Here is a 72,089-nt window from a genome sequence, read left to right on the forward strand (position 1 = left end):
AAATCCATACTAAATTAATACAAATATCTCCGGCTTAGCAGAGCTGCACTCTCATTGGCAGTGCTAAGCAGTGCAGTCCCCTAGCTGCATTCTCAGGCAAAATACCTGTGTCTGCATACTTTTTTCATTTGTTGTTCTGCCAGAGTCTGTGGGATGGACCCAACACAAGAGAACAAAGCTGGGGCCTAATACAAGTCCCCCAGAGTTAGAGCACACAGTCCAGAAGTTGGGAGCTGAGTTTTGGCGCCATAAAATCTCCCAGAAATAGAACCAGTCAGCTGAATCTACCTTAAAGCACAATCAAATCTTCGACATCCTTGAATAGGATCAAAGAAAACAAAATACCATCCAAAGGTAAGCAATCTCAAAGACTAAAGTTAGATAAGTGCACAAAGGTGAGAAAGAATCAGCACGAGAATACTGAAAACTCAAAAAGTCAGAGTACCTTCCTACCTCCAATGACTACATCACCTCTCCAGCCAGGATTCAGAATAGGGCTGATGCTGAAATGACAGAAATAGCATTCAGAATATAAACAGTAATGAAGTTCATTGAGCTATAGGAGTATGATGTAAAACCATACAAGGGAACTAAAAATCACAATAAAACATTGCATGACCTGACGGACAAAATAGCCAGTATAGAGAAGAACATAACCAACCTGATAGAGCTGCAAAACACTACAGGAATTTCACAAGTATTAATAGCAGAATAGAATTAATACGAATTCACAAGTATTAATAGCAGAATAGACCAAGTGGAGGAAACAATCTAAGAGCTTAAAGAATGGCTTTCTGAAATAAGACAGGCAGATAAGAATAGAAAAAAAGAATGGAAAAAAATGAACAAAACATCTGAGAAATATAGGATTACATAGAGACTTAATCTACAACTGGTGTACCTAAAAGGGGTAGAGAAAATGGAGCCAACTTAGAAAACGTATCAAAATATCATCCATGAGAACTTCCTTAACCTAGATAGGGAGGTCAACATTCAAATTCAAGAAATATGGAGAACTTCAGTAAGATACTCCACAAAAAGATCATCTTGAAGACAAATAATCATCAGAGTCTCCAAGGTCAAAACAATAGAAAAAATGTTAGAGACAGTGTATTAGTCTGTTTTCAAACTGCTGATAAAGACATACCCAAGACTGGGTAAATTATAAAGAAAAAGAAATTTAATGAACTCGCAGTTCCACATGACTGGGGAGACCTCACAATCGTGGTGGAAGGCAAAAAGTCATGTCTTACATTGTAGCAGACAAGAGAGAGAATGAGAACCAAGCAAAAGCAGAAATCACTTATAAAACCATCACTTTGTGTGAGACTTATTCACTACCATGAGGAGAATATAGGGGATACTGCCTCCATGATTGAATTATCTCCAATTGGGTCCCTCCACAGCACGTGGCAATTATGGGAGCTACAATTCAAAATGAGGTTTGGGTGGGGACACAGAGCCAAACCATATTATTTTGCCCCTGGGCCCTCCCAAATGTCTTATCCTCAAATTTCAAAATAAATCATACCTTCCTAACAGTTTGTCAAGTCTTAACTCATTTCAGCGTTAACTCAAAAGTCCACAGTCCAAAGTCTCTTCTGAGACAAGTCCTTTCCACCTGTGAGCCTGTAAAATCAAAAGAAAGTTAGCTACTTTCTTGATACAATGTGAATACAGGCATTGGGTGACTATACCCATTCCAAACAGGGCAAATTGGCCAAAACAAAGGGGTTACAGGCCCCATGCAAGTCCAAAATCCAGCAAGGCAGTTGAATCTTAATGCTTCAAAATGATCTCCTTTGACTCCATGTCTAACAGCCAGGTCATGCTGATGCAACAGGTGGGTTCCCATGGTCTTGGGCAGCTCTGCCCCTGTGGCTTTGCAAGGTACAATTCCCCTCCTAGCTGCTCTCATAGGCTGGTGTTGAGTATCTGAGGATTTTTAGGTGCATATGTAAGCTGTCAGTGGATTTACCATTCTGGAGTCTGGAAGATGGTAGTCCTCTTCTCACACAGTCAGTGCCCCAGTGGGGACTCTGTGTGGGGCTCCAGCCCCACATTTCCCTTCCCCACTTCCCTAGCAGAGGCTCTCCATGAGAATCCGCACTGCCCCACAGCAAACTTCTTCCTGGACATGCAGGCGTTTCCATACATCCTCTGAAATCTAGGCTGAGGCTCCCAAGCCTCACATCTTGACTTCTGTGCACATGCTGGCTCAACACCACGTGGAAGCTGCCAAGGCTTGGAGCTTGAGACATCTGACGCCATGGCCCAAGCTGTACCTTGGTCCCTTTTAGTCACAGCTGGAGTGGCTGGGATATAGGGCACTAAGTCTCTAGACTGCACACAGAGAGGGACCCTGGGACTGTCCCCAGAAAACATTTTTTCCTTCTATACTTCTGGGCCTGTGCAGGGAGGGGCTGCTGTGAAGTCCTAGGACATGGCCTAGAGACATTTTTCCCATTGTCTTCATGATTGAGATTTGGCTTCTCATTACTTATGCACATTTCTGCAGCTGGCTTGAATTTCTTCCAGAAAATATTTTGTTTTTTTTTCTATTGCATTGTCAGACTGAAAGTTATATAAATTATACATAATTTAAATAATATGAGCCAATAAATACATAACTATTTGATATTTAAATTATTAAAGATAAATATTAATTATATGTATTTTATCAAAATTTTAAATATGAAAATATATGTAAAATACAATTATTGATAAATAAGATGAGTGTTTTACTTATGATTTTCTCAAAACATGAATAAAAATATCCTTTCTTTTTTGAGTCCTGGATTTTTCTTCAATTTGAAAAAATATTGGAATTATTAACTCTGCACCAAAGCTAAATAACTGATTAAGGACACATGATGAACCTATTTGCATAAATGTGTAAATGTTATTAAAAGCAGTGAAAAAGTTAATGAAGATATTTAATTAACCTGAAGAGTCCACTTACTGGATAATTCAATGTCATTAATTAGGTGACTCATTATAAAGCAGAGGCTTTCCATTTTTTTGAGAGTGGCTAGAAAGAAAAAGGTTATGTTTACAACATGACTGTGCTAAGAAACCTGAATATTATTTCATTACAGTTTATCACCCTAATTTGAGAAGAGAAGCAACAAGATACAAATAAATGACAGTCACTTCTTGGACTGGAAGCAAAGAGGTTTGAGGTTTAACAAAAGAAAAAAGCATTCATCACCAATTGCTTAAAAATTGAGACCAAATTTTAAAATAATTTTTGCTTGAGGTCTGATTAAAAATATCATACTTTGTGTCTTCTGGAAGATTGTGTGTGTATATATATATATATATATATATATATATATATATTTTTTTTTTTTTTTTTTTTTTGAGATGGAGTCTCGCTCTCTCACCCAGGCTGGAGTGCAGTGGCCGGATCTCAGCTCACTGCAAGCTCCGCCTCCCGAGTTCCCGCCATTCTCCTGCCTCAGCCTCCCGAGTAGCTGGGACTACAGGCGCCGCCACCACGCCCGGCTAGTGTTTTGTATTTTTTAGTAGAGACGGGGTTTCACCGTGTTAGCCAGGATGGTCTCGATCTCCTGACATCGTGATCCGCCCATCTCGGCCTCCCAAAGTGCTGGGATTACAGGCTTGAGCCACCGCGCCCGGCCTGATTATAGATTTTCAAAACTGCAACCAGTAGGCAGATAAATAAATATAAATTACAATAAACATAATATAGACATATCTTTACAGAAAACTAGATCAAATGTTAGCTTTTTCTACAAAGGGTCAGATTGTAAGTATGTTAGGCTTTGACAATCATACAATTTCTGTTGCAACCACTGAACTGTGACATAATAGCCTGTAAACATCTATAGACCACATGTAAGTGAATGATCTTATATCCAAAAGAAACCTTTTTATTTATGAAAACACTACAGTTTTTACTTTATGCAATTGTTATATGACACAAAATGTTATTTAAAAAAAATTTGTTTCAATCATTTCAATCTCTAAAAACCATTATTACCTTGCAGGCTGTACCGAAACCATAGGTCACAGGCTGCCAATGATCACACTGAATAAACAAAATTGTGATATCTGTACAGCCTTCACACAGAAAAGAGAGTTTGAAACTAGAATATCAATTACAACTGGAGAGTTAAATGAAAAGTCTTATTAGTTTGACAGAGTGGGTTTGCAAGACACTCCGGTGACAAGTACAGAATTTGGGGTAATTGCAGTAATTATGTGGGCTTAAATATATATGTGTGGGTGGAAGAGGGAGATGCCAAGCGATGAGAGTAGAGATGAGTTTAGGATAAATTACAAATGTCTTAAGGCCATCCAAAGTGTTTATAATTTATTCTAATGGAAGTGACAAGACATTAATGAGATTTAAAATTGGGACTACAAGAAACAGATTACAATAGATTAAAAAAGACTGTAGGCAGAGAGCTTCTTAATTCCAGGGTTCATTGGCAAGTCCAAGAAGAAACTTAAGGTGACCTGAACTATAGTTATGACAGTGGATTCACTTAGAAGTATAGCCTTGAGTTGATTAATGATGAGAATTCATTCTGAGAAATGTGTTCCCTAGGTGAACATCATAGTGTCCTTTTACAAACCTAGATGGTGTGGCCTACCACACACTTCGGCAATAGAGGTTATTGATTTTAGGCTACAAGCCCTTACGTCATGTTACTATATTAAATAATATACCCAATGGAAACACAATGATAAACATCTGTATATCTAAACATAGAAAAGATACAGTAAAAAGATATGGTATAAAACAAAAAATTGTACACCTGTATAGGACAGTTACTATAAATGGCACTTACAGGCCCAGAAGTTGCTCTGGGTGAGTCAATGAGTGAATGGTGAGTGAAAGCAAAGTCCTTAGACATTACTGAACACTACTGTAGACTTAATAAACACTGTATACTTAGGCTACATTACATTTCTAAAAACTATTTTTTCTCTAATAACAAAATAACCTTAACTTACTGTATCCTTTTTACTTTATAATTTTTTGACTCTTGCAATAGCACTTAAAACATAAACACATTGAACATCTATACAAAAAATATTTTCTTTCTTTATTCCCTTATTATATAAGCTTTTTTTCTATTTAAAGTTTTTAAATATATATCATCTACTTTTAAAACATTTTATCAATAAGACACAAACACACACAGTAGCCTAGGCCTACACAGGGTCAGGATTATCAATATTACTGTCTTCTGCCTTCGTATCTTGCCCCATTGGAAGGTCTTCCAGGGCGATAACATGTGTGGAACTTTTATTTTCTATGATAACAATGCTTCCTTATGGGATACCTCCTCAAGGACCTGTCTGAGGCTCTTTAATGGTTATCTCTTTCTCTCTCTCCTCTCTCCATATATATATGTATATACACATATGAATTGTTTGGCTCATTATATCTTATGGGACCACTGTTCTGTATGTAGTTCATCATTGACCAAAATGTTGTTATTAGTCAGGGCATTACTGTATATTATTTTTATTTGCCACTGAATGGCAATATTAAATGTGTTACAAGAATGGTTTGGATATTAAATCCTTATTATTATTATTATTATTATTATTATTATTATTACTGAGATGGGGTCTTGCTCTGTCAACCAGGCTGGAGTGAAATGGCACTATCTTGGCTCACTGCAACCTCCACCTCCTGGGTTCAAGTGATTCTCTTGCCTCAGCCTCCCGAGTAACTGGGACTACAGGTGCACGCCACCACACCCAGCTAATTTTTGTAGTTTTTGCAGAGGTGGGATTTCACCATGTTGGCCAGGCTGGTCTCAAACTCCTGACCTAAGTTGATCCACCCACCTTGGCCTCCTAAATTGTTGGGATTACAGGCGAGCATTCCCAACCTTAATTCCTTATTATGAAGACAAGTAATTCATATAACAAAAGAGGTAAAAATATCTAGAATCCTATGTACTTTCCAGAATGCTGTCAAGAGCTAAGCTGCCATGGAGTTGAAATAGCTAATTGAAACAATAAGCCAAAATGACAATAATAGTCAAATCTTTACTTACTGAGATAGTTTAAGCAAGACACTAAACAGGAAAGATCTCTAGCTCCTCCAATTTTCCATTTTGTCCCATGAAACAGCCCCAGGTAGATCAGCACAGATGCAGAAGTGGGAATTTTCTCAGTAAGGATCTTTTGACCAAGGAGCCATGAACAAAAGGCTCCTTTCGTCTTAGGCACTTGGGTCCTTGGGACAGAAAGAGGAGGAAGGGCTAGGAAAGGAAAAGTACTGAGTTCTGATTCAGAATAGAGAATAATGTTTTCAAGGTTTCCCCTTTCTCCTCTCCCTTATCCCTCTCTTCCCATCATAGAGTTCTCTGCAAAGGTTCTCTATTGAGGATCCCTAATAAGGATAGCTCAGATGGGGGTGCTTGAGACTTGAATGGCAGACATGCGCAGGAGGATGGTTGGCTAGGGGGGCCTGAGTCCTAGACTGCAGCTCCCATCAGACATTGTAATGTTTTGGCTGTTTGCCAATTCTGGTATGGGGAGAGTATCTTTCTCTCGTAAGGTCTGCCAGGTAAAGCCATTGTAATGGCCTGTGGTTAGGCCTGAAAGATTACACATAGGGTTTTTGCCTGGAGTTGGACTCCTCGAATGCCTTTTGGATTTACTGTCAAGTGGTAAACGTTAATGGAGGATGAAAACAACTCCAATTTGACAAGACAGCTAAAGGCATAGTTCACGAAGAGTGGGCTCTTGCTATGGAAACTTGGATAGTTTAGAATACTATAGAGAAGTGTAGAATGAATAATAAAAAAATGAATGGTACAAATACCATCCACAGTTCCATGATCAGTTGTAAAATTAAGTGTGTAATACATTCTGATATTTTATTTTCTTCCACATTGTCATGCATATAATTGTCTTATCTTCCATTTTCCCATCATTTTTAGGGTTAGTTGGTTTGAATAACTTCATAATTTATTATATTATTTCAGAATATTAAGACATAGTTGAGACTGAATCTGAAGAGGGGTGACTATCATGGATACCTATTTTGGATAGGACCACTGCAATTTAATTTGTACAACTTATGTTTGGATTATATTTGGCAGGATCTTTTACTGTTTTGAAGATCTGTTACTCTTTTGAAGTTTAAGCTTTAGAAAAGGCAGGTGCATGGATATTGAATAGTCTTAAGCTGGGTCATCTACTATTTCAGACTGGCTTACTCAGGCACATTCCAAAACTGATGGTTTGACTAAGTACTTGCTCAATTTGTAAAAGCTAAAAATGATATCCCCAGGCTTACTTACAATTCAGGTTTTACATTAAACCTACCTTCTTTAAGGAAAAGAGCCTGAGATAGAAGATGCCTTCCTATTTTTTTCCTGACAAGTAATGCAGCAAAGCCATTTACTTTCCTATAGCAACAGTCACAAAGGACCAAATGTCCAGTCCTTAGTTCCGTGGCCAATGACATTCTGTTATTCAAATATGAACCATGGCTGAGATCTTATGATCAAGAAGCAAGCAACTGTGACAGAAGTATTTTAATGCTTAGAGGAAAAAAAACATAAACGTAGCAACTCATTGTTAGGTTAGGGTTAGTCTGTAGATACCTGGATTAAGATATTTTAAGCTGCTGTGTGGTCCCCAGCTGACCAGAGTGAGTTCATTTATATCTATATCCTCTATTTGCATAATAATGAAAACATAACAGAGGGAGATGGATTCCATAAATACTACTGTTGGAAATGTTATAGCTACAGAGGATCCAAGATGTATTTTTGGTGGTTAGACTCATGTATTGCTTGGATCAAATAAAATATGTGTTAGAGAATGCAACTGTTTATTCACAATATAGGGGCACAGTTAAGTCCCAGATCAGTCAGGAATGTGGCAAACTGTCTCATACATTTCCTGCCATATAAATCAGAAATGTTGTGTAGAGCAGAACTTATATACAAGCTAAAATACGTAAACACAAAACAAAAGATAGCGACAAAAACCTTTAGCAAGAAGAGGTGCATCACAAAAGGAAAGAGGAACAGGAACGACCTGGTATGAAACTATAAGGTACCCCTGTAAGAGATATGAATGGAGGCTGCTAGAGTAAGTCTAAGGACAACAATGCAGAGAGAAACAGATGAAATCTTTCTTTGTATTGTTAAATTGAAATGCAAACATTTGAGCTTCCCAGCTTTCCCATCAAAGTAGAAAAAAAAGAAACTTGATTTAGAAATGTGTATCTAGTTTTTATGAAGTATGACAGAAAAAATTATTGTTTCTCAAAGCAGTTTTTCTAAAAGCACATTTGTAAAATGGACAATGTGCCTCAAGTTACAAAAAATTATTTTCTTCTTCTCTATGTAAATATGTTTCCCATGAGTACATTTAATGATATTTAGACTAACAATTTTGTTTAAATTTTAAGTTAATGAGATAAATTTTGAAACTGAGGAAAAAACAACTAGCGAAGTCAGCATAATTTTAGTGCCAGTGGTTGCACAGGAGATCCTGATTCTCCAGCTTCTCAGTCACGGCAAAAGGAGCAACAGTCCCAGCTCTGTCGTTTTTGTGGTGGAGTTCTAGCAATCATTTAGAAGATCAGTCCAAAACCTACTCCACCAACTCTCCAATCATGTGTAAGAAACTAATTCTACATATTAAATTTTGTTTGCCTATATTACCTAAAGATTTATTCTTACAATCTATAATGGAAAATTGATATATTGAGTATGCTGATGGAAAAGATTAAATTTTCTTAAACAAATGTTCACTCCTAAATGATAAATTCAATTATAGGAACCGATTTAGGTAGGCATAAAAAGAGAAAAGTGAAAATATAATTGAAAAATTGAAGCAGTCCCACATGCATTCGAGTTTTACAGAGTAAAAGCGTACATGAAATTGTATTAAGAGACAAGAATTTATAATGCATAATTAATTTAAGAATTAATATTATTTGACACAATTTTGAGCATACTAAAACATAACTGGATTTTATAATCTTATTAAAAAGTCATATAAGTAAATACAGTGAATATTATATTTATAAATACTTTAAGACACATTTGAGTATATGCTATAATGGAAATGTTCTATATTTTAATTTTGGCCATAAAAAAACTATACATTTGCCAAACTCACTAATATGTTTACTTTAAAAATTAATAAATTTTGCATAAGTAAATTATACCTCAGTAAATCTGAGGAAAATACAATGTAAATATGTGTATCAACCACCATTAATTTAAAAATTCTAGGGCCAGGCATGATGGCTTATACCTAGCACTTTGGGAGGCTGAGAATACCTTAAATCCAGGAGTTCAAGACCAGAGTGGGTAACAGGGAGATCCTCATCTCTACAGAAAATTTAGAAATTTAATTAGCCTATTGTGGTGGCTCACACCTGTAATCCCAGGTACTTGGGAGGCTTGAGCCCAAAATTTTGAGGTTATAGTGAGTTATGATCCAGCTACTGTACTCCAGCCTGGTGACAGATTGATATCTTCTCTCTATAAAAATATAAATAAAATAAAATCTATGACATTTGACTTATTACATATTTAATCACCTAATTAGAATACATAATATCCTGATATGACATTTCAATAGACATATTATTATTTACTTTAATATTTAATTGGAGTAAATAAAGTCGTGTTTTTCTTTCAATTTGTCATTTACTTTATGATGCTTTGAATACAAAACTAATATTGCAGTTGCATACACCATTAAATCATTAGGTTCTAATTTCTTTGATCTATCATGAAAAGGGAATTTCAGTTTGAATATCAGGGCATTATTTGCAGAATATTGTTATTCTGTAATATTTAAATACCGTAATCAAGCAAACTCTTAAATGTGATACCTGAAACAATTATAAGCAAAGAAAATACTTGCAATATAGCTCACAAATAAAGCTTATTCAGTGTAAAGTATGCAAGGAACTTCAGAGTCAGACAATATGGCACAGATCCATGTTTTTCCCACCCCTTTTTGTTATGCACGACTATATATTTTGAAAATGACACATGTGACTAACATGAAAAAGCTCTAAGAGATGGAGGTAAACACAAGAAGAGCTAATTTGATATGCAAAGAATGGTGAAACAGCACAACAGCAAGGCATCTTGTGTATCCTCACTGGAGAGATGAAGACCTTCAGACTTATTTTTCCTCATCACCCAATCTCGCAACAGAAGGTAGCTCAAGTAAGCTCCTTCCTCCCTTGGATCAATCAGGAGCCACTAGCTTGAGACACCCACCATCAGCCAGGAGAAGCAGCTAGGAGAAACGTTAAGAGAGGTGCTCTCCTTCCCAGTACAGCTTGAGACTACCTTTTCTACCAGGAAGCACAAAGGCGGGAAAATAGAACCAGGAAGAGGGACCTAGTAGAGAAAGTGGCCTGGTCTAAGAAGCTGCTTTGTCCCTACAGGCCTAGGACTCTCTTCCCAATGACCCAAAGCAGCCAGGGGACATTGGTTGGGGGATTCTACCACACCCCTCACCACATACTTCAGACACCTGGTAGCCTAACCTGGAGAAACAACTTCCACTGCCATAGGCAGCACTAACAGGGAGCAATAGAATTCCCAGCAGCACCACATTAATCAAAGAGGCTGAAATCACAATACAAAAGCTCTAAACATTAAGTTGGTGTTGAAACTACAGCCGAAAAAATTGGCCAGTGCAGGACAGTTCTCCATGTGACCTTGGATTGACCCAGTTCTCTTCCCTTTCTTCCCTGTAGGTCTTAATAATTACTGTAGATTGTGCTGGGAATACAATACAGTGAGACAAGGAGGTGCTGACTGGACTAGCCTGGGCCTGTTGCTCTTTCCTCTGAAAGCTGGATGTCCTTCAAAGTTTTAAGTCAATATTTCACATTGCCTCTGAGGTATATAAGCCTGAACAGGCTGCCTTTAAGAGTCCTGGCTGGGCGTGGTGGCTCACACCTGTAATCTCAGAACTTTTGGAGGTCAAGGAAGGTGGATCACCTGAGGTCAGGAGTTCGAGACCAGCCTGGCCAACATAGCGAAACCCCATCTCTACTAACAATACAAAAAATAAAAATTAGCCAGGCGTGGTGGCAGACACCTGTAATTCCAGCTACTTGGGAGGCTGAGGCATGAGAATCACTTGAACCCAGGAGGTGGAGGTTACAGTGAGCCGAGACTGTACCATTGCACTCCAGTCTGGGCAACAAGAACCAACCTCCATCTCAAAAAAAAAAGAGTCCCTCAGCTGTGGTGCAACTGGGAAATGCACAGCTGAGACTGGATGTTCCCTATGCAGCTTTCTTGAGTCTTCAGGGACCAGCTCACCATGGATCCTAGCACTCTTTTGTCCCTTACTGCCTACCTGTAAGTCACAAATCTGCTTTGTGTAATTTGTTGCCTATAAGTATATTCTATGTCCTGCATTCAGACAAGTTGGTAAGCAGCACACAGTAAACCTGATCCACAAAACAGGTGCAGCGAGCAGGGTCCCATCTAATGTAATCATAGCTTATTTGAGAAGTAGGAGGGGTGATACTTCCTAGCACCCAGCCCAGGGGAAAGATGGCAGCCTGGGGGCATGGGGACTGAATATTTTTGGAGGAAGGAAGGGTGATAAGTGGGACATAGGTCTGCCACTTCCCACAGATGTGAATGAGATGGCTGCATGGATGAAGGCAAACAAAAGGCATTGAGGAAATAGAGGAACATAGATCCCTTGGTTGGGGATATTTATTTGATTAATCTGTCATTCATGGGGGCAGAGAGTGAGGGAAGTGGGTAATCAACCAGACCCTAAGGCACCTGAGAGAGAAGGAAGAAAGGGGTCCTCAGATCTTCCTTGAGGCATCTGAGAAGGAATCAATACATGTGATAAAGAGCTTCACATAAAGGGAGACTCATTATCTAAAGGACAGATATAGAGAAAGGCCAGGTATGTTTCTTTGATAAAAGGACATTGCAAATCCAATGTCTTGGGCTGAATGGCATAGTCAGAAATGGGACCAAGGTCTCAGGGTCCCCAAATGGAGGCCAAAGGCTTTATGTTTCTGTCAAGATAGGAGGGAAAAAGACAGAAATTCAGAATTTTTTGTTTTTGTTTTTGACTTTTTTTATACTGGAGTCCACATAATATTTCCATGTCCTCTTAGGGAGAAAAACTGGTGACACTGGAAGGTTTTAGAATGAATGCATTGACCAGTAGTGCTTTTCCACCATAGTGATATGGCTTTGGTTCATATTGGGTGCCAGTGACCATGGTTCTCACTTATGAGTGTATTATTGGCATTGATCCCCCTACTTCAGGTAGCACAAAAATCACCATTGCCTGAGGGAACATATTCTTTGACAGCTCAGAATTCAAGCCACAACAGTGGAGCATATCCTTCCTGCCACCTAAACTACCCAAGTCCCAATGGATTCTTTAACAAAAACAGTACTACATAGTAAGTGGAGAATAGGACATTACTTTATTAATTTGGGACTACAACAAACTATCCCTTCTAAGCAATGTGTAAGGATCCATTGAATTCCCCTGTGGCGACCTGGGGCCCAGGACTCAGAGACATGCTTACTGACAACATGGCATTGTCATGCGTGTCCCTGTGAAGAGACCACCAAACAGGCTTTGTGTGAGCAACAAGGCTATTTATTTCACCCAGGTGCAGGCGGGCTGAGTCCGAAAAGAGAGTCAGTGAAAGGAGATAGGGGTAGGGCCGTTTTATAGGATTTGGGTAAGCAGTGAAAAATTACAAAGGGGGTTGTTCTCTAGTGGGCAGGGATAGGGGTCACAAGGTGCTCGGTGGGGGAGCTTCTGAGCCAGGAGAAGGAATTTCACAAGTTAATGTCATCAGTTAAGGCAGGAACTGGCCATTTTCACTTCTTTTGTGATTCCTCACTTGCTTCAGGCCGTCTGGATGTATACCTGCAGGTCACAGGGGATACGATGGCTTAGCTTGGGCTCACTCAGAGGCTTGACAGGCATGGTTTACTGACAGCTCTGCCAGACCGACAACATGCACTGGACCGCCATTCAGCCAGTGGATGGCTATCTTTTGACTGAGATTGGACAGGGGCATTCTGCCCAATGAGCCAAACTAAAGGTAGGCTACCCCTACTGCATATCTTGCTACATTTTCAGGGACTCATGGGCCTTTGCCAAAAGCCTAGCCATCTGATCAGGACAATGAAAATGGAGGGATTGCACTGTTAGAGGATCTCCATGTGAGGACAAGGACTAAGAAAAACAGCTTGTTGTCTGAAAAAGACAAATATATGTCAATCATATATGTGCTGAGGCAACCATAGCCACACTAGAGAGGAATTTATGCCATCCTTTTACATAGCCCATGGGATTTTACTTGGACCAAGGAATGTTTTTTGCTACCCAAGCAACTAGAAAATGGGTGCACATTAGTGAAAACAGATGGACTTTTTAAGTACATTGTTATCCTCAGGCCGGTAGAGTTATTGAATAATGGAACTCACAAAGCAACTGAAGAAAGAACATCAAGATGTCCTGCTAATGAGGGGGTAGCCCATCTGACTAGGGCAATAGGGACACTAAACACTACACACCAATACAAAGGAAACAGCACCACAATGCATATTGAGGGACACTGAGCTTGGTGGGGGTGGAGGTGGACTAGAAAGCCACCTGACTAGGCTATCCATGCCTGTAAAGTCTCCGTCTGTGTTCACCATTCTTTTTCCTTTTTCCTGATAGAATATGTATCCTGGGGATGAATTGCAGTTCACGCTGCCATAGTACCCCAGAGAGGCCACCCTGTCTCTAATCTGGAGTTTATACTTTCCTTGTGTACCTCCCCTATAAGGGAATTCCACAGGGGTGGAGGACAGGAGTAAGGAATGACAGACTGCTTGAGTCCCTCTAATGATGCTGGATACCTCTGGTCCTTTGATTTGGGTGGATGATGTTATGAGATATGCCAACTTTGTACTAGAGTGGATGATTGAGGCAGAAAGGTCTGAGTCAAGCAACAAAGGCAATGGGTGTCTGCAGAAGTAGCTTGGGAGTAAAACAGACAGACCAGGTTGCTACACCAACTCAGCCTAACTCTTATCCAATAGGTAGAGAACATCTGAGACCCTGGAAAGGGTGAGAGGTGGGCACGAATCTGTCAGTCTGCTTTTCCACAAGGATGGGGCATTAGAGGCCTGTGAGCATAATGCCTTAGTGGGCTCTTCCAAAGTGTGACCACCATGGATAACTTGACAAAGTGCTGAATGCTCTATTCACGACCTTGTTCTCTCATCGACTAGAATGATCCTTTTGTCTTGCCAGTCATTAGCTCCAGCACTCCTAATGCCACAGAGTACAGTAATGAACCCTAAGTCCTAGCTTACTGAGTGAGTACCTAGCACATGCCACATAGGAAGAATTCAAAGGTGCTGTCTTTTAACTTAAGTAATTTTGTGGCAAAATGTCATGACCACAACTAACAAATCTTTGGTGGGCAGGTGTTTTGATGCACCAGTCTCCTTTAATTACAAGGATGTGTGTTCATGATGACGAAGAGAACAAGTATCGGAATAGTGCTAGCCCTCTGCATAGGGGCTTTAGGATTGTATGGGGTAAACCGTATGAGGAAAGCTCTGCAACTACTGCCATCAATGAGGCTTGGCTAGTGAGTGCCAATACTTTCATCCTCATAAATAGTACTAGCACAGGGGGCCTGTGTGTGCCAGAGGGCTACATCTTTATCTGTGGGCAATCTGGGGTGACTCAAATATCGGGTGGGCAAAGTCATGCCTGGAAAACTTACAGATCCTGCAACATTGAGTGTGCTAGGGATGTTCCTAGAATTTACTCCCAAAATGAAGTGCTCCATTGACTCAGTAGCCTAATGCTGTATACCAGACTTACCAAAGACCTGACTGGGTGTGTAACTGACTTCGGGTTTATTTCTTTTATGAGATCTTTAGTACCATACATAGGAGTTATTGCTCATAAAAAATGAAAAGAAACCTGTCCCAAACCGTGGAAAATATTGCCTCCTCCATTGTCACTGTCTTAGAAGCCTAGGAAACATCTCCCAGCCCCACTCAGAAAGTTATTTTAAACAACAGAATTGTTCCAGACATTTTTTTTTTTGTTTGTTTTTGAGATGGAGTTTTGCTCTTGTTGCCCAGGCTGGAGTGCAGTGGTATGATTTCAGCTCACTGCAACCTCTGCCTCCCAGGTCCAAGCGATTCACTTGCCTCAGCCTCCAGAGTAGCTGGGATTATAGGCATGAACTACCATGCCTGGATAATTTTGTTTTTTTGTTTTGTTTTGTTTTGTTTTTTGTAGAGACAGGGTTTCTCACTATTGGTCTGGCTGGTCTTGAACTCCTGACCTCAGGTGATCCGCCCACTTCGGCCTCCCAAAGTGCTGGGATTACAGGCATGAGCCACCGCGCCTGGCCCTTCATACTTTCTTTTAGCTCAACTGGGAGAAGTGTATACAATTGCCAACACTTCCTACTGTACTGGGATAAACATCTTAGGTATTGTAGAAACATAGGTAGAGGAGATCCAGAAGTCGACCCATTGGTTACAGACAGTGGGACCACCTGAAGAATCCTTCTTTAACCTCTTTGACAACCTCTTACCTAGATATTTGAGACCCAGGGCTAGATTACTACTGCAGAGAGGTCTGACTGTGCTGCTAGTGGTAGTAGTTCTCCTGGGACTAGTAAAATGTATTCTGGCTATGACTCAACAATGTTTCTGACACTGGCAGTGTCAGCCAAGGTGTTACATTGATCTGACAAGACAAACCTCCACCTCCAGATCTGGAGATTTCAATGGGCATATGAAATACATTAGTTTTTCTAAGGGAAATATCTTGGTTGGAGAAGGAGACTGCAGGTCAACTTTCCAGGTGGCCTTGGACTGACCCAATTATCCCCTCTTTCTTGCTTGTAGTTGTCAAGAGCAACTGTAGTATATGCTGAGAATGCAATATCCCGAGACAGGAAAGAACTACCTGAAACAGCCTGGGCCTTGTTACTCTCTCCCTTGACAGAGAGATGTTCTTCAAAACTTTAGGCCACAGTTTCCTAGTGGCCCTGAGGTATGTAACCTAGGGCAAGCTGTCTTGTGGGGTCCCTCAACTGTGGTACAAGTGGGGCATGCACAATCACTCCATCCACTTCAGGCACTTCACATGCACTCCATCCACTTCAGCAACTTTGTTGAGCCTTGGGCTACTGGCTCACAATGGACCGGCTCACATAGGTATCTGTTGTCTCTTGCTGTTTGTCTGTAAATGATACATCTGCTTTATGTAATTTGTTGCATATGAGTGTGTTCTGTTTAACTGAACTCAGACAAGTTAGTAAGTAGTACACAGTGTACCTGCCCCACACCCAGGATGTACATGCTAAAGATAAACAGTGTGACTGCCTGCCAAAAGGAACAGTTTAAATAGAACTCAGAATTGTCTGCCATGATAGACAAGATGTCCAGAATATAATTACAAATCACCGATCATAAAAAGAACCAAGAAAATAACAACTTGAGTGAAAAAAGACAGTTAACTAACACCAACACCAAAATGCATCAGATGTTGGAGTCATCTGAATATGATTTTAAAATATCTAGCAAAAATGTTTCAACATCAAATAGAAATTATCTTGAAATATATAACAAAATAGCAAAATATTAACTAAACTTGAGTTGTAAAGAAAAAGAACCAAATGTACATTATAAAAGCAAACAAACACAGTAACAGAAGTGAAAAATGTGTTGGATGGAGTCCATAGTACCATTGAGATGGGAGAAGGTAAAATCAGTGAATATGAGGGCAGAATAGTAGAATTTAACCAATTTGAACAACATAAATAAAACAGACTGATAAATAAAATGAACAGAGGTGTAGGTATGTGTGGGGCAACAACAAAAGATCCAACATTTTAATTATGTGTACCAGAAAAGAAGTAAAATGAGGCTGAAAGAATACTTGAAGAAATAGTGCTTGAAAAGAACCTCAAATTTGCAGAAGACACAAATGTATAGATTCAAGAAGCCTAAGACACCCTATACAGAATAAACACATTTCAAGAAACATTTTGATTAAACTTTTAAAAACTAAAGATAAAATATTTTTATTTGGTAGTTTAGAAACATAAATCTATCATTTTAAAATTATAAAAGTCAGAAGTCTTAAATGGTTTACCTTAGGCTAAAATCAAGGTGTCAGCAGCACTGCTTTCCTTCTGGGGACTCTAAAGGAGAATACATGTTCTTGCCTTTTCCAGCTTCTAGGGGCTGTCTTCATTTCTTGTCTCTTGGCCTCTTTCTCCATTCCTTGTCTCTTGGTCCTTTCCTCCAGTACAATTAGCAATGTAGGACCTTTAAATGTTTTCTACCACACTCTTCCACATTTAAAGTATCCTTGTGATTAAATTAGCCCCCCCTAGATAATCAAGTATGATCTTATTTTAAGATCTACTGTTTAGCAAGCTTAATGTCATGTGCAACCTTAACACTTTCTTGCATTGTAACATCACATATTCGTATATAACATAGGATATCCTTCCTGACATAGACAATAGGACAAGGACAGTCTTGTGGTGGGTTGCGGGGGGTGGGGGGGCGATTATTCTTCTTATCACAGTTAGCAAACAAAGATTTTGTGCCATGAAAACATGGAGGAAATAGCCTTATCCTTATTTTTCTTCAGTCTTTCTCATCAAGTAGATTTTTAGATCCAAAAGAGAAGACTCAACATTGCTTTTAATTAAGTCTCAAGATGAATGAAGAGGCACTATGAGCTCTGGGCTCTAGTATTGGAGCAGATCTTTCTCCTAAACAATGAGAAAATTTAGGAAAGAGATTTTTAAATTGCTCATAGATACCTTTGAGGATTATGGAGAACAGAAAAAGTTTTAGAAGACAAGAAATGGGCAGTGTACTAGGTTTTTAAAGGAAGATAGATCTCATAAACTATAGGTGAATGAGCTTGACATTACTTCTGGAAGTAATTTTAAGAAGCATGAAAACAATAGTTTACAAGCACTTAAAAGAATGCTTTGCCATCATGAAACAACATGGGCACACTGAGAACAAATTATATCGGAAAAATGATATTTTTTCCTAGTTTTTGAATCTTTATCTTGTCCTTTTATTGTTAGTTGGCATGGAATAATTGTACATATTTCCAGAAACAGAGTGATATTTTGATACAGGTATACAATGCATAATGATCAAATCAGGGTAATTAGCATTTCAAACGCCTCAAAAGTTTATCATACTTTTGTGTTGACAACATTCAAAATCCTCTCTACTAGCTTTTTGAAAATATACCATAAATTATTATTTCCATACTACTATGCTATAGAGCACTACAACAGAACTTATTCCTCCTATATAGCTATAATTTTGTGTCCATTAACCAACCTCTCTCTATCCTCCCCTCACACATCCTTCCCAACATCTAATAACCACAATTCTACTCTCTACTTTAATGAGCTCAAATTTGTTTAGCTCCTGCATATGGGTAAGGACAGATAGTATTAATTTTTCTGTGTCTGACTTATTCCACTTAACATAATATTCTCCAGTCTTATCCATGATTCTGCAAATGAAAGAATTTCATTCTTTTTATGGCAGATTAGTATTCATATATATATGTGTATATATATGTATATGTATATGTATATATCAAATTTTTTATCTATCCATCCATTGATGGACATTTAGCTTTCTATATCTTGGTTATTGTGAAGACAGCTGCAATAAACTTGGAGGTGCAGATGCCTCTTAAATGTAATGATTTTCTTTCCTTTGGATAAACACGTAGTAGTGGGATCTCTGAATCATACGGTATCTCTATTTTTGTTTTTTGAGAAACCACCATACACTTTTTCAAAATACATGAAATAATTTAACTTCCCACCAACAGTGTATGAGAATTCTTCTTTTTCCACATCTTCATTAGCATTTTTTTGTTTTGTTTTAATAGTAGTCATTCCAACTGTGGTAAGATGACATCTCATTGTGGTACTGATTTGCATTTTCATGATGATTACTGATGTTGAGCATTTTTCATATTCATGTTTGTTTAGTGAATGTATTTTTCCAATAAATGTCTATTCAGATCCTTAACCCATTTTTAAATTGTATTTTTGTCTGTTTCTGCAGTTGAGCAGTTGAGTTGCTTGAGTTCCTTATATTTTGGTTTTTAGCCCCTTGTTGGATGAATAATTCACAAATGTTTTCTCTCATTGTACAGGTTGTATCTTTACCCTGCTGATTGTTTCTTTGCTGTTCAGAAACTTTTTAATTTCACATAGTCATGTTTATATATTTTTGTTTTTGTTACCTGTGCTTTATGGACAGACTCTTTGCCTAGCCAAAATCCTAAAGCATTTCTCTATGTGTTCTTCTAGTAATTTAATTTTTCATGTCTTACACTTAAGGTTTTAATCCATTTTGAGTTTATTTTTGTATAAAGTGAGTGATAGGGGTCTAGTTTCATTCTCCTGCATATGGATATCCCATTTTTCCAGAAGCATGTATTGGAGATTGTGTCCTTTCCCCAGTATAGGCTGTTGACAAAACTAAGGACAAAGTCTTAAAAACAGCCAGATAGAAACAGTGCATCACCTATAGAGGAAAGCCAATGTAAATGAAAATACATTTTTTCATCTGAAACAATGGAGGTCAGAAACAAGTTACACAATATTTTTCAGGTAGTGAAAGAAAAGAACTGCTAACTGTGAATGCTACAGATGTCATAACTATGCTTCTGGAATAAAGAGACATTATATTTTTTGAACTGTTTAAAATTTGTTGTTAGCAAGTTTACCATTAAATGTTTACTAAAAACTTTTCTTAAAACAAAATAAAGGAAAAAAAAAAAAGGAATTTTGAACATCAAGAAGGAAGATAGAATTAGCAGAAATATGAATACATCCAATACAAGTTTTTTCCTAGTGAGTTTTATAAGTCATAGTTGATAATTGAAACAAAAATTATAACTCCTTTTGATACTAAAGGAAGTGATACTTAAAAGTATAGAAGAGAAAGGAAAATAAATATAAGCTGAGTTTCCATGTTTTAATCAGAAGGGTAAAAACATTGGTATTTAGATTATGTTTTATAAATCAGATATTAAATCAGGTATTAAAATATGAAGAGTAGCATATAAAGTATATACAAATTTCCAAAGCAAAGAGTGTATATTGTAGATGTATCCAAACATTATAAGCAAATCAGCATGAAAGTTCGAGTAGCACACAGTAAGTCGAACAAAGAAACAGAAAAATGAGAACAAGAAAATGAATATATAGTAAATAATAAAATAAAATGCTTATGTTTTAATACATTAATAATTACATTAAATATAAGTGACATAAATATACCAATCAGAAGAGAAATTAGCTCAATAAATAAAAAAAATGCAACCTAACTATTGCTATTGTAAAAAATACACTTTAAATTCAGTAATATCCATTGGTTGAAAGTAAAATAATATAAAAATATATACCACGGAAATATTTATCAATAAAAGGGCAAAAGTGGGTATATTAATATTTGATCATCTGGAAGTTAGACTCAAAAAATCTTGCAAAGAAGAACATTACTAACAAGAGAGGAGACAGTTAGAGGTTGGCTAGGACAGAGAGGAAGGGTCTTGGGAGAAAGACAGTGCCCATGGGAATGCACTTGCACTACCTTTTTGGCGTAGCTAGTACGTGGAAATGTGGCTAACCACTTCCTCTTATACCAGGATGTCTCTCAGAAGGGACAGTCCCAATTATGTTTCAATAAATCAACTAAATGTCCTTAACTTGACCCAGAGCTAATTGTAATATCATTAGCATTGCAGTTTTGGTACCCCCATGAATTTTGCTTAGGTACTCATGGGTAATAACCAAGATGGAGTCACTACTGCTAACCACAGGTATGCACAGACAGAACACTCCTAGCAGAGAACTTTACCCCTTCTATTAAGGCAGGACCCACAGAGGACTTCCTTGTTTCTGTCACATAAAAGACTCAGAACTCAACCCCATTTCTGACAACCCTTGTTCGGGTCCCCTCTCACTGCTGAGAATTTTCTGTTGCTTAATAAATGCTAATTTGCCTTACTCACTCTCTGGTGGCCGTGTGCCTTACTCTTCTTGGTTGTGGGACAAGATTTTGGACCTCACTAAATTAAGGAATGAGAAGACTGCAACACTGATTATAAATTGATCTATTTGCTAGTAAACATAACAATTCTAAATATATATACACCAAATAACAAAGTCTTAAACAACATGAAGAGAAAAATGATAGAACTAAAAATAAATAAATAAATCATAGTTGTGGGTTTTAACAGCCTTATCTCAGCAACTGATAGAATTGTTGGACAAAAATTTAACAATCAGCAAACATGTAGAAGATCCGTATAGCACAATCAATGAACAAGATTTTATCCACACATGCAAACACATACACAGACACACATATGTAGTTAAATATGTATGTCAAAAAATATATATATATGAATATATATATATATTCAGTCCACATAAGACAGCAGAATATACAGTTTTTCAGGAGCTCATGAAATATTAACTAAAATACTAAATGATTTCTTGCACCATAAAACAAACTCTGACACATTTAAAATAATTTATATCGTATAGAGTATGTTCTCTGACTATAGTGGAATTAAAATAAAAGTCAGTAACATAAAGACAGCAGGAAAATCTTTAAAAACATTTCAATTATACAACAGAGTTCCAAATGATCCAAGGATTAAATGTAATGTCTCAAATAAAATCTAAAAATACATTTAAACAAAAAAAGGAAAAATACAACATATCATAATATGGGAAATACAGCTAAGGATGTGGTGGGAAAGAAATTTATAGTACTAAATGCTTCATTAAAAATGAGAAAAGATCTCAAATCAATAACTTACACTTGTATCTCAAGAAACTAGAAAAAGAACAGAGTAAACTGAAAGCAGGCAGAAGAAGAAAAATAATCATGACAATAACAAAAATTCATGAAATTGAAAACAAAAAATGTTTAAAAAATCCAATTTATTGAAAAAATCAATCAATTTTTAAACATATATCAAAACTGACAACAATAAATAGAGGTGACACAAAATTCAACAACAACTTTAAAAAAAAAAAACATAGAAAATCCAATTAGGTAATGGACAAAAGACATTAATAGACATTTTAACAAGAAAAATATTCAGATGTCAAATAAGTAGTGAAACATGTACAATATTATTAATCATCATGGATATGTCAAATAAAACCATAATGAGATATTTCCACACACCTAACAAAATGTCTTTTAAAAATTATGACAATAGCAAAAGCTATTTAGGATGTAAAAAAATAGGATCACTCACACGTTGCTAGTAGAAAAGTAAAATAATAAAGCCACTCTGAAAAATAGTTGACAGTTTTTTAAAAAGACAGACATGTTATTCATTCTTTCTACATTTTTTTTTTGTTTTGTTTTTGTTTTGGTGCTCATTGACCTTCTCCACCTCCCCTCCAATGCTCCAGTATCCTTACTGACTTCATTGGGCACTCTCGGTGTACCCACAAAATTTTAAGAAAATAAATACAAAATTTTAAAAGTGAAATAAAAACCAGACATGCATAGAGCATAGATCCCAGCAATTGCAATTGTGGGTGTTTAATCTGGAGTAATGAAACTTGGTTCCCACAAAAACTTGTTCATGAATGTCTACAACAGCTTAATTTGTTACAGTTGAAAAGGTCAATAAACCCAGGTGAATATTTAATTTGTGGTGAATTTATACCAGGAACCATGAAATACTACTCAGTCATAAAAGGAACAAAATATTAATTAATGCAATCATTTGGATGTATTTTTAGGAAATTTTGTCAAGTGAATAAAAGTCAATTATATACATTATGTAAAACAGTACAAGTAAAAGTAGGTAAATATGAGCGAGACTGATAGATTGTCAATATCATTAACCTGGATATGATATTATAGAAATTATATAATAGCTTTCAAAGTGCTACAATTTGGAGAATCTGGACCAAGTGTACAAGTGTACAAGAGAACGCTTTTTCTGTATTATTTCTTACAAATTCACGTGAATACACAACTTCAGTTTAAAATATGCAATATGCAAATATATTATACCTATTAAGACTTTAATATAATAAAATATATTATACCTGTTAAGATTTTAACGTAATAAAATTTATTATACCTGTTAAGACTTTCTGTTATATTGTAGAGAATACAATATTCTGATTTAACAGAACCAAAAATAAGGAAAGAAAACAGCAAGTTTAAGGGTAAGTATATTTAATGTATCAAAAAATAAACAGGTCAAAAATCAGGGAACTCCACAATAATTAATGTATCACTTATCCATTCACAGGATTTGCTTAGCATCTGATTACTTATTTTTTATTATTTTAAAAAACATATATCTAAATGAAATAGAAGTAGTTACAAGAACTCACAAGAACAAAAATGCGTTAACAACATTTTCATCAGAACAAATACCCAAAATAGGATAAAAATATAGCTTGACAAATTCCAAACTATTAGTATGAAGAAGTCTGTGTCCTAGTTTAAGAGAATGTGTTTTTAATAGAAAACAGCACAAATAGCTAAAAAATCTGGGCAATAATCTTGGGATATAGAAGAAAAAAACTTCACAATAACATTTAATAGATGAAAATAATGTATATGGTAAATATAAACTTCATCTGTAAAGGCTGTGAAAAACTGAGAAGTTGATTTCATCCCCTATGGATTAAATAAGAAATTGATAGAGGTCAACTAGTGGGAACTTCTGAAGGATTGTTTGTAGGGGGAATATTGGAAACAACCTTAGTGTGTCCTTTGAGATTGAAAATATATAATAAGCATGAGCTTTTGTAGGAAAGTAACAAAAGATGCATTTTAAAATAATTGCTGTTTGTTCTTCAAACAAACTTAGAGGTGATCCAGAACTTTATGAATTCAGCCTGGATGCCTTCTCCTGAGCATTCTTGAAGATTTGTGACTTAAATTTGTGTAAATCTAATTATGTTGTTATTTCCCAAGCCAATATAAACCAAACAGACAATTTTAGACCTAAAATTGGTAATCACTATGTAATTTCATAAGAATAATTCCTTTTGAAATTATTCAACTATTAAAATATTTCTAAATTTAAATATCAGAATGATGTTTGATCACTGACCTAATATATACTTAGCATCAACTTTTTGCCTGCATTGAACTTTAATATGAGAAATGAAGCAACCTAACATTTCAGTGTTATATCTGGGCAACAAAAGCCCTAATATTTTCCCCCCATAACTTTCAAACAGTTGCTACTTACTGTCTTTGTATCACCATTGATACACACAGAAAATTAATCAGGCTTACTTTCAGAGAGGTTAAATAATTTTCCCAGGAAAAAGTCACAATTAAAAACAGAATCTTGAAACAGAAAACAGACTCTTTTCCATGTAAATGTCTTCTCCAATTTACCACTTTTTCTGCCACTTATCTGTTATATCTAGATGTCAAAGTCATACAATAAGTTCTGAGTCTAATTTTCATGAAAAAATTGGTTTTGTTCTTATTTTAGTTTTATGCTTTATATATATATGTTGTGAAATTGTATATGTATATTTATTTATAATATTTATAATTATTGTCTTATATAATACTATATATAATATATTACAATATTATTTTATGTATTGTTAAATATTTACATAAATATAATATTTATAATACTTAAATGAATAAGTTGTATATAAATATATATTCATTTAGTAATTTTGAAATCATAGTTCATGCAAACTACTGAATTCTTTCTAGTTTACTTTAATGCATCTTTTCATTAACTTCTGAAAAACAACAATGATTACTTTTTAGTGCCTCCAATTTATAGTTTGGCTAATTTAATTCAGAAAGGCTAATTGACACAGCATGTGTATAAACCTAGGCCCCAATCCAGCACTCTTAGCCTAGGTATCACATCTCACCTATATTCAATGTTTACTAAATGGCAGGTCCTTTCAACATACACAAATTAGAGTATTTAAAGATTAAAGAAAAATATAAAATAAATATATGTCTAAAATAATGGGATAATATAATACATCATTACTTCAAGAAAGTTAAGGGCTACTCAGTATAGGTATATAACTAAAGTTTAAATTTGGGGTGATACTTTTGGAGGACAATTTAGGAAAAAATAAATATCAACTTCAAAGACCTGAAGAATCTCCCAGTGTGGCAGCAAAAAGTAGAACTAGAGTACGGAATTAGGAGTAGGACAGGGAATGTTGGCTGCATGTTTTAGCAAGGACAAATTCTAAACCATTTTCTCTTTCATAATAAAGAATGCATATTTTGTCTCAGACGATTTTTAAGGATTTAAAAAAGTGATGTAATGATAAAATTTTGCTTTTATATCAAACACTGACTTTTCTGGGAGAGTAGTTTGGGAAGGCATAAGACCATACCATAAATTACTGTAATAATCTAGGTTAAAATATTACTTATGGAGGAAGTTAAATATTGGTAATTGAAATATGGAAAATTGAGAAATTATATATAATATATACTTATTATATATTATATACTCTATATTAATATTATATATTATACTTTATATATATAGTATATTAGATATACCTCAGTGGGACTAAATTAGCCCAGAAGTTTTTGACCAAGGGGATGGGTAATCATGTTACTCACTGAACCACAGAATGCACAATATGATCCAAATTTAATAATAAACTAATAAATTGCCTTTTAGTTCTTTAAGTTAGATATTCCTGTGTGATGTTCAAGAGAAGAAAAAAAATGCTTTGTGTTTAATTGGATAAATACACATAAAATTTAAGAGCAAAATTTGAAGACATTTTAGATACATCAGGTAATAATGGAAAGGAATGCAGGATGTGACGTCTGAGGTATATGGAACATTAAAAGAGAAAATGCTCAAGTACAAAATCCCGAGCAACTGAAATATTTTAGGTTGTGAAACAGGGTCACTGTGCACTGGCTACCAACATCGGAGTCTGGCGAGACAGAATACTCCCACACCACAAGTTACATGAAGGAGGTTTATTATTTACAGAAATTCAAAAAGGGACAACAGAAGCTTATGACTCACTGTAAACTGCGCCCCTAAGGCTCAGGAAGCTATCTGGTGTGGATGATGTCTCATCTGTGTGTGCCCCACTTACACCACAGCTAAAGAATCCTGAAAAGTAGGCATCCCTGAATTTGATACCACAAGGTCATGGACATCCCTGAGCTGAAATGTTCAATGGTATATCCTGTTTCTACATAGGGACTATAACAGAGCTTGAGCTATTTCATCCAACTCTTTCTTAGCTTAAGATGTTGCATTCCCAGTACATTCTAGTTATTTTTGAGAACTATGAGTGAGAAAAGCGAGAAAATTGAGTTGCCCAAGACCACTCAGAGAATGTAAGGGGTCCTGTAAGGGGTAAGAAGAGAACAGTAACTTTAAATCAAAATAATAATAATCCCAAAGTGACAGAAAGGAACAACAGTAGTAATACTACAACTATTAATAGTAGTAACAATAAAACTCTGGTTAAGTTATATGTCAGATACAGGTTTAAGGGATTTAGTTTTACAAAACAAACATTTTTTCCTATGCTATCCTTGCATTAACTTATTTACCCCACAGAGAAGCCCAGGATGTATGCTATTGCATTTTCTTTAATTTCTAAATGAGAAAACTGTAGAGAAGAGAGTTTAAGACATTTCTAATATCATAACAGTGAGGAATTGATAAAATCTGCATTTACGTCCTATTCATCAGACTCCAGAGATAACATTCTTCCCTGTTAGAAAAACATGTTTAAAGCAGAATGTGTTGTCACTGAAGGCAAGGAAAGAGAATCTTCAGAGATGAAGGAAAGAAAAAGATTTGTCTATTGTCGCAGAGATGAGAGGACAGGAAATGAAATGTCACCATTGGAATCATCAGTAATGGTGTCATTGGTGACCTAAGAAAAGGCCGTCAATAGGAGTTCAGGTAGAAGCTTATGAAGTGAGAATGAGGAAAAGAGTGTGTGTGTGAGAGAGAGAGAGAGTGTGTGTGTGTGTGTGTGTGTGTGTGTGTGTGTAAGACTACATAGTTTATTATACTTTAAATGATGATAGAAGAAGGGACCTCTAAAAGGGAAAGTTTAAAGACAGTTTAATCAATGGCATAATTGATGCATTTAGGACTCTCAGGAGTTTGAATAGGGTAATACTAGAACAAAGTTGGTAGGATTAACCATATAGAGAAAAAAAGCATATATACATTGTTCACTGTAATAAATCTAAATGTTGGCTCTTGTAGGAGAGTTCAAGGTCATCTCAACCCCACCCCCACTCCTTCTTAGCCCTTAATGGGCTTTAAGCTGTATTTAAAAATGAAACTAACACCAATAAAATTAACAAGAGAAAATAATACAAATTTTACTAGTTTTACATGTTTATGGGGATCTTCACAGAAGTATAAAGTTCCAAGAAGTGGCCAAAGCAAGATGCTTTTTTATTTTCTAGACAAAGAACAATAGACAAGACATGATAAGACAAAGAAAATCTGGCTAAGGGCAGTATATTTTCCAGGGAAGTCAATAGGAGATATATGGTCGGGGTTATAAAACTAATGGAAGATATCTCCTATCTTCATTAGTTTTAATGCTTCATTAAGAATTTTTATTCAAGTCCACTGGAGCCTCTAATTGCAAGTTCTTGTTGATAAAAACTATTTTCGTGCCCTGGTACTACACAGGTACCCCTCCCAGAAGAATATTTGTGACTTGCTGCATTCAGGGAGAGAGGTCAGCTAGCTTTTTCTGAAACTACAACTTTTCCAAGCGTTTTCAACTTCAAATAATCAATATATCAATCTGGCCTGTTTTGGGATGGCACATTCTTCTATCTTTCACCAAAACAACAAATACTATATACTTAATGAAATTTCAAAGAAATACTAAATATTTTATTTTAAAATTAATTGACTATTATTGAATTAACAAAAAGTATCCAATGTTTATGTCTTAATATGGTGTTACAATTACTTTTCCTAATTAAAAACATGCATTTTTTCTATTCTGCTCTGATTGGATTGAAATACACTGTATGCTGGCCAGGCTTGGTGGCTCACACTTGTAGCCTGTAATCCTAGCACTTTGAAAGGTCAAAGCAGATGGATTACTTAAGACCAGGAGTTGAAGAGACCTGGCCAAGATGGCAAAACTCCGTCTCTAGTAAAAATACACAAATTAGCTGGGCGTGGTTGTGCAAGCTTGTAATCCCAGCTACATGGGTGGCTGAGACACAAGAATCACTTCAATCCAGGAGGCAGAGGTTTCAGTGAACCAAGATCACACTGCTACACTCCAGCCTGGGTGACAGAGTGATACTCTGTCTCAAAAAAAAAAAAAAAGAAAAAAAAATACTGTATGCTGAATTGTGTCAATTTATTTAAGGAAATTTTCAAGTCAGAGAAAAGCACTTCAGAGACTGGGTGTAAGGAGAATTAGGTTAAACGACAGAAGTCTATTAGTGACTGGACAAGCTTACACAAGTAACAAAGCTATCAATTAAATAAATACACTTTATGAGAATGTATTTAACTGATTTTATAATAAAATTGTTCAGAGATTCCATATTATAGTCTTAGTGATAATCAAATTTGATGATATATCAATTAGCTTATTTGTTCATAAGTAGATGAATTTAGAATTTAATTTAGGTTCTCTAAATGAGCAGTTTGAACAGTTCTCCACATTGTTTGCTGTAAAATAACCAGGGCGAGAAAACTGATGTTAGATGAAAACCTTTAGCTATGTTTTTAAGGTAAATTTACTATTTTTCTCAAAACCCAGAAAACATAACTACATGAACACAAGTGCCTTATATGTTAGTAAACAACAGGACAACTTATTGGGCTATTGAAAGAAAACTATCAATGCGAGAGGCTGAAGCAATCTCAGCAATAAACTACAAAGTTTTCATTTTATGTACAAAGTTACTGGTCTTCCGTATCTTCAGTTACAATAAAATTGGTTGAATGGTTAAAAAAAATCAATACTTATATATGTGTTGTCATTAGGCAAGTGAAATTCCTATATCCACGCTTTTCTGAAAAAGTATATTATAGCATTTTATTATTTATTTATAATCATGACCCCAACCATAGTAGCTGCAAATGATGACTTATGCTGCTGACTTCAAGAATGCTAGAGTTTTTTACAATTTGATTAATATTAAAAGGAGTGCTATGATTATACTTAGGATATGATATGTTTTTCAAAAATTTTTACCTTTGGAAATATAACAAATAATATACAGTCCACGGCAACATCTATAGTGAATCTCTATAAATTCATGTTATAGAGATTATAGTCTCATAGATGTTATAGTCTTCATAGAGACTATAACATCCCCCAAATTTAAACTTTTTCAATAATTTATCTATAACAACTACTAACTATAGAAAACATAATATAATATTAAAATTACAAAGAATGTGGTATATTATAGGTTTTGTCATAGCTTTATTTTTGTCATGAATATACTAATTGGTGTTTTTATACAGATGCTATTATCTCACGGAGCAGCAAAGAAACATATTAGAACATATTTTAAAGGTACCTTTTCAATCATTACTGTCATTAGACTGAGATATATCTATATCTGTATCTATACCTATATATATGGTTCTTCATATATATGAAGAATTCATATATATATATATGAAAAAAATCTATAAACAGAAAACAAATAAAGCATTGGGCTATTTTGCAATATTTTCCTTTCAGTAAACAATCAGAATTATTCATGATAGCTTCAATTTAAAATATTTTTGAAAAACTCCTTATAAGAAGCAGTAGTGTGTTCTCATTGGATGGCAAACTTTCACTCCTTTGAACTAGACTAGCCAGATCTCTCCAGAAGTTGTATTATAATAAGCTTTGTGATCATCCGAAAGATGTGTGATAGCAAACCGTTGTTCTGTTGAGATGTAGATAAATGAAGTATAAATAAATAATTGAAGAGTTTGGACAGCTGGGTGTCTGTAGCAATTGAAGCAAAAGACGTCACACTGTGAAGCTTTGAAGAACTAAAGCATCTTGTTCACATAAGCTGACAGGGTAATGAAGAGGATAGAATAAGATAATACATATATTATCATGAGTGCTTGTCGGTGATACATGATTCAGTAAACTGGAATTTATATTTATATTATTTATGTGGATTATTGGTAAGTGCCTTTTGATTCTATTACAAACAATTTAGAAAAATTCAAGACAGGCCCAGAAGACAAAAAACACTGTCATATGCATCATTTTAAAAACCTTTGACTGTTATCGAGTATTAAGCTTTCAAACCCTCTTTGTTTGAACTTCTTCCTTCCTCTACAAAACCAGGAAATAGAAACAAGGAATTTAAATCGTTTGTTCTTCAGTGATATCAGAATATAGTAATCCTCACCCTGCAATAACCTTAATGTGCCATCATTGAGGGAAAATGCTTTTGAATAGTCATATTCTACTATTTCAAATATTCTTTTTCTTCACCCACAAAAATCATATGATAAATGCATTTGTAATGTGTCTGTAAAAATTGAATTATTTATCTAAAAATCTGTATCTTTATGATAAATTAGATCATATAATACTCTATTTCACTTCCAATATGGATGCCATATGAAGAACAATTCTGAGACTCAGAAATCTGTGTATCTTTGGATGAGATAAATACCTTGCAAAATACATTTATAAACTTTTATGCTGTGGGCATATTCTATGTTCATATTCACATGTGTGTGCACGTGTGTGAGTGTGTGAATATTCTCCAATATATATTCTTATTTATATATGAATAACTGCCCTCATGAAATATTATTTATATATTCTCCAATATAAGCATATGCATCAACATATAGATGCATTATATATCTTCTCATATCTATTACTTTATATATACACACACTATATATTTTATAATATATATCCTCTAGTGTAGAGGTCTATGTGTATATATACACAGAGACCCACTGGGTGTGAGTGCATGCATGTGTTTGTGGGAAGAGAGAAAGAAAATGAAAAATACTACATTTTCCACAAGCCAAAACCACTCTAGCCATTGAAGATTCCCAAGAATATTCAATAACAATTGATATTAAATTTTAAATAAAAAAATATAGTATACTTGGCCGGGCGCGGTGGCTCAAGCCTGTAATCCCAGCACTTTGGGAGGCCGAGACGGGTGGATCACGAGGTCAGGAGATCGAGACCATCCTGGCTAACCCGGTGAAACCCCTTCTCTACTAAAAAATACAAAAAACTAGCCGGGCACGGTGGCGAGCGCCTGTAGTCCCAGCTACTCGGGAGGCTGAGGCAGGAGAATGGTGTAAACCCGGGAGGCGGAGCTTGCAGTGAGCTGAGATCCGGCCACTGCACTCCAGCCTGGGCGACAGAGCGAGACTCTGCCTCAAAAAAAAAAAAAAAAAAAAAAAAAAAAGAAAATATAGTATACTTAATTTATGAAATGCAATAAAAATAACTTGCACATTGTTGCTGAAAATATTTTATTGTGAGAAAGCTGTATAAATTAAACTGTTGAGGGTATAATAGAGATGACGGATATACAGGCATTCATTATAAAAATATTTTAGCTACTTTGGGTGCTTGAAAATAAATAAAGTGTTAGGAGAGATGCACAATAAAAACAAGAGTATAGCTCAATGCATTTTCACAAAGTCAGTATATTAATATAAGCAGCTCCCAAATGAAAGCAGAAAACTTTACCAGAATGGCAAAACCCCATCCTACTCACTTCCAGTAACCATATTCCTCTATGTCTACTTCCTAATGACAAAATTAGTTGTTCTTGTTTCTAGACTTTATGTGAATGGAATCACACATGTGATTTACTCTTCGTGTCTGGATTCTTTATCTCAATGTTATGTTTGTGAAGTTCATCCATATTGTAACAGGTAATTAATTTATAGTTTGTGACTGAATACAGTAGGGCTTATTTATTCACTCATCTGTTGATCAAAGTTTGGATTATATCTAGTTTTTAGCTATTATATAGAGAGCTGTCATAAATACTATCTCACAAGCATGTGTGCCTGTGAATATGTGAGTGCATATATGTTGAATATTGTGACAGACACTGAGATGCACCCATCCAGATTCAGATAGAAAGTGCTGCTAGCTTTAAAGTTTTTGGTCAGCAAACAACCACCAAATGGCAACCCCTTCAGAATCAGCCCGAGGTACAAACAATGGCTTTATCTGTGGTCACAACCTTCCTGGAGACCCTGCATCTGGTTACTGAGCGAGGCAAGGTGAGGATACCAAGGCTTGGGCTATTTCAGGCTGTCAGGAGACAATTTTGGCAGGCACTTCTTCCTCCAGAGTTTTCCATAGGCTTGGTTGAGGCTTTATTAAATTTGCTTTGCGGTTCAATTCCTGCTTTTGCCCAACTTTGTCTCCTTCTACTTGCTAAGTATTGATTTTCATAAACTTCTTACACCCCAAATACTACTTCCACTGTAAACTTCATCTCATTGTTGGCTTCTGGATGACCTAAGCTTTATATACCTAGAAACAGGCTTTTTTGGTCATAGGTATGTATATGACCACCTTGTTAATTGGTAGCAATAAGTACTACCAATCAATTAATTGGTACTACCAATTAATTTTCCAAAATGTTTGCACCAATTTCATTCTTACAACAAAGGAATGGTATTTCTGTTTTTTCCACATCGTTGTTAATAATTCATAGTGACTTGTTTTTTCATTTTAGTTATTTTGCTTTAGGTATAGTGGTAACACTTTGAGATTTTAGTATCCATTCATTTAATAATAATATTGAACTCTCTCTGATACCTATTAATCACCTGGTTATATCCTATTAGGGTTGCTTTATGTCTCGATCAATTATCAATTTGAATTGGCTTCTTTAACTTGGCAAGTATTTTTTAATGTATTTTGGTTATTAGTTTATTATGAAAGGTATGTGTTGCCATTATCTTTTCCTTCCTTATAGACTCCAGTTTATTGCTTCAATGTTGTCTTTTGATCACAAACACTCACTTTAACATAGCCAAGTTAATTTTTTTGTAATCTTTTGGTAATTTTTGTGTTTAAAAAGTTTCTGTTTAATCAAAGTCTGTATTTATCAGATTTTTAATCAAAGCTTTACCTTTTTTCATTTCTTATGAGGATCTGCATTCAATCTGAAATTTACTTTTGTGTATGTGATAGGTAGAGGATTAATATACAATTTTCAAATGAAGAGTTAATTGACAAGCTTATTAAAATATCCTTCCTACCAGTTTGGAATGTGGTGTCACCTTTATCATAAATTAGGTGACCACATCTATTTGAGCTCTTACTGGACTCTGCTTCATTGGTCTATGCTCTATTAAAAGCCAGAAAATTTCTGATTTGATACTAGGGTCATACTGTTGTAGTTACTGTAGCTTTACAATATATTTTGATAGCACTTAGTTTAAAATATCTAGCTGTTTCTTCTTTTTCAGAATTGTTTTGTTTATTACTGACCATTCATATTTCCATAAAAACTTCAGAAATATCTGTCAATATTCACATACACACATACTTACCTAATATAGTAATAAATATCAAATCTTCTAATCAGTGAACAAGACACATCTCAATCTATTTAGAGTGCTTTTATTTATCTAAACATTTTTTATAATTTCCTTTTTTAAATTCCTTAATCATTATTATTACACAACTAAATTGTTCCCTTTTTCTCAATTTTCATTCATTTTGTTCCTGTTGAAATTTACAGCAAAATTAAAGTTTCATTTAAATAATTTTAAAAATACCATGGTTTATTAATTATAGCTTCTGCCTTCTGAATGATCTTTGGTTGCTATTATTTCTATTACATTTAATTATCCTGTGTTAAATTTTGCAGATGTAAATTTTGTCAAATATTTTTTGTTTTGTTTTTGTTTCTCTTTTATTTTATTATGGTAAGAACTCTTAATATGAGATCATCACTTTTAGCAATATTTTAAGTGTACAATGCCTGCCCACATTAAATATATTTTTATATATTTTCTGCTGTACAGTAGCGATTTTAGCAACATTTTAAGTGTTGCTAAACACTTAATTTTATATCTTTTTAATATATATTATCTGTTGTACAGCAGTTCTCCAACAGGACCACAGATGAGCTGCCTAGGGAAGAAGGAGCTGGAGGTTTGGGCTGGTCGATGCCATTGAATGACATACCTGTTTAGCACATAAGAAGCTGAGGAAAAATTCCAGTTCTTAGCTTCTCCCTTGGGAATGAAAGTAGTTGACCTTTGTATCCCATGTGCTAAACCTTTTAAAAATATTATTTAAAATAGTATTTTTTAAAGCTGTTGCTATATTCCATTTATAAGAATTGGCATAGTAATTCTGCATCTGTGTTCATAACAGAATTGAAACTGATTTTATTTTCTGTTTAGTGTCCTTTTAGTGTCAAGTTTTTGCTGCTTTAATGAAAGCTGAGACACTTCAGCTTCTTCTTAGAATGTAAAAAGCTAGAAAAGGTGTCACTCCCCTGTTAACAACAAGAAAAAGCCAGATAATCTACGAAACCTTGAACATATTACAGAGTTGAGACAGGAAGCCAATCAAATAACCTGATACCTAAGAAAAAAAATGGACCTCCAAGGAGAGACATGAACACAAGCACTCCCTTCCTTAGAGTAGAATACAGGAAAAATATGGAACCAACACAGAAGCAGATAAGATCCAGTTACAATTTTTAATGAATTGCTAGAAGCCAAGTATGACCACTACAAAATACCTCAGGGCGACAAACAAAAGCTGCATTTGCACAGACTTACAACTCCTCTCTACAAACAATTTTATGTGTTCATGAGAAACACTGTAACAGACAGGGAGCTGTGGAAACCTTCAGAAGGCAGTGCAAGCAAGGGAGACGGTATGAGCCATTCCTGAGATAAGGAGACCGTATTACCCTTCTCCCGTCTCTCCTAGGGAACAAATGGCTCAAACCTCTGCCTGGATAAATAAAGCAAACACTGTCACTTACAATACACATACTTAAATAATAGCTAGTTTCATAAAAGGAAATATCTTCAAAGATCTTCTCATAAAAATTTCGGATCATGGAATTTTCAAGGATAATCGAAAAATGTCTTCCAAAACCAAGTTTTCACCTTTTCAAATAAACAAAATGTAGGTGATTCAGATCTAATCAGTGTGTTATAATGCTTGAAATTTTAGACTAAACTCATTTAACTGCATTAAGCCAAAGAGAACCTCAATATTGCTCCTGAAGAACATTTGATTGCTACTGCTATAGAGCTAAAAATATTGCTTTTCAGTAAATAAATTAATGGGCATGCTGGGTAGATTTATTTTACACTTTCATCTTAAGCAATGAAGAGGATTTCTGAAGCACAGAAACGTTGTACAAGTCATTTAATCAGTTTTAATTACACTAAATGGTTGAAATAACTCAGTTACTTTTATTCTTACTGATTTTTAATAGTTAAATAATATCAAGTAAATCAGTTAAGATGATTTTTGCTTCAAATAACAGAATGTGGAAATAAACATGTTATTATATAATATAAGAAATATTAATTGATTTAGGGCTTTAATAATTTTTGCTTTGGATTCTAAGTGATTATTTTGGCTTCATTCTGATGTTTTCACAATGGTTCCCGAAGCTCTAAGCATTATATTCTCAAATGACTTTATCCAAAGGCAGTAAAATGTTAGCTTCTGTACTATGTCCTATTTTGACTACTTTCTCAGAAACCTCAATGGACTCACCTTAGAGGTGTGAGGGTCAGTGGAGTAGGTGGAGTTGATTGTATCTACATGTCCCATGAGGAGGCAGTTATGAAGAAGGTATCTGGATTGAACACACTGAGGATCTGGGAGACTATAGAAAACTGGAAACTGTGTCAAGGAAGACTAAGCCCTACTTCTTTATGAGACAGTTAAAAAAGATTCATAATAGACTCTGAGGCAACATAAAATTGTAAGAATTCTGCCACAGAGGTGATATTTCATTGTGGTTTTCACTTGCATTTTCCTGATTAGTAATTGTTTAAACACCTTTTCATATACCTGTTATCCATTTGTGTATTTTCTTCAGAGAAGTATCTATTCAGTTTCTTTGCCCATCTTTTAATCAGGTTATGAGTTTTTTAAGCTATTCATTTGTAGGACTTCTTTAATTACTTTGAAGATTAACACCTTTTCAGATATATGGTTTGAAAATATTTTCTCCCATTTTACAGGTTGCTTTTTTGAAACTGTTGATTTTTTTCCTTTTCCATAAAGTTTTTTTTTTAACTTGATGGATTCCCACTTGTTTATTTTTGTTGTGTTGTCTGTGCTTTTGTCAACAATCACATATATATCCATGAAATCATTGCTAAGGTCAATGTCATGAAGCATTTTCCTATATTTTCTTCTAGAAATTTTAGTCTCACATATTATATTTTTATGTCTAATCACTTTTCAGTTGATTTTTGTATGTGGTGTAAGATAAGGATTCAATATCATTCTTTTGCATGTGAATATTTAGTTTTCCCAACACTACTTGTTGAAGAGACTGTCCTTCCCCTCATTATGTATTTTGGCACCCATTTTGAAGATCCGTTGACTATACATGTTAGGATTCAGTTTTTTGAAATCTCTATTCTGTCTCATTGGTTGATATGTTTGTCTTTGTGCCAGTACCACACTATTTTTTTTTTGACGACTGTAGCTTTGATATATATTTTGAGATCAAGAAGTATAAGGCCTCCAGTTTTGTTCCTCTTCTCCACAAGTCAGTTTGGCATTTTATGGTCTAGCATGGTTAGATATGAATTTTAGATTTTTCTTTTCTACTTCTGTAAAAATGCTACTGGGATTTTGGTAGAGATTGCACTGAATGTGTACGTAACTTTATATGGTGTAATTATTATAACAATAATAATTCTTCCATTACATGAACACAGGATATCTTTAATTTTCTTTAATTCCTGTTCAATGCTTTTCATCAGTGTTTTATAATTTTCAGTGTATAAGTCATTCACATATTTAGTTAAGTTTATTCCTAAGTATTTCATTATTTTTGGTGCAAGAAAATGCCGAATATTTTATTTTTGCAGGTTCATAGTACGTGTATATATTAATGGGGTACACAATATACCCCGATACAGGCATGCAATGTGTAACAATTACAGCATGTAATATAGGGTATCCATCCCCTCAAGCATTGATCCATTGTGTTCCAACAAATTATACTCTTTTACCTATTTTAAAAGATACAATTAAATTATTATTGACTATGGTCACCCTGTTGTGCTAGCAAATACTATGTCTTATTCATAGTATTTAACTATTTAACTATTTTAATTTTGTATTCATTAACCATCCACTCTTCTCTGCCCCCTACATTCATCTCAAAACTTCCCATCCTCTGATAACCATCTTTCTAGTTTCTATCTCCCTGGGTTTAATTATTTTGATTTTTTGCTACCACAAATAAGCAAGAAGACATAAAGTTTGTCTTTCTGTGTCTGACTTATTTAACTTAATATAATGATCTTCATTTCCATCTATGTTGTTGCAAACAACAGGATCTCATCATTTTTTATGGCTACATGATACTCCATTGTGTATATATACAATATTTTGTTTATTTACTTATCTGTTGATAGATATTTGGGTTGCTTTCAAATCTTGACTGTTGTGAATAGTGCTGCAGCAAACATGAGAGCGCAGATATCTCTTCAATATACTTTGTGGGTGGATACCAAAAGCAGTGGGATTGCTAAATTATATAGTAGCTCTATTTTTTTATTTTTTCTTGAGGAAGCTCCAAAGTGCTCTCCATAGAGGTTGTACCAATTTACATTCCTACTAACAGTGTATAAGGATTCCTTTTTCTCCACATTCTTGTCAGCATTTGTTATTGCCTGTCATTTGGATATAAGCCATTTTAACTGAGGTGGGATGATATCTCATCGTAATTTGATTTGCATTTCTCTGATGATCAATGATGCTGAGGACCTTTTTATATGCCTATTTGCCATTTGTATGTCTTCTTTTGAGAAATGTATATTAAAATGTTTCACAAATTTTTAAAATAGATTATTAGTTTGTTTGTTTCCGCCCCCCGCCCCCCCCGTAGGGTCATTTGAGCTCCTTTTATAGTATGGTTACAAATTCCATGTCAGATTGGTAGTTTGCAAATATTTTCTCCCCCTCTGTGGGTCATCTCTTCACTTTGTTAATTCTTTTCTTTGCTGTGCAGAAGATTTTTAACTTGATGTGAACCATTCATCCGTTTTTGCTTTGCCTGAGTGTGCTTGTAGGGTATTACTCAAGAAACTATTTGCCCAAACTTGTGTCCCAGGGAGTTTCCCCAATATTTTCTTGTAGTAATTTCATAGCTTAAAGTCTCAAATTTAAGTCTTCAGTCTATTTGTATTTGATTTTTGTATATGTGACAGATAAGGGTCTAGTTTCATTCTTCTGCATATGGTCATCCAGTTTTCCTAGCACCATTTATTGTAGAGACTGTCATTTTCCAAGTGCATGTTCTTGGTACCTTTGTTGAAAATGAGTTCACTGCAGGTGTGTGGATTTGTTTCTGGGTTCTTTTTTCAATTCATTGTTCAATGTGTTTATTTTTATGTTAGTATCATGTTGTTTTGATTACTATACCTCTGTAGTATAATCAGAAGTTCAGAAAAAGTGATTCCTCTAGTTTTGTTCTTTTTGCTCAGGATAGTTTTGGCTCTTTTGGATTTTTTATGGTTCCATATAAATTTTAAGAGTGTTGTTTTATATTTCTGTCAAGAAAGTCACTGGATTGCATAGATTGCTTTGGGTAGTATGGACATTTTAACAATATTTACTCTTCTAATTCATGAACATGAAATATCTTTCCATTTGTGTGTGTGTGTGTGTGTGTGTCCCCTTCAAATTCTTTCATCAGTTTTTAATAATTTTTATTGTAGAGATCTTTTCCTTCTTCAGTTAAGTCAGTTCCCACATGTTTAATTTTATATGTTACTATTGTAAATGGGATTTTTAAAAAATTCTTTTTCAGATTGTTCCCAGTTGGCATATAGAAATGCTACAAATATTTGTATGCTGATTTTGTATCCTGCAACTGTACTGAATTAGTTTATCCATTCTAACAGGTTTTTTTTTTTTTTTTTTTTTTTGGTGTCTTTAAGTTTTTCCAAATATAAGATCATTTCATCTGCAAAAACAATAAAAGTTTGACTTCTTCCATTTCAATTTGGATGACCTTTATTTCTTTCTCTTTTCCTATTGCATTAACTAGGACTTCCAGTGTTTGTTGAATAACAGTGGGAAAGTGGGTATCTCTGTCATGTTCCAAACCTTAAAGGCTTTCCGTTTTTTTCCCATTCAATATGGCACTAGCTTTGGATCTGTTGTATATAGCTTTTATCATATTAAGGTATGTTCTTTCTATACCCAGCTTTTTTAAAGTTTTATCATAAGCAGATGTTGAATTTTATCAAATGATTTTTCAGCATAATTTGAAATGTTCACATGGTTTACAGCCTTCATTCTCTTGATATGATATATCAGATTGATTTGTTTGCATATGTTGAATCATCCTTGTATTTCCACTTGATTATGATGAATGATCTTTCAGTGTATTGTTGAATTCAGTTTGTATCTTGTTGAAGACTTTTGCATCAATGTTTATCAGAGATATTTGCCTTAGTTTTCTTTTTTTGATGTGTCTCGGTCTGGTTTTGATGTCAGGGTATACTAGACTTGTAGAGTAAGCTTGGAAGTATTCTGTATTCCTCTATTTTTTTTAATACTTTGAGGAGGACTAGTATCAGGTTTTATTTAAATATTTGGTAGAGTTCAGCATTGAAGTCATCAGGTCCCAGGCATTTTATTATGCTGTCGTTGCTTGTTATTGGGCTGAAGGTTTTGGATTATTTTCATGGCTCAGTCTTTGTATGTGATATGTGTCTGAGAATTTATCCATTTTCACTAAATTTTCTAATTTGTTGGCATACAGTTGCTCACAATAGCCACTAATAAACCTTTGAATTTCTGTGGTATCAGGGGTAGCATCTCCTTTTTCATTTCTGGTTTTATTTATTTGGGTTTTTTCTCTTTTTTTTCTTTGTTAGTCTGGCTAAAGGATTGTCAATTTTGTTTATCTTTTCAAAAAAAGACATTTTTTGTTTCATTGATCTTTCATATTTTCTTGGTTTCAAATTCATTTACTTCTGCTCTGATATTTTTTCTTTTCTTCCACTAATTTGAGTTGGCTTGCTCTTCCTTTTCTAGTTCTTTAGATGCATTGTTAGGTTGTTTATTTGTAGAGTTTCTTTTTTCTCTTTTTTGATGTAGAAACTTACAGCTATAAATTTCTCCATTGGTACTGCTTTTGCTGTCTCCCATAGGTTTTGGTATGTTGTTTTTCCATTACCATTTCTTTCAAGAAATTTTCAATTTCCTTCTTAATTTCTTATTGACTCACTGGTCATTCAGAAGCATATAGTTTAATTCCAAGTGCTTGTATAGTTTCCAAAATTCCTCTTGTTATTGACTTTTAGTTTTATTTCATTGTGGCCAGAAAACATACTTGATATTATTTCAATTTTTTGAATGTTTTAATACTTATTTTGTGACCTAATACATGGTCATTTCTTGAGTATGAGTCTTGTGCTGAGGAGAAGAATGCTTATTTTGGAACCCTTAGATAAAATGTTACGTAAATATCTATTAGGTCTATTTGATTTACAGTACATATTAAGTCTAATGTTTCTTTGTTGATTTTCTGTCTGGATTATCTGTTCAAAACTGAAAGTGGGATGTTAAAGACTTCAGCTATTGTTGTGTCAAGGTCTATCTCTCTGTTTAGCTCTAATAATACTTGTTTTATGTGGGTGCTCCAGTATTGGGTGTACATATATTTATAATTGTTATATTATCTTGCTGAGTTTACCTCTTTATCACTATATAATGATTTTTTTTTTTTACAGTTTTTGTCTTGAAATCTATTTTGTCTGATGTAAGAATAGCTACCCTTGCTCTCTTTTGGTTTCCATTCGCATGGGATATTTATTTCCATGTTTTCGTTTTCAATTTATATGCATATTTGTAGGGGAAGTGTATGTTTTCTGTAGGTAACAGATCACTGGGTCTTGCTTTTTTATTCATTCAGTCACTCTGTGTCTTTTGATTAAACAGATTAGTCCATTTACATTCGATATTATAATTGATAAGAACTTACCCATTGTTATTTATTTTATGATTGCTTTGTGGTGTTATCTTTCTTCTTTCCTTTCTCTTCTGTCTTCCTTTAGTGAAGTTGATTTCTCTTCTGTCTTCCTTTTAGTGAAGTTGATTTTCTCCATTATTTAATTTTTTGCTTTTTAATTTTTGTGTATTCATTATATGTTTTTCAATTTGAGGTTATCATGAGGTTTGCAAATACTCTCCTATAATACATTATTTTATATTAATGACAACACTGCATAAACAAACAAGCAAAAAAATCTATAAACCTGTACCCTTTAACTTCACTCCCTTTTCTTAACTTTTTGTTGTTTTTCTTTATGTTGTATTATACTGTCTATGTCTCGAAGAGTTATTTTAGTTATTATTTTTGATTGGTTCATCATTTTGCCTTTCTACTCAATATAAGAGTAGTTTACACATCACATTTGCAGGGTTAGAATATTTTGTGTTTTTTTGTGTGCTATTACCAGTGAGTTTTATATCTTCAGATGATATATTATTACTCACTAATGTTCTTCTCATTTATATTGAAGAACTCCCTTTAGCATTTCTTGTAGAACAGATCTAGTGTTGATGAAATCGCTTAGCTTTTCTTTGTTTGGGAAGGTCTCTATTTTTCCTTCATGATTGATTTTCCCTTTTAAAGCTATTTTCTAGATCTTGTGGGCATGCTTCATTCTTTTTAATTCTTCCTCCTTTTGTCTCCTCTGCCTGTGTATTTTCAAAGAGCCTGTCTTCAAGCTCACTAATTCTTTCTTCCACTTGATCAATTCTGCTATTAAGGGACCATGATGCAGCATATTAATTGCACTTTTCAACTCTGGAGTATCTGCTTGACTCTCTTTAATAATTGCAGTCTTTTTGTTAAACTTATCTGATAGAATTATGAATTCATTTTCTGTGTTATTTTGAATATTTTCGAGTTTCCTCAACACAGCTATTTTGAATTTTCTACATGTAAGGTCACCTGTCCGTTTCTCCAGAATTGGTCCCTCATGCCTCATGCATTTTATTTGGTGAAGTCATGTTTTCCCGAATGTGTTGATGCTTGTAGATGTTCTTTGGTGTCTGGGCATTGAAGAGTTGGGCATTTATTGCAGTTTCCACAGTCTGGGCCTATTTGTGCCTGCCTTTCTTGGGTAGGCTTTCCAGGTGTTCAAAGGAACTTGGGTCCCAGATCCAATAATACTGTAGTACTTGTAGACTTGTAGAGGTTCCACCTTGGAGGTGTTGGAAAATGTCTGTAAAAATTGTCCAAATTACCAGGCAGAGACTATTTTCTTTTAACTTACTCTTTCTCAAATGAAAAAATGTTTCTCTGTGTGGGTTACACAACCTGGAACTAGGGGTGGGGAAACACAAGCTTCTCTGTGGTCACCAACACTGGGACAGTGCAAAGTCAGACCTGAAGGCGGCAGAGCACTGAGTCTTGCTGAAGGCCCACTGTAACCACTACCTGGTTAACACATATGTTCACTCAAGTCCCTAGGGGTCTACAATCAGCCAGAGGCAAAGCCAGCCAGGATTCTGTCCCTCCCTTCAGTGTGGCAATTTTCTTAGGCCTTGGCTGGGGCCAGAGATGCTGTCTTGGAGCCAGGACTTAGAGTAAAAAACCTCAGAAATTCATCTGATGTTCTGTTCTACTGTTGCTACACAGGCACTCAAAACACAATAGAAAGTCCTTCTTCCTCTTCCCTCACCTTTTCATAAGCAGAGGAGTCTCTCTCTGTAGCCACTTGCATGACCAGCCCACAACATGCTCTATCAGGCTACCACTGACATTAACTTAAATCTTAAGGGTTCTTCAGTCAGCCTCTAGTGAATGCTTCCAGGACTGAGATTCACCTTTCAGGGTAGTGGGATACTCTCTGGCTCAGGGTATGCTCAGAAATGTTGATCAAGAGTCTAGGCCTGAATTCAGGAACCCCAAGAACCTGCTTGGTGCTCTATCTCACTGACTGAGTTGGTACCTAAGGTGCAAAACAAAATCCTGCTTACCCTTTTCTCTGCTTTTCTCAAACAGGAGTCTCACCATAGCCACCACAGCTGGGAGTATGCTGAGTCACCCTGAAGCCAGCACATCTCAAATCCCAAGGCCCACATCTTATTACCTGGGTATCATTGTTGGTTATTTAGTGACCAAGGGCTTTTTAGTCAACAAGGGATGAATCCTGCCTGGAATGGTTTCTTTCCTTCAAGGCAGTGGTGTCCTATCCTACTGTGGCTGTGCGGGTATCCAAGATGTAAGATGAAGTCTTCTTTAGTCTTTAGTTTCTTCTCCTCAAGCAGAAAGAAGCAGTCACTTTTGTTGCTGTCAGCTGTGCAGCCTGAGTTTGGCAGAGGGGTGTAGTACAAGCACTCCCTTAGCTACCCTTTCTGGTATCTCTCTAGGTCATGTACCAGCCCAAGCCATTGTCTCAAAGCCAAGACCATCACTAGGAGTGTCTTAGGCATTTCAGTCCTTATATCTTAGACTGCCTTTCAAGCTTACCTAGAATCCTAGAGCACATTGGCTCATACTGGCAAGGCCTGCCAAGGAATTCAAGTTCTGACTGCTGTAATGGGCAATCCCCCTCCACCTGGGTCTAGTCTAGGAGCTCCTTCAATTTGCAGGCACTGCTTAGCCTAGCACAGCTTTGCTCTCCACTATAACAGGCCAGCACTGAGGTCAATGTAAAGTCTTACAATTGCTGCACTCTCCCTCTTCCAATCACATAGATTTCTCTGTATCCCATCGTCACTGCTGGGCAATGAGGGGAAAGTGGCACAAGTCCTTCCTTAGCTGCCATGGCTGGTGTCTCAGTAGGTCATGTGCCCTCCAAGTGCACTGACTCTGAGCCCAGCTCAGGACAAGGACTGACTTGCCAAGGAATTGCAGTACTTGTGGTCTGGACCGTTCCTCAAGTTCACTTAAGGTCCCAAAGTACTTTAGCCCATGGTGGTAGGCTTGTCATAACACACACTTTGGCCACTGAGATGGGTGATTCCCTTCTGGCTAGGAATGATCCAAAAGCTCCCTCAAAGGGCAAGCATTATCTGGGTACTGTTTGCATTCTGCTGTGACAAGGAAACACTGAGTTCAATGTGAAGCCCCTCAGGAATTGAGCTTTCCTTGTCCTAAGCACACAAATTCTCCATGCCAAGGGTTGCTGTTGGAAGCTAGGAGGCTGGAGGTGTCAGCAATGCATGACTGCCTCTCTTACCCACTTTCACTGGTCCTTTTGGCAATATAAAGTTAAAACTAGATACCACTAGTGATCACCTGAATTTTGCATTTTCTGATGATGCTTTTAGTGCATAGTTTGCTCTTAAAATTTGGTTTTCCTGTCAAAGTGCCTTATGGCTCACCTAATTTTTGGTTCCTGTAGCACTGCTTTTTATGTCTCGTTAGTTGTTAAAATATGGTGTTCCTGTGGAAAAACTAAACAGTATAGGTTTCTATTTAACCATCTTGCTGTGCTCCTTCCACATATGTTTAATGATTTAAGTGATATAATTTTCCTAAGCTAAGTTTCCTAAGGAAATGCATGTATCTACTATGGTCTGAATATTTATGTTCCCCCAAAATTTATATGTTGAAATCCTAACTCCCAAGGTGATGGTATTAGTAGGTGAAGAATTCAGAGGTAATTAGGTCATGATGCCACAGCCCCATTATATCAGCACTAGCCTGATATCAAAACCAGATAACAACACTACAAGAAAACTGCAGACAAATATACCTAATAAGCATGAATGCAAAAATTCTCAACAAAATATTTGAAGCTGAATTCAGCAGCTTAATAAAAGAATGACATATCATGACTGTCTTAGTCCATTTTCACACTGCTTTAAAAAATTGCCCGAGACTGAGGAATTTATAAAAGAAAGAGATTTGATTGGCTCAGAGTTCCCCATGGTTGGGAGACCTCAGAAAACTTACAATCATGGTGGAAGGGGAAACAGGTGTTTCTTACATGGTGGCAGGAGAGAGAGGAAGCAAAGGGGAAACAGCCCCTTATAAAATAATCATATCTCATGAGAACTCACTCACTGTCATGAGAAGAGCACTGGGGAAACTGCTTCCATGATCCAATCACCTACTACTTTTTCCTCCTAGGCCTCCAGGCCTGTGATGGGAGGAGCTGCCATAAAAATCTCTGACATGCTCTGGATATATTTTCTCCATTGTCTTGGTGATTAACATTCAGCTTCTTCTTACTTATGCAAATTTCTGCAGCCTGCTTGAATTCCTCCTCAGAAAAATAGGTTCTTCTTTTCAACCACATGGTTAGGCTGCAAATTTTTCAAACCTTTATGCTCTGCTTCCCTTTTAAATATAAATTTCTACTGAAGACTATCTCTTTGTCAATGCATATAACTGAATACTTTTAAGAGTGCCCAGGTCACTTTTGAATGTTCCGCTGCTTAGAAATTTCTTCTGCCAGATACTCTAAATTGTCTTTCTCAAATTCAAAGTCCCACAGATCTTTAGGGACATTTAGTAAAATGTTGCCAGTCTTTTTACTAAAGCATAGGAAGAATGACTTTTGCTCCAGTTCCCAATAAGTTCTTCATCTCCATCTCAAACCACCTCAGTTTGGACTTAATTGTCCATGCCACTATCATCATTTTGGTCAAAATGATTCAACAGATCTCTGGGAAGTTCCAAACTTTCCCACATCTTCTTATCTTCTTCTGAACCCTCCGCACTGTTCCAATTTCTGCTTGCTACCTAGTTCTAAAGTTGTTTCTACATTTTCAGGTTTTCTTTATAGTAGTACCCTACCCTAATGGTACCAATTTACTGTATTAGTCTATTTTTACATTGCTATAAATAACTGCCCAAATCTGAGTAGTTTATAAAAGAAAGAGGTTTAATTAACTCACAGTTCTGCATGACTAGGGAGGCCCCAGGAAACTTATAGTCAGAGAAGCAGACATGTCTTACATGGTGACAGGAGAGAGAGGAAGCAAAGGGAGAATAGGCCCTTCTGAAATCATCAGATATTATGATAACTCACCCATTACCATGAGAACAGTACGGGGGAAACTGGCCCCATGATTCAATTACCTCCAACTAGGTCCCTCCCTCAATACCCAGGGATTACAATTTGAGATGAGATTCGGGTGGGAAAACAAATTCAAAGCATATCAGTGACCATGTGAAACTTATTCTGGAATGTTCCCACATGTAAAAATCAATGACTGTAATGCACCAAATTAAAAGGTTGAAGAAACAGTAAAACCTTGATCATCTCAATTGATGAAGAACATAATTATTTGGCAAAATTAAGCAGTCTTTCATGACGAAAACATTCGAAAAACTAGAAATAGAAGGAAACTACCTCAATATAATAATAATTATGTATAAAAACCCAAGTGAACATTATGATCATTAATGAAAAACCAAAACCTTTTTCTCTAACATCAGAAATAAGGCGAGGATATCCAATTTCATCATTTCTATCAAATATAATATGAGAAGTTCTAGCCAGAGCACTTTAGCAAGAAGAAGAAAGTCATTCCATTTGGAAATAAAGAAGTAAAATTATCTCTGTTCACAGATGACATAATTTGATACATTGAAAACACTAGGTATTTCATAAAAATTGTTAGAGCTAATAAAAAACTTAGTAAAGTAGTAGGGCAAGTCATCACCAAAAGTAGTTGCAATTATACATACTAATAGTAAAAATTCAAAAACAAATTTAAAAAAACTATTACATTTATAATAACATGAAAAATAATAACATATTTCAGATTTAATTTAATCAAGGAGGTGAAAGAATTGTACAATAAAAACTACAAAATACTGATGAAAGACATTAAAGTAAACATAAATAAATTATAATAAATCTCATGATCATGGAGTAGAAGACTTAATATTATGAAGATAATACTACCCAAAGTGTTCTACAGATTGAATGTAATCCTTATCAAAACCCCAATGATTTTTTTTCTGGAAAAAGAAAACTTTATCTTAAAATATATATAAAATATCAAGGAACCACTAGTACCCAAAACAATCTTTAACAATAAGCATACATGTAGCACTCACATTTCCTGATTTTGAAGCTTATTACAATATTACAATGATAAAAACAGTGTGGTATTGGCATAAAGACAGACATAGAGACCAATGGAACAGAGTATCAGTGCAAATGTATAAATCATATGCATGTGATTAATAGAAATAATGTAAAATTTTATATGTGTCAAAACCTGGTTTATTTGATTACAATATCATCACAAACATAAATATTCTGAAAATGTGATTGAGCAAATTTAAAGATTTTAGCATTCAGAAGATTATTGTTAAATCATTATTTTCAGTACTGAGGTAGACAATTTCATTACCCATTGACATTTTATATGCTGTCACTTTTCTAATACTCATGATTTGGGAGCACTAACTAAAACCAACTCCGATAAGCATAGATATTGCTTCACCGTCAAAGCTGAGTCAATTAAGTACTCTAAATCCTGCCCACAGTAATGTGTCTATGGGCGTATTATTAATACTAGGTACAGATTATAATAATCATTAGTGGCTTTTCGTTTTGAATTAAAATTCCAAATAATTTACTTCCATTGGCCAATGTAAAGTAACCTTCCCACTAATGCTTGAATAGCAAAAAACAGACAAGTTATACCTGATGTAAATGACGAGTTGATGGGTGCAGCACACCAACATGGCACAAGTATACATATGTAACAAACCTGCACGTTATGCACATGTACCCTACAACTTGAAGTATAATAATAATAAATAAATTAAAAAAAAAAAAGAAAAAGAAAAACACTTTACCATTCTTAGACTGCCCCAAGTCCAGAAAGTGACATACACATAGTAAATTTAGATATTTATTATATAAAAAGAACAGGTAACAAAAGGGAATCCATGTGAAAATGAGATTTGGCCCATTAAAAATTTATAGAAGACTTTACTTGAGTGCTTTTCTACCCATTAGAAGTTAGGGGAGGAAAAAAAAAAAAAAAAAAAAAAAAAAACCAGACAAGTCAAAGAGAGAAGAAAGATAGCCAAGAGATTAAACGACAAGCCTAATGATGGCATTTAAGCTAAAATTAATCATTTTTTCTTGTTTTTACTTAAGTAATTATAGTGCTTGGGAAAAATACTTTTTGTATGCAGAGAATCAAATGATATTATTAAATAAAAATTCTTGCCCTACAGACATAATATGTGAGGCAAAAACCTGAAGTTTGGAAGTATTTTAAAAATAATTTTACATTGCTTTCTTTTATTACACTGTTTTACCATGCACAAGTGTGCAAACCAAAGTTGTTTGTTTAGAAATACAAAAAACTGATTGCTAAAGATAATTATGAACTCCATTAAGTAGATATTTTAAATTAAGTAAATAACTTGCTATGTTAACTTTTCTAGATCACACTGGTCTAGTCTCTTTATAGATGAGTACATTCCACTGAATGTATATGTATTTTTATCTTCCTTTTAAAAACGTTAATTACTGAACTAGTTCATATAGAAGAATTAAGAATGTAAGTTCTGTGACAGATTTCTATGTGGCTTATAATATTCAAGGAGGTGTAGGATGAAGTTTGGCTTGGTTCTAACTAAACTGGTTAGTTCAGTTCACTTTCACCCAAAAAAATTTTAAATTACCTTTTATAATTTCAGATGTGAAAGTTATTAAAACAAAATCACTGATAAATCACAAGGCATGAACTTGACTACATAACATTTACCAACAGATTAAGGAAATAAATCTGTCCATGTTATGTATTCCTCTAAATGTCTTGAGGCAGACATTATTATGTGTCATAGTTGTATTTTGAACTGTTTTTCTCTGTCCACAACAGTATTCAATAAGCATTAAGATAATCAAGTTGAGACATAATTTGATACCTTAATTATCTGCAATTTGATTCTTTCCCCCTAACTCAGCATTCGGGGGATTGGTGCAGGCATTTATAAAGTGTATGGTGCTGTCTGTACATGGATTTTTGTGACAATATTTATATTGTTTTTTCCTTGAGAAATTATCTTTATCCTGTTCCATAGAATTTCCTAAAAGGAGCATACACATACATATCCACATAGAAAAAGGAAGAGTTGGGGTGAGAGAAAGGCATAGAGATCTGTTTAAAAAAAGAAGGCATAAGACATTTAAAAATCTTGCTACATTAGAATGCATGTGACAGTGAAACACGTTTTCTTTTAAGAAACCTATCACTTTGTCTTCTCTTAAAATATCAATTTGGCAATTCCAACATATTTTAAATTAGAATTCACTTCCACATTTAAGTCTTTATTAATTTACGCTCTATGAACAGTACAATCTTTATCGTCATGAAGGAAAATTCAGCATGCTGACGTGGCGGGGAAAGCCTCAAATTTCTCTTCTTTGATTTTAATTAAGTTTAAAATAGATGGCATATTTTAGAGGTGTAAACCACAAGGTGTATTATCCTAAATCTCTGTCAAAGTATTCTATAAACTTTATTGATTTCTAATTGAGTGAGTAACCTTCACACTTAGAAGGTTCAGTTTTGGGATATACTTGTAGTAGCAAATGAAAATAGAGATACAAGGAGAATGCTTTCAGCTTTTGCCCATTCAGTATGATATTGGCTGTGGGTTTGTCATAAAAGACTCTTATTATTTTGAGGTATATTCCTTCAATGCCTAGTTTATTGAGAGTTTGTTACATGAAGGGATGTTGAATTTTATAGAGGATCTTTTCTGCATTTAGAGATAATCATTTTTTTCTTTAGTTCTGTTTATGTGATGGATTTTAATAACGTGTATTTATCTGCATATGTTGAACCAGCCTTGCCTCCTGGAGATGAAGCCACCTTGATGGTGGTGGATAAGTTTTTGATGTGCTGTTGGATTTGGTTTGCAAGTATTTTATTGAGGATTTTTTCATTGATGTTCATCATGGATATTAGCATGAAGTTTCCTCTTTTTTTGTTGTATCTCTGCCAGATTTTGGTATCAGAAAGATGCAGGATTCGTGAAATGAGTTAGGGATGAATCCCTCCTTTTCAAATGTTTGGAGTAGTTTCAGAAGAAATGGTACCAGATCCTCTTTGTACTTCTGGTAGAATTCAGCTGTAAATCCATCTGGTCCTGGACTTTTTTTGGTTGGTAAGTATATTTGTCTGGATTCTCTTTAGGAACAGAACTAATAGGATAGGTAGAGTATATATAAAGAGGAGTTTATTAAGGAATATTAAACTCATACAATCACAAGGTCACAGAATAGGCCAGCTGCAAGCTGAGAAGCATGGAAGACAGTCTGAGCCCTAACGCTGAAGAATGTGAAGTCCGATGTTAAAGGGTAGGAAGCATTGAGCAGAAGAGAAAGATGTGGGTTGGGAGGTTAAGACAGTCTAATCTTTTCACATTCTTCTGCCTGCCCTTATCTTTGCTGCACTGGCAGCTGATTAGATAGTGCCTACCCAGGTTAAATATGTGTCTGCCTTTCTCAGTGCACTGACTCAAATTTTAATCTCCTTTGGCAACACCCTCACAGACACACCCTTGATCAATACTTTGCATCTTTTAATCCAATGAAGTTGACACTCAGTATTAACCATCACAATAGGCTATTTCTTACTGCTTCAATTTCAAAACTTGTTATTGGTCTATTTATATATTCAACTGTCTCCTGGTTCAGTTTTGGGAGGGGGTATGTGTCCAGGAATTTATCCATTTCTTCATATTTTCCAGTTTATTTTCATAGAGGTGTTTATAGTATTCTTTGATGGTTATTTGTATTTCTGTGGAGTCAGTGGTAGTATTCCCTTATCATTTCTGATTGCAAATGTAAAACCCAAAACTATAAAAACCTTGGAAGAAAATCCAGGCTATACCATTTAGGATATAGGCATGAGCAAAGATTTTATGACAAAATCACCAAAAGCAATGACAACTAAAGCAAAAATTGACAAATGAGATCTAATTAAACTAAAGAGCTTCTGTATAGAAAAAAAACAAAAACAAAACAAAACAAAACAAAAACAACTATCATCAGAGAGAACAGGCAGCCTACAGAATTGGAAACATTATTTACAATCTATCCAGCTGACAAAGGTCTAATATCTAGAATCTGCAAGGAACCTAAGCAAATTTACAAGAAAAAAAACAAACAACCCCATTAAAAAGTGGGCAAAGGACATAAATAGATACTTCTCAAAAGAAGACCTTCATGCAGCCAACAAACATATACAGGAAAGCTCAACATCACTATCATTAGAGAAATGCAAATCAAAACCACAGTGAGGTACCATCTCACACCAGTCAGAATGGTGATTATTAAAAAGTCAGAAAACAACAGATGCTGGAGAGATTGTGGAGAAATAGGAACACTTGCACACTGTTGGTGGGAATGCAAATTATTTCAACCATTGTGGAAGACAGTGTGGTAATTCCTCAAAGATTTAGAACTGGAAATACCATTTGACCCAGCAATCCCATTGCTGTGTATATACTCAAAGGAGTATTTATTATTCCATTATAAAGATACACGAACATGTATGTTCATTGTAGCACTATTCACAATAGCAAAGACATGGAATCAACCTACATGCCCATCAGTGATAAACTGGATAAAGAAAATGTGATGCGTATACACCATGGAATACTATACAGCCATAACAAGGAATGAGATCATGTTCTTTGCAGGGACATGAATGAAGCTGGAAGCTACTATCCTCAGTAAACTAACGCATTAACAGAAAACTAAACACTGCATGTTCTCACTTATAAGTGAGAGCTGAACAATGAGAACACATGGACACAGAAGGGGGAACAACTCACACTGGGGCCTGTCAGGGGAAGGAAGGAGTGGGAGAGCATTATGAAAAATAGCTAATGCATGCTGGATTTAATACCTAGGTGATGGATTGATAGGTGCAGCAAACCACTATATCACATGTTTATGTAACAAACTTGTGCATCCTGAACATGTACCCTACCCAGAAGTTAAAATAAAATAAAATAAAATAAAAAATAGGAATACAGCAAAACTGCAAACACAGTTTTGTGTTGTTTTTTTACTTTTTAAGTTGTGTGATCTGCATTTCTATGAGTACTTTTATTTCATCATAAGTACTAATTGTGTTGTAATTAAGATTTCAATTAAAATTTTATTGAAAAATATCTCACAGAAACTTGACAAAATTGTGCATGTGAATAAAACGTGAAAATTTTATAAACAACAAATGTTGAATAAACGAATTTAAAATAATATATGAATTCTTATTTTAATGTGATTAAATATCATCAGTCGTTCCTGAATAAAAAAAATTTCATACTATCATTTTACTATTTTAAACAAAGATGACTTTTTGTTCATTTGTTGTTAATACTTAAAAAATTATTTTAGCACCATGTCTGTAACTTTCTCTCCCTTGAGCAAATCTCTCTATATATTTTTCCTTAAAAAGCTTTTTTGAGAAAGCTGCAACGTTATTTTGGTGTGGGAAAGGGAGTACATAGAGTTCATCTTATTCTATTTGCTGCTAATATTTTTTTTTGTGGTTAAATATGCTTAACATAAAATTTACCACTTTAAACATTTTTAAGTGTGTAGTTATCAATTTTTCGTTGTTGGAAACCACCCAGATTTTGCTACTTTCTTACAGTCACAGTGGAAAACTAATATATGTTCCTTTCTTAAGAAGGTAAGTTTAAAACATCAAGAGATTCTTCTGACTGTATGTTTTTTATCCATCCTCTCTTAATTTTGGACTTTTTATAAACTTTGGACAAAAACATATTTAGTAGTGTGAGATAAGACTATATAAATTTAGGAAAGGGAGGAAATTTAAACATCTTTAGAATGATGTTTCCTCAACTGATTGAAGTTTAACTTACTCACATTATCTCAATCCCTGAGGTTATCTTGCAGAAAAAGAGACACTGAAAATGACGAACTTTATTGCTATAGAACATTTTTTAGGACAGCTGCTTTCTAGAGAGGATTTTTTCATGGATAAAACTCCAAATAATCCTACAATAGAGACATATTCTTCTAATTAAATGTATTTTTTTCTGTCAATCTCACTTATACTAAAAATATTATTTTTCTCTGTAGAGAAATATTAAAATATATTATAACCACTTATTAATTTAACTTGGCACCTGGCACTGTGTGTTATCACATTAGCCTGTCAATAAAAGTTTGTAAGAATGCATTATGTATGTGTGAAAAGATAGCGGTTAATCTCTATGAACATTCTTCTCCACTTCTATATTGAAAATAAATAGGAACTTAGGATTCAACTGACAAGGATGTGCAGTAAGGAATTTAAAATATGCCTTGGTAAAAATGATATCATTTCAAATAACATCAATGTTTGAAATTAGTCATTGTTAAGGTTGTTTTAACTGGTGAAGAGACTGAATGAATATCTCTCCCATTTACAAAGATGAGAAATATTAGCAAAGGACCTATTACATATTCAATAAATCATATAAATTCAACTCAGAATGTCAGAAAGAAGATTGAATATAGCGGCCTATCTTTAAGGAAAACAGATTTGCAATCATGAACATATTTGAGTAGCATTACTTTGCAGATGGTTTCTAAAGCCATAAGAGTGGTGGAGGTCATGGAGAAGGAGTCTTTTATGACTACCTCTACCTCTCAACCCTAAAGCTTATCTGATTTGTGTTGAGAATTTAAAACAAAATGAACAAACAAAATACAGTATAAGAGTAAATATTTACATGGAACTAGAAATTGCAATAATATTTTTAAGTAGGGAAAGACCTTTATTAGTTGTGGTATATTCCTTTTATACCTAATTTTTTGAGCATCTTTATTATGAAAGGTTGTTAAATCATGTTCAATGCTTTTCCTATATCTATAGAAATGACCATTCTACTTATGTGATTAATGTGATATATCACATTTATTGATTTGTATATGTTGAATCATTCTTGTATGCCAGGGATAAAGGGCATACAAATTAGAAAAGAGGAAGTTAAATTGTCTATTTTGCAGATTACATGATCTTACATACAAACACTCCTATAAGCTCCATCAAAAAAAAAGTTACAACTAATAAATAAATTCATTAAAATTGCAAGAGAGGAAATCAGCATACAATTTTCTCAAAAACCTAAAAATGGAACTATAACATAATCCAGCAATTTCACTACTTGAGATTTATCCAAGGAAAGAAGATCAGTATAACAAAATATGGGACCTATAGTCCCATGTTTATTGCAGCACTATTGACAATAGCAAATATATGGAATCAGTCTAGCTGCCCATCAGTGGATAAGTGGACAAGAAAAATGTGGTATATATACACAATGGAAAATATTCAGCTATAAACAAGAACAAAATGTTGTTATTTGCAGTGGTATAGATGAAACTGAAGGATGTTATGTTAAGTGAAATAAGCCCGGCCCAGAGAGACAAATGTCACATATTCTAACACGTAGGAACTAACAATTGAATCTCACGTGGTTGGAGAGTAAAAAGATAGTTATCAGAGGCCAGGAAGGGTGTGTATTGGGCAGAAGGAGAGAAAAAAGATAGGCAAATGAGTAAAAATATATAGTTAGAAGAAATAAGTTCTATTTTTCAATAGTACATTGGGATGACTATAGTTAACAATATGTTGTATATTTCAAAATATCTAGGAGAGAGAATTTGAAATGTTTCCAACACAAAGAAATAATAAATACTTGAGGTGATTTTATCCTAATATTCTAACTTGATCATTACTCCTTCTATACATGTATCAAAATATTACATGTCCCATGAGTATGTAAAAATATTATGTATAAAAAAAGATTATTTTGTGACACATAAAAATTACATAAAAAATTGAAAGTTAGTGTCTATAAAGTATTACTAGAATTCAAAAAGCCTCAAACAACAACAAAAACCCAAATAGTTTTATTAAAAATTAGGCAACAGATCAGAAGAGACATTTCAGACTGTAGATCTATCTTAACTCTAGATCTATAGTTAACAATATAGTATGGTGTACTTTAGCGTATGTTGTGGAGCTATCTCATGTTAAGTATTCCTGGTACAACAAACAAACAAAACACAAAAGAACATAAGAAAATATTTGAAAGTGATGGATATATTTTGTACCTTGATAGTGATGGGAGAATAATGGGTGTATGCATATGGCCAAGCTCACCAAAATGCATATGTTAAATATGGGCAATTTGGGCATATCAGTTAAACCTCAATAAAGTTTTAAATGTTAATAAAATATGACAAATATCAACCTTGCAAAATCCTGAGGAACAATGTATTTATTCATTTATATAGCATAACACCAAACCTCCATAATCCTATTTTCATATATTTTTTTAATCTTATTCTTTGATCACCTCAATTAAGAATGATTTCTTTTCAGTATTATATTAAAAAGAAAAAAATAGCATATGTCTGTCTTTTCTCACATAAATGATTGATGTTTGATTTATTGATAATTTTGAAGTATTTCTTTTTTGTTTTATAACTCATTAGTAATGCTTTGTAAATATTTTGATTGGGCTGAATTTGAGAAAAATCAAGTCCACATTAGTATATAACACTTGTTACTATCTTTTTGTGTCACAGAATTAGTAAATCAGCATAGAAAGTGGTAGAAATATTTCTGGAAGCCACTCCTATGTCTGCCCAAGAAGCACTAACTGAATTATATACAGAAGTGACTGAAAACTACATAAAAATCCACTTAAACTCAAATTTAATGTATGTCTAATGTATCTTTCCCTAGTTGGGTTCCTAAAATACCCACAGGTATTCCATTTCCTCAGATGCAAAATGGAAAACGAATAAGGTATAGTTGTAAGGGAAAATGTATGTGGTTCTCTTTATTTTATAATAAATTTATTTATAATAAATACCTTCAATACATTTTACTTAAGTCAAGAGACATGGTCACATATTGCAATGGCTTCTCTCAGTGCTTTTAAAGGAGTTAAATGAAGGTCCCTAAAGTTTAGATTTCATTCATTTTTATTTTAATCCACCTCTGGAGAGACTAAGGGGTAGACGAAATGAAGTCTTAGGGTAAAGACATGAAGAATAATAATAGTTATAGGTCAAGTAAGGTAGGAACCAGGAAACATCCACTGTAAGGTAAAGAAAATTAGAGAATAAGTTTAAGAAACACAATGTGGTTGCTTTTGAAAATACCACTGAATGGTGAAATAAGACTATCAATGAATGGTAAGTATTGGACTTTCAATGAAAGTATTAGGTGTAATAGGCAGATATGAGAAAGAAAATGAGAAGTGAGTTCTTGGACTAGGTTAGGAACTAATTATTTAACGAATATATCTATGAAAATAATAAAGCAGTAAGTCATTACTTGCCCAGGAACCATAACTAGGGGCAGTGGCTCCTGTAGAGCATCACTTGTACCCAGGAGGTCAAGGCTGCAGTGAGCGATGATCTTTTGTAACTGTGCTCCAGCATCGGTGACACAGCAAGACCCTGTCACTAGAGATAAAATACAGTTAGATAACTATTAGGCAGATCATAACCTGTCACCTGTGTTTATGTAGCAATTTTATCACTGCTTGCAGTCTCTAAGATTACTCCCATTAGAAACGAAATTTCACTCTGCATATTTTAGCTCTGTATTCTTTCTAAGGAACTAAGCTATTTATGTTACTCCTTTGCTTCATAATATTATACTTATGGTATAATAATTCTCCATATACAAGCTAAAATTTTTGTGCTCTAGCTAGACGGAATTATACTCCTTAGCATGCTATGTTTTCTTGTCTGAGGATCTTTGCTGCTTCTTTTATATCACCATCCACTTCAAATGTTTACCGATTTTTTTTAGGTATGGGCTTCCCAGTATGCCCTCCGGAAAAAAAAAAAAATTCCTCTTATTTATGCCTGTATTCCGTGGCCTTGGTATTCACTCTCTTTACTTCTCTCCCTTATTAAATGTTTAGATATGATACATCTCTTTCACTTATCTGTTTTCCCCACTTGATTGTATGTTTGGTAATGGAGAAAAATCTCAATACCCATAGCATACTTAAATATTTGTCTACCATAATATTCTGTGAGAAATGTTAAATCAATGTGGTGTTTTTTCTGTCTTAAATATATGGTGTTATACATGTATAGTGATTTGATTAAACTAATATAATGAGCTATTACTAAAAAGTCTCTAAAGTTTTGAAGTCAGCACATAGAATTGATCTAGCAATACAAATAATATGTGCATATCTGAATATTTCCTTATAACACATTCTTGATGCTGTTTTCTATTTATTCACACACATATGAATGTATACATATAAACACGCTACATATATGTGCACACATATATATTATACATATGTATTTTATTTATATCTTGTTTGGGGGTGGTAGCATTAAAATATATTATTAAGATGAATTTTCGGCATGCAGCAGCCAACCACAAAGTTCAGTTTTGGAATATTAAAAAATAAAAGCAATAACATGAGAGTGTTTGCTTAAATTTTATCAGAATAATTTAATATACACTTTTAAAGTTCTTAAGTAAATTGATTTAAGACTATGCATGCAATTTGTAAAATTTAAAACAAAATTATATGTATGTAGTTACTACAACAGTTCCACTCTGCTCCTATATAACTATTGCTACAAAAATTATCATTTTATAAAATTAAATAGTAATACAATTGGGATGAAAAGAAGTGAATAGATTTTAGACATGTTTTGAATATAGTTGTGAACATTTTGAGAAATTGATAAATCAAAGAAAGATCTGGTCTGCCCAACACTCTAGTATGTATAGTATATAACACAGTAATGATACATTACTAAAGACCTCTATATTACATACAACATGTAATAACATGACATTATAAATTATAAAAAACATATAAATGTATCCACCATGCTGAGATATTTATTTAACAGATATTGTAAAAATGTATGAAGTTGTAGTACTTCTTCCCATAATATATAAACAAAAATTGTAGAGGAATAAAGAAGTAAAAATACAAGAAACATGAAATTATAGAAATAAATATTTAAGATTTTTTATTTATACACATAAGTGAAATTGAAAGCAAACTGAGAAATGTTTGCAGTAAATATAAAATAAAGAAAAAAGTGTCAAAATCTCATGCAAATCAATGCAAAAATATTAAAATCCAAATCAAATAAATGAGTATATGATATTAACATTCATTTCACAGAAAGATAAGTATGCAAATTGGAAAATGTAAGATATATTAATCTTCTCTGCTGGACAAAATACAAACCTGAACAGCCTTGAGAAATTTTTTAATTTAGCAAATTTCTGTATTATGATATTCAAAGGTAATCTAACTCAAAGCCTCATGTTGTTTTCTGGAACCTAAGTGTTAAAATTTCTGTTCAGAATTCAGATATAATTGTTATAATTCTCAAAACACTAGGTTTTGAGAGTGTTCTACATGTTGAGAGTGTTCTACATCTACTGGTTTCACCTGGCTTCTTCAATGGACCGTATATTGACCAGATCCTGCTCTAAGCAGTGGGTTGGCAACAGGGGTCATGACTGGTGCTTGGGAAAAAAGTCCTGCCGATGATCTCCTACCGCAAAACCATTTAGTGAAATTTTAAGCTTGTAGAAGCTTTCTTTTCTCAGATGAAAGGAGAAATAAATATGTCATTCACCAGAGATAAACTCCAAGTCTCATAATTTTGTGGTTCTTGTGCAGATGAAAATCTGGCCTCATCACATAAATATGTGGAGAATTGGGATATGGGGAAGTAACATAAGATGCTAGTCTAGCTGCTGTTTTGAATAATAAAAGGTCTGTTTTCTGATCCAGAGACGTTACTGTTTATATATATCCTGTGCTAGGTAAGCATGGTGGCATCTCGGATCCATTGCATTTTCTGATTTATCAATTACTATATGTACTACTCTATAATCATAGCCTATTTATCTATATAGATAGGCTATTATCTAAATAGATAGGCTCTTTCTCTCTCTCTCTCTCTCTATATATATATCTATATATCTATATATCTCTATATATATATATATAGAGAGAGAGAGAGAGAGAGAATAATGCATGTACAAAATAAAAAATCAGAGCAGTGATAATAGGAGATGATGAACTTTTAGAAACTTACATTTTTATATATTTTAGAGTGTTCTACATTTCCTTTGACAAACATAAGTTGCATTTATATTCAGAATTTAAGAAAAGCATTTATGCTGTTTAATAAAGCATTATGCATTATGCTGTTAAAAAAAAAAAACAACACAAAAAAACAAGTATCAAAAGTGCCAAGTCTAAAACCATTGCTTTGGTAAATAGTTTCAAAAGTAATCATCATCAATATTAACCGCATGTATTGTTTTTATTACCAATTATTACAGCACTTTGTAATCACCTGGAAAGCATACCAAAAAGTAAATAATAATTCCCTGGTGTAAGACCCAAATATCATAGACATTAAAAAATACTTTCCAACTAATATATACTCCCATGATTAAGAACAACAGACCTAGAAATATGATTTTGCTATTCATTACATATGGAGATCACTACACATCACAACTTAGTTTCAGGTTTCTAGGATATAACAAAAAACTTGAATCAGAAAATTATTAATATAATATTCTCAGCCTCAAAATAAAGGTGATTTATTTCCAGTAATCAACTATAAAGAGTTTGGATAATTACCCTTTGTAGAAAAAAGTAAACAACTAGAAAATGGTAAGAAAACAATTACTTTAGGATACTGGAAAATAATCAAAAGAAAGCAATATCTTGAGAAGTGTCTAGGAATAAAAACTGTTCCTTCTGCTTATAACAACAATTTTGCTACAACGTATTGTTGAAAATGTCTAGTTTTCAAACAAATATTGGTAGACCAAAAAAAAAAACAAAAAAAAAACACAAAGTCTTATTTATGCTTAAAGATGAAAAAGACTGTAAAGTAAGCTGACTTCAAACGGGTCTAGGTATTTGGTTTTCACAGATAAAGACTACAGAGTAACTATTGTAAATATGTTAAAAGAAAATGGATTAATAGTGAGTAAAGAAAAAGAGAAAATCAATACAAAAAAAGATGCAAACTTTAAAAAATAAATAAATAGCAATTTTGTATCTAAAAAGTAATTTTGCATAAATTAAAAGCTTACCAAAATGGTTCAGTAGTAGATTTGAAAGGGCGGACACACAAAAAATCAATAAACTTTTAAAAAGTTTAATCATTTAATTTCAAATAACAGAGAGAAAACTAGTTAATTGTAACAACAGAGCCTCAGACACCTGCTGGAAAATAACAAACATTTCAAAGAAATGCATCATGAAAGAAATGCATCATAGGCCAGGCGCGGTGGCTCAAGCCTGTAATCCCAGCAATTTGCGAGGCCGAGACGGGCAGATCACGAGGTCAGGAGATCCAGCCATCCTGGCTAACACGGTGAAACCCCGTCTCTACTAAAAAATACAAAAAAAACTAGCCGAACGAGGTGGCGGGCGCCTGTAGTCCCAGCTACTCGGGAGGCTGAGGCAGGAGAATGGTGTGAACCCGGGAGGCGGAGCTTGCAGTGAGCTGAGATCCGGCCACTGTACTCCAGACTGGGCGACAGAGCGAGACTCCGTCTCAAAAAAAAAAAAAAAAAAGAAAAGAAAAGAAAAAAAGAAAAAGAAATGCATCATGAGAGTCCTAAAAGTAGAATAAAAGGGAACATAAATATATTTGAAGAAATGATGACAAAAACTTCACAAATTAGTTGGAAAATACTAACTTACTGATTGAAGGAGCTCAGTAAACATTAATAGGTTAATCATTCAGAAAACCATATTTACATATATCTTTATATAAATTCTGAAAGCTGAAAATAAAAGGAAACCTTGAAGCATCAAGGGTAAATGCTTATGTATGTGGAAAATAGGATTAGTGCCTATTTTATTGTCTAAAACAACAAAAGTCAGAAGCATTAAAATGTATGTATTTGAATTGCTGAGAGGTGTGAAGTGGTCATCTTTCAATCAAGAATTCTATATACAGTAAAAATATTCTTCACATATGAAGACACTATATTTCTATATTTTTAAAAATAAGAAAATGTGTTTGTAGTTGAACTTTATTACAGGAAATGCCAAAGGAACTTCTTTACACTGAATTAAAATAAAACTACATCATAACTCAGATGCACAGGAAGAAAACAAGTGCACCAGAAACGATAATTATATGGTTAAATGTAAAATAAAAATATATGTGATCGTTAAAGGTAAAACTGTAACACTAAATTTCATGGTTTATAACTTATATAGATATACTCTGTGATAAACATAAACACGAAAATGGAGGATAGAAATATATATGTGCAAAATTATTACATATTATAAAAATTAAGTCGCTATTAATATAGATTTTTATCAGTTAACATGTATGGCATTCCTTTAAAGAACCACTATATATAGATATAAAATTTAATACATGACCTTACAGGATAGAAAAATGATTTGTTTTAATAAATGAAGATGTCAAAGGAGGAACAAAAAAACAAAAAAAAAGGTGAATGAATAAACAAACAGCAAATGGCAGACCTAAACTCAATTGTATCAACAATTACATTGAAATTGAATGGGCAAAACACCTCCTTAAAAGGCAGAGACTGTTAGCGTGGATAAAAATGCAAGAACTGAACATATTCTTTCTATAAAAAATACACTTTAAATTTAAAAACACAAATCTCATGGATGCACGAATTTGGAAAAATACGTGACATATAAACAGTAAGAAAAATTAATGTAATGGCTGTAATAACAATAAACTAATTAGACTAAGATACATAGTTCTATATTTCATAAAAAGATATTTTATGGTAATCAAAAGATGAATATACTAGGGAGATAGGTATAACAATTAGAAATCATTATGCATGAGTAAAAAAACATTTCAAAATAAAAATGCAAAAATTAACACAATTTATGCCTTGACAAATTATCAAATATATCTGGATGTTTTTATTACTTACTTCTCATTAACTGAAACAATTAGAAAGAATATCAACAAGGGTAAATAAGGCCAGAGCAACACTTCATAGAAAAGTAATCTAATTAGTATCAATAGAGAATTCCACCGAATAATTATAGGATACACATTGTTTTCAACCACTCACGAACCATGTTTTGGTCCATAAAGCAACACTCAATAAATTTTTAAAAATTGAGATAATTTACATCATTTTACCCCACTTAATGTATTTAAATGAGGAATTCTATATCCAGAATAGAGAGAAGAAAAAAAATCTATATCCAGAATACAGAGGAGAAAAATATGAGGATGATAAAGAACAGGTTTCTAAATATTCAATGTGTCAAAGAAGAAATCCAAAGGGAAATTTAAAGAAATACATATATATGTGTGTGTGTGTGTGTGTGCGTGTGCGTGTGTCTGTGTGTGTCGGTATATAATGTTTACCTGCTAAGATCAGTACTTGCTAAGATCAGTGAAACAGAATTTTGAATGGACTGATAAAGAACAAAAAATAATAAAAATTAGCAATATATGTGTAACTGAATTAAAATAGAAACACAATGTAATGAAAATAGGTAGGAGACAGATAAAACAGTGATTTAAAACAATTTGTAGCTTCATGGTCAATAATGGAAAAGTCTATAATTAATGATGTCACCTTTCACCTTAGGAATCCAGAAAAATAAAAATAGATGAAACAAAAATGTATCTAATGAAGAAAATAATCCAGATCAAAGCAAAAATCAATTAAATAGAAAAGAGAGAAAAATTAATTGAACACAAATTATATATTTGCTAAGGTCAGTGAAATTGAAGTTTAGATAGACTGATAAAGAATAAAAAGGAAACAAAAATTAGCAATATCAGGAAGGAGATAGGACTATTGCTACACACCTTATAAAATATTAAATATAATTAAGGATTATATTGAACAATTTTTGTGAACACATCTGTCTGTTTAGAAGGTATGAATACATTCTTAAAAAAAACAATTTACCAAAACTGAAACAAGAATTAGAATTTTTGAATAAAATTATATCAAGCAAAGAAATTAAATTAGTAAATAAAAAAATTTTCCACAAAGAAAAATTTAAGCCTTAATGTCCTGATGAATTCTACTAAATATATAGAAAAATAGTAATGCTAATTCTACACAAACACTTTCAGAACACTGAGAAAGGAACACTTTATTTCATGAGGTCAACATTATTTTTATGTCATAGTCAAAGTCATAACAAGGAAAGACAATTATAGAACAATATTGACCCTCAACATAGGAAATAAAATCCTGAAAATGAATTGCCAAAGTGAGTCCGCTAATAAATATATAATATAACAAACCATGTCTAAGAGAGGTTTGTCTCATGAATACAAAAATATAATATAAAAATCAATCTAGTATATACCATGTTAGTGTAATAAAAAGGGAGGAGGCATATACGCCATAATCTCTGTAGACTGAATGACAGAATATCACAAATTAACATATCTGTTCATGATTAATAATTCTTAACAAATAAGGGCTATAAGGTAAATCCCTTAAATTGATAAAATATATTCAGAAAGAACATAAAGCTAGCATTGCACTAAATAGTGAAAGAATGAATAAATTACATTTAAGAGGATCAAGGTAATTATATTTGCTCTGACAACTTTTACTTAATATTTCATTGAAATTTCTAGCCAATTCAAAAAGGTAAGAAAAAAAGTAAACGACATATAGATTCAAAAAAGGAGTAAGACACTCCTTATTTAGAAACAATATATTTATATAGAAATTCCTAAAAATCATCTTACAAATACCATTTTTAATAGCATCAGAAGTAAATAAATTTAACTATTAAATAAAAATAGAAATCTATAGATACGTGATCAATTTGTTTTTTTCTGTGCAAAACCTTCACTCATGATCATCAACTGACAGCATCATATAAATTAACAAGAGGGATTACCAAGTTATCAGTATTTTTAGTTTATTCATTTTCTAGGACTTCCACAACAAAATACCATAGGCTGGAGAGATTACATTTCTTAGATATCAAAGTCAGACAAAGACACCACAAGAAAATAACACTATAGGCTACAATCCCTGATGAAAATAGATGTAAAAATCTTCAGCAAAATGCTAGCAAACTGAATTCAACAGTGCATTGGAAGGATCATACACTATGATTAAGTCGGATTTATTCCTGGGATGAAAGAGTCGTTCAACATGGAGAAGCAATTAATGTGGTACGTGACATTTACAAAATGAAGGATATAGTCACATGATCAACTTAACAGACTTAGAAAAAGCATTTGACAAAATTCAACACATGATTAAAAAAAAAAAAAGACTTTCAACAAATTAGGTATAGAAGGAAGTTACCTCAATATAATGAAGTTCATGTATAACATCACACTCAGTGGTGAAAAACTGAAAACTTTTTCACCAAGGCAAGCATGTTCACCCTGGACACCTCTATTAAACATAGTACTTGAATTCCTAGCCAGAGCAATTTCCTAGAGAGGATTAACAGTGTATAAGGCCCTGCACAATAAATATGAGCAACTATGAAAACCTAGCAGTTGAAACCATTTGTGATGAATCGCAGAAAATAAAAATAGAAAGATGAACTGAAAAAGTACACTGAACCTCAGCAACATATGGGAAATACTAAGAAATCTACACAGAGGAAAGGAAAGAAAGGTAAGAATAGAAAAAAATATATATTTGAGGGCAAAAATGCCTGGATATTTTCTAAATTTGATAAAAATGGCATACCTACAGATAAAAGGCACTCGATGGGTGTATCTATTCCAGTAGGATAAAAACATGAAAGCATGCCAAGATACATCATGATTGCATTGCTGAAAGGCAGCAATAAAAAGAAAGTTTATATCTTAAAGGGTAAGAAAGTATACTAATTTTTTAACTGCCAGAATTATTTTCAAAGTGGTTATAACATTTAATACTCTCATCAACAATGTATGAGTGTTCTGGTTCCTGCACCTCAACTACAACAGTTGGTGTTTTGAGTGTTTTTCTGTTTTGTTTTTGGTATTCACGTAAGGTCTAGTGGTATCTTATTTTAACTTTAACTGTTATTTCACTGATGTTGAGTCCTTTTTCATGTGTTTTGTGGCCAGATGTATAACTTGTCTATGTTTCTCTTTAAGTCATTTGCCCTTTTAAAAATATATTTTCTGTTCTTAACAAACAGCTATAGGTATTTGTTACATATCATGGATAAGTTTTCTGTTAGATATACATTTCTCAAACACCTCAGAAGCCAAAGTGTATTTAGACATGTCCTTATTTCAAATCAGCTAACCCCAACAAGCATCAATGCTACCTCTGTGTGTGTGTGTCAGCTTGACCTGCAAAGACATACACTACAGTTTCTTCATCCAGATTTTATTCTTATTTTTTGCAAATTCTTGAATTGCAAGTTATGAGTTAAACAGTCCCTTGATAGTCCTGTTCTGCACACAGCCTGGAACGACACTCCGTTCTTCATTTGACAATCTCTAATACAAAATTAAGTAATTACTTAATTTAATTACAAAATTAAAATTAATCTCTAATTAAAATTAAGTTATTCAATTTGGGAAGATGTTTTTACTCTATAGTTTCATTGAAAAACTAGCTATAACTTGCATAGGTCACTTTCCTATTGTTTTTCTATTCACAGGCTCTCAGCTTTGTTAGAGCCCATACTGTGCCTTCATTCTTTACATTATTTGTAGTAGTACCTCAATAAATAGTGAAGGTCAAGAATGTAGTTTTACTCACTAAACTTACATGTCCTTTAAGGATGTGAAAAACATTTTTAAAAAAATATATTACATAATTATTTAAATAGCATCATTTCTTATGATGACCTTTATCAGCACTAAATTATTACTGACTAGTTAATTATTAATATTGCTAATAAAAATAAATAAGTAATAAGATAAATGTACCATCAGAATATATCAAAATGGCAATATTGACAAGATAGCTGGTATCAGCTCAAAATGATGCCAAATTCTGCACTTTGATTTTACTTACTATAATTATAGTAGATATCAATTATGTTGTCCTAAAAGCACAATATATTTAGCATCATCAATTAAATTATGTGTTTCATTGGTTTTAATTTCCATTTACTTAGGACACAAAACAGTTTTGGTTAGTTTTTCTTTCCTTTTTTTTTTTTTTTTTTTTTTTGAGACAGGGACTCATACTGTCACCGAGGCTGGAGTGCAGTGGCACAATCTCGGCTCACTGCCGCCTGGAACTTCTGGGTTCAGGTGATTTTTCCACCTCAGATTCCAGAGTAACTGGAACTAAAGGCACATATTACCTTGCCCAGGTAATTTTTATATTTTATTTAGAGATTGAGTCTCACTTTGTTGCCCATGCTGTTCCTAAACTTCTGGGCTCAAGCGCTTCTCCCACCTCTGTCTCTCAAATTGCTGGGATTAAAGATGAGAGCCACCATATACAGCCTTTATGTAATTTTTTTGAGAAAAATGTTAAAATACAATGCCTGTCATGGATAACTTATTTTTACATTATTGAATTTATCACCCATATTTTAAGATTTAATATTATGTGAAATTGATTTTGATGCCCTGTTTTGCATGATTGCTTTTTTCGTGCACGGTAAATGCACAAGGTGCATTTTTTTCCTAATGATGAACTATTAAACAATCTATAAGATATAATTTGTTAACATTTGTCATGTTTAGCAACATCTGCACATTACATGGTTTATAACAGCATTCAGTCAAGAATACATTCAATCTTATGTTATTAAACTAATAAAAACAATGAACATATATTTACTACTAAGAATAAAAAGGACTACACTACATCTGAACACTCAAGGCAGCCTGACAAAACAGTTGCTGTGAATCCTCATCAGTGTATTTACTTTGACTTTTTAGTGTTACTGAATTCTTCAAAAAGGGTCTATTTAAGGGAATGTAGACATTCAACACATTTTTCATCAAATAGGGCAAATTTAGTTCAAAAGATATTTGTAGGAAAATTTCTGGTGAAAATGTGTTGATTAACTAACTGAAATTTTTCCATACAAATATAACATTATTATTCCAATGTAGTTAAATAAGAAAATGAAATATTTCACACCATTTTTTGTCATCAAATAGGTATTAGTAAGCTGAACACATATACTAGTTCATATAGGTAGATTTTGTAGACCTTGAAAAGATATTATTTGTACTAAATTAAAGAGATGTTTGATTTGCATACATAAATACCTTAGATTTTGCTCTATGCTTGTTAGGTCACTAATAGGTGAATGAAAAGTGAACCAACACTATTCTTTGAAGAGCTCTAGAGTGTATGATGGACATGTTTTTCTGGTAAGCAAATCAATTATGAAATCACATTGAAAAATTATGCATGTGAAAAGGTGAATTTAAAGCCAATATAGTGCATTGTATCTTTCCTTTCCATCGTAGTTTTGAAAATGAAATCTCTATATGGATTAACTCTTCTTTGTTGTTCTCACAGAATAAAATCATTGTGAAAATATTTTTCTTTAAGATGACTGGTAAAGTCAAGAAACGTTTATACATTTAAATAAAATTTAAACTCTAGGAATTACACATTTTATAGAGGAATCTACTAAAGTACAATGGATGACTAAAATAGAGACTAAAAGACTAAAATATGCCTGCAATCAGTATTTGTATTTGCCATTGATTATAAATTATCCAGCATTAATTAGCCACTGTGTACCAAGCATTCAAGACTGATGGTGAAATGTGCGAGCAGCTTTCAACTTTGATTTTTGCTCTTATTATTTTTTAGCTTGGTTTTGTTTCCCTTCCCTTTAACAAATCATTTCCTTTCCTGAGTTGGTGCCAGCATCTTGTTTATCTAGATTTCTGAGGACACTAATTTTCAAAGCGCGCTCTAAAGATCCTTGGTTCTAAAATTATACTGTCAGAAAGCTACTTTCCCTTATTTGAATGCATACTTATCGTTACATCTGAATTCCAACAGATAAAGTGTTTTTTTTTGGTTTTGTTTTGTTTTGTTTCTTTTTTTTTTTCTTTAATTTATTTATTATTATTATACTTTAAGTTCTAGGGTACATGTGCATAACGTACAGGTTTGTTACATATGTATACTTGTGCCATGTTGGTGTGCTGCACCCATCAACTCGTCAGCACCCATCAACTCGTCAGCACCCATCAACTCGTCATTTACATCAGGTATAACTCCCATGATTGTATTCTAAATATACAATCATGTCATCTGCAAAGAGGGACAATTTGACTTCTTCTTTTCCTAACTGAATACCCTTGATTTCTTTCTCTTGCCTAATTGCCCTAGCCAGAACTTCCAACACTATGTTGAATAGGAGTGGTGAGAGAGGGCATCCCTGTCTTGTGCCACTTTTCAAAGGGAATTTTTCCAGTTTTTGCCCATTCAGTATGATATTGGCTGTGGGTTTGTCATAAATAGCTCTTATTATTTTGAGGTACGTTCCATCAATACCGAATTTATTGAGAGTTTTTAGCATGAAGGGCTGTTGAATTTTGTCAAAAGCCTTTTCTGCATCTATTGAGATAATCATGTGGTTCTTGTCTTTGGTTCTGTTTATATGCTGGATTATGTTTATTGATTTGCAATTGTTGAACCAGCCTTGCATCCCAGGGATGAAGCCCACTTGATCATGGTGGATAAGCTTTTTGATGTGTTGCTGAATCCGGTTTGCCAGTATTTTATTGAGGATTTTTGCATCGATGTTCATCAGGGATAAAATTCTCTTTTTTTGTTGTGTCTCTGCCAGGCTTTGGTATCAGGATGATGTTGGCCTCATAAAATGAGTTAGGGAGGATTCCCTCTTTTTCTATTGATTGGAATAGTTTCAGAAGGAATGGTACCAGCTCCTCTTTGTACCTCTGGTAGAATTCAGCTGTGAATCCATCTGGTCCTGGATTTTTTTTGGTTGGTAGGCTATTAATTATTGCCTCAATTTCAGAGCCTGCTATTGGTCTATTCAGGGATTCAACTTCTTCCTTGTTTAGTCTTGGAAGAGTGTAAGTGTCCAGGAAATTATCCATTTCTTCTAGATTTTCCAGTTTATTTGCGTAGAGGTGTTTATAGTATTCTCTGATGGTAGTTTGTATTTCTGTGGGGTCGGTGGTGATATCCCCTTTATCATTTTTTATTTTGTCTATTTGATTCTTCTCTTTTCTTCTTTATTAGTCTTGCTAGCGGTCTGTCAATTTTGTTGATCTTTTAAAAAAACCAACTCCTGGGTTCATTGATTTTTTGGAGGGATTTTTGTGTCTCCATCTCCTTCAGTTCTGCTCTGATCTTAGTTATTTCTTGCCTTCTGCTAGCTTTTGAATGTGTTTGCTCTTGCTTCTTTTTTTTTGAGACAGTCTTGCTCTGTCTCCGAGGCTAGAATGCAGTGGCGCGATCTTGGTTCACTTCCTGGATTCATGCCATTCTCCTGCCTCTGCCTCCCTAGTAGCTGGGACTATAGGCGCCCGCCATCACGCCGGCTGATTTATTTATTTATTTATTTCTTCTTTTTTTTTTGGTAGAGACGAGGTTTCACCATGTTAGCCAGGATGGGCTTGATCTCCTGACCTCATGATCCGCTGGCCTCGGCCTCCCAAAGTGCTGGGATTACAGGCGTGAGCCACCGCGCCCGGCTCAGCAGACGCAGTTATTTGCAGGCAAGTGATACCTGATTCCTGTGAGCTTGGCCTTGAGTTTTTCTGGGAACCCAACAGAGAGAGGTGGAACAGAGTTCTAAACCTGGCAGTTGATGAAGTAGAAAGCAGATATTCCTTGGTAATAAACAATGCACAAATGAACTCATTGCTATCTTGATGGAATAGAAATTTCTGCTACTTGAACACCAGAAGTTATATCTGAGCATCAAACATAAATTGGCTCATGAATATTGAAAAAGTAAACAGCAGTAAGCCTAAGGTCACCTAACAGGCACATATAATAGTAAAAAAGCAGAAAACTTGTTGCTCGTGTAACAAACTTTGGAAGAGATAGGTAGCAATCTGTACAATGAAATGAAAAAAAAAAAAAAAAAAAAGAGACAGAAGTGGAGGACGAGGTGAACATTTAAATTATAACCTTAGGGAAAATATTTATGTTATAAAGAACATACATTTAAAATGTAATATATATGTATGTAATCACACCAACAGATGTTACTGTTAAGATCATGTTAGTGTTCTGTAAAATCAAATAGAATAAATATTACAAAATATAAGTAAATTAAAATTATAAAGGAAAGGATGAGAGAATTGAAGAACAGTGCAGGAAAACCTAAAATGCAAATGAACATCTAGAAGTATAAAAATATCTGGTTGAAAGCAAATAATTTTATAAAATTTTATTATAATGGTAGAAGTAATTTTAGTTAACAGAAGAGTTTTAGTTAGCAGATTTCAAGGCTTATTCCATTTCAGTATGGCTGAGCAGAAATACTGGTAAAAAAAAAAAAAAAAAAAAAATCTTGAACTCTAAAAAGAAGCAAGAAATCATGAAAACTTTCAGAAAGAAAAAACAACACTTAATATCAAAAGAAAAAGAATTCATTGGACATTATAACTCTCATTGCTAACAAATTATTTAGAGTGTTCCAATTCAGAAGACAGTAGAATAAAATCTAATGAATACTGAGTTAGAAAGAAAAAAAAAAGACATAACCAGAAATTTTCATGTGTTTACTGATTTACATAATTTTAGAGCCTGTACTCACCATCTGCCCCATATGAAGAATAACATTGGCATTAATAGATTCTGTAGTAGAGACTGGATTTACAGACGGCACACGCAATGATTTCTATCTCAACTTTTTCTTTTTAACCTTCCCTTTTCTAGTGACCCTCTTTTTTTTTTTAATTCCTACTCCCAGTTTAGAAAGTGTTCTGCTTGAAAATCCTGATCGTCATCTATTGAACTAAATTTGACAGTTGCTAGTACTTTAATGCTTCATTTTTGCCAAAGGAATGACCGACATTTGGAAATGTATGAAAATGTACAGAGAAATAACTTTATAAGCTCGAGTTAAAGTTTTTTTTCTGTTTCAGAAGTAAAGACATCTGAATGATCAAGTCCAGCTGATATAACTTATTGATGTGATTGGATATGGATGCATGGAGGAAAAAATACACAAGAAAAGAGATTTCAAGATATTTTCATGAAAATTCCTTACTAATGAATAGGTAATTAAGATATTTAAATTTATTTATGAAGCATAAAATACTGATATTTATGTAACATACGACATTTTATAAACTACCTAATGCCATGGTATACACTCACATTTTTATCTTGCAAACTGAATGGCATGGTTTACTTCATCACTTCTTTTCTTCTATTACTTCAGAAACCATTATTTTTTATGTCTGTTCAACTAAATAATACATCGTTGGATTCATACATTGTGGGAGAGAAGGAAAAAAATAACAAGAATTTTTTTTTCCTAGTTTATTGCTCTTTATGCATACAAATATATTCATTTTGACAGCACTTTATATTTATTTAAATTCTAAGCCTTCTTTATAGTTAAGCCAATGTTAGGAATTTCTAGTAAATTCTTTGTCTATCTCATTGGCTATTTATATATTTATATTTAGATCTACATAGCTCCATCTATTTTTCTGTCTACATTATAGACTATAAAACTGTATTTCTAATGAGAAAATTAATCATAGCAAGTTTTTTAAAGAGGCTGGATCTTACTCTGTTTCCCAGGCTGTAGTGCAGTGACACAATCATAGCTCACTGAAATCTTGAACTCTTGGCTCAAGCGATCCTCCCACCTCAGCCCCTCAAGTAA

This window comes from Macaca nemestrina, chromosome 3, assembly GCF_043159975.1.
Source record: "Macaca nemestrina isolate mMacNem1 chromosome 3, mMacNem.hap1, whole genome shotgun sequence".
Taxonomy (NCBI): domain Eukaryota; kingdom Metazoa; phylum Chordata; class Mammalia; order Primates; family Cercopithecidae; genus Macaca; species Macaca nemestrina.